General features: G+C 34.6%; 1 protein-coding gene across 1 annotated transcript; it reads right to left on the bottom strand.

Moving 5' to 3' along the window:
* Positions 1-18,803: 18,803 nt before the first annotated feature.
* LOC150079844 (phosphoglycolate phosphatase-like) lies at positions 18,804-60,064 on the bottom strand. The gene is made up of 8 exons (XM_090383249.1): positions 59,957-60,064; positions 45,979-46,046; positions 44,748-44,840; positions 36,818-36,955; positions 30,828-30,890; positions 27,096-27,243; positions 24,759-24,903; positions 18,804-18,990 (listed from the first exon to the last, which is right to left on the bottom strand). Exons 1-8 carry the CDS (start codon positions 60,036-60,038, stop codon positions 18,804-18,806), a joined length of 924 nt encoding a protein of 307 aa, XP_090239375.1. The 5' UTR covers positions 60,039-60,064.
* Positions 60,065-72,089: the final 12,025 nt, after the last annotated feature.

The raw sequence follows: 72,089 nt of genomic DNA, 5'->3' as shown, positions 1-72,089 counted from the left end.
GTTTCCTCATCAATGGATTGGGAGGAGAGGACCAGTGGAATGGCCTCTGTAGCTGAGTGGTCAGGAGCGGGAGTGCAGTAGCACAAGCTCTTTTAGTAGACCAGGGTTCAAGCCCCTGACTGCTAAATACGGTCGATCTGCCAACCCACACTGGACCAGCATGACAGATTATGGTTCATTTCCCTCAGCATGAATTGTTGAGGAGGCTTCCATCCTGCAGTGGGTTGATAATGGCTGCAGTTTACCTTTACCTTTTTAAATATTACTTTGCTATTATTCTAGCTTGATTTCCCCACAGTAGAATGAAATTATTATAAAAAATCAAATTAGAATCTAAAAAAAAAAAAAAAGTGTAAAAACCTTCCTTATTTTAATTCTTCTATATCTGTTTATGTCATTTGATTCATAAACAGATTCATATCATTCAGTCAACCTTTTGGATCTGAATTCCAAAGAAGTTAATCAGTTTTGGCTTTTTTGTAACCACAAATTGGACAGCTAAGGCTAAGGTTATGATCTCTGATTTTCAAAGCTATTTTTGTGCTGCCACCTATTATAAACTGGCTACAATTACTCCTGTTTGGTCTACTGTTTGTAGCAACTGGCAAGTTGCTACAAACAGGAGGCCAAACTTAACAGCATAAGTGCATTCCTGGAAACTTTAACTGAAATATAAATTAAGTGTCCATGGAAATACATATGAATTTTGTTCAATTTCCTATAGACATAATACTATAAGTTGGTGGTGGGGGGAAGGATTGTGTTCTCAGCTTACTGATCAGAAACATACTTGTGAAAAAACAGGGCCAAAATATTCTTTCAAAGGAAAACGTCTAAAAGTAGACAGTTATGTAAACATTAGATGATGAGAATAGAGAACCCTTTGAATGTTGTAAGCCATCAAAAAATTGGTTATGGGTCTAGTAACATCACCAGGAATGAGGTGCGGGTGGGTCCAGATACAAAACAGAACAGAACAGTAAGTTCCCCTTTCCTCTTAATATGTTAACTGTTTTGATTGACGCACATATGTGTGAAGGGTAAAGTGACAAAATCCTTAGTATTCCAATGCAAGACATTGATTTTATAAGCCCCTCCCCCTGAAAACAATATATACATATATTTTAAAAAATTTTTATTTATAAAAAAATATTCACATGCAAAATATAAATTAAATACGTATACTTCTTTGAACTAAACTTATAAAATAAAATATCACACTTAAAAAAAAACAAATGTAGTCTATATTTGTTTTTTTGTTTTTTTATTTTTTCACAGAAATACCTATATTATATAGGTATTTCTGTGAAATAATAATAAAAATACATACTTCTTTTAACAATAAAAACAATAGAAATTAAATAATATAATTAAATATATTTTTATGTGGAGTGAATTTTTCTTAATAATCCTTTTTTATTTGCTATTTCTTTGTAAAATTCTTCACAAGAATTAGAAAATTGCACTTAACTTGTAGTATTGCTTTCAGTGTTTCTACAGGCAGTTGTGTTTTTTCTGACGTCCACAACTTATTTACTACCAAAAAACTTTTTCTGTTGCACCATTGGTTCCCGGCAAACATAATGCAAATCCAATTACTCTTTTCAAATGCCTGCATGGTATGTCCCTTGTGTCAAAATGTTTAAATATTTTGATCCACCTCACATCTGTTGGCATTCTTTCGTCATTCCATTCTTTTATTTTTGAATCATCAGCACATTTTTTTAAATATTATATCTCATCAGAAAGCCCACTTTCTTCGTCCGCATCAATTAACTTCATTTTATCGTACGTTGAAATGTATTCAAAATGTTTTTCCACACATTGCCAATTAACACAATTTTTAAGAAAGATTCATCTAAAACAATCAATATTTTGAAAATGTGTTAAGTGGAGTTCTAAATATTGGATACGGTACTTGGATACTGTTCCGATAAAAACTGTTCACATTGGAAATGAAGTAATTTTTTTTGGAGCAACCATTTTCTTCTAAATTTGTTAACTGATTGCATACAATGAGTGGTAGATACTGCATATCCATTCTTTTAATTTGAATTTTAAATCATTTATCTCTTCAAAAACATTCATAATTGTTTTTATTGCCTTCAATATTTTTCACTACACAATGGAATGTTGCTGCCTGACTGCATGAAATACAACCATACTTCTCAGAGATCATCTTCAAAAAACTTAGCAGAATCCTTGGACAGTTGTTGATGGATAAGAAATATGATTTTAGAGGTGAATACAATTTTTTACTCTTTCTATCGAAGGCATCAAAGCCAGCCATCTAGTTTTACTGTATCCTAACAAGTGCATGTACCCCACCTCTGCATTTTTGCAATTTCTTTTAATAATTCTACCCTTACTGTAAGTATATAAAAATTACTATAAATTTTGGCTATGATGCCCTCAATATCAATAGGAAGTTGATTGCTGCTGACTGAATAGGGTTGTGCACTATATGTGCAGCACAACCTACTCCAATAATTGCTTTCTGAAGATGGTTTTTTAGCTTATTATAGACATTATTTGTTCCTTTTTATAGAAGACCTCTAAAGTTTGTATTAGCATTGTCAGCACAAACTACTAGAAGTTTATTTTCTAAATTATTCTTTATTATGTCTGTAATTATTTCGGAAGTTTCTCCTGGGAGAGATACAAAATTCAAGTTTTATTTGCACCCCTACTTTGTAGTCAAAAAAACGAATTAAAAAGGGAAATATTTTAATGTCTGTGATTTTATGCATCCGTAAATATTGTTATAAAATCTATACTTTCTAAAGTTTTCAAAAGTTGAAAAATTGTATAAGGCACAAGTACCTTTTTTATAATTGCTGCGGTTTTTGTACGACCACAGGTAAATTTTTGGTCAAATAATTTACGAATAAGTGTGGCTGTACAATTCGTTGATCTAAATGTTTATGAAAAATAGTATGGTATGTGAATGCTGCCTCAGCAACTGCCAATTCTTTTTCTTTGGATCCAAATTCAACTTTTCAAAAATAACTACTTAATTTTGTTGAAGATGCTGCACCTGATAATGCCTGTTTATGCTTGTCAGAAGAATTATGCCTTGTGATGTCATTCTTTCCTCCCGATGCAATTGAAAACTCCCTGTTGCAAATATTGCAGTGTACATTGTGCTCAATTTTGGATTTTTTTGATGAAACCAAATTCTTTTAATTCATCTGTAAATCTACAGTATGGTTTCTTTAACGTGGCTGGTAAATCTGAAATTATTATTATTATTTCTTTTTAATTTTGAATTTAGATTTAATATTTCTTTCAGTTTAAAAATACAAATAAACATAATGTAATAAATACATACATATTTTTTTTTGTTGTCCAGAGTTACAATTATCATATGAAAATTGCAGCCAATAAACAATTAATCTAACCTAACCACAAACTTCAGTTACAAATGACAGATGTGAGATGACTGTTTATGTGGTCAGCCAAACCATCTATGAGACAAAAGATGTTGCAAGGATGCAGAATAAAATAAAAAATGCAAAATCATGATATAAGTATGGCGGCTACATGTCCAATCTGGGGCAGTTTGCAATGCGGGGCAAACAACTTAAATCTGGCACATCTGGTCACTTTAGTGAAGGGGGGTTTTAATCCATTTGGATGAAAAACCACATTGGAGGATTTAAGAACCAAATTTATGGGGGAAAAAATTGGACATTTTTGTCGAATAACCATCACCCACAGCTGACTAATTCAGCCATAGTGAGATGAAGGTCCAAAAATATTCTACCCTCCCCAATCCAGATTGATGCAGTCCCATAATTTTTTAATTTGTTTCATAATGGTCATAGGTCAAGCTGGCAGCAGGATATTAAGGTGAATTTTGGGGTAGGCATTTTGTTACTTTGTGCATAACTATTAGGGTACTGGGTATGGCTGCCCTCCTGGCAGCCTTACCCAGTACCCTAATAGTTATGTCCTTGTGCAGATCACATTTAAGTGATCATTACTGTACATAGGTTGGCAAAAACCACGGTTGCATATGTAGCAAAAAGCAAACTCGGGTTGCTCTTTGTTACAAATAATTTAGGCTTTTCCAACAACATACAGTAATGTTTTATAATTCTTGTGGGTCCTGAAGCTTTTGCTCTAAACTTTTTGAAGTTTAAGTGATTTAATTTCACAATTAAGAAATTATTCAGGTTCACAATATTGCATGTCAGTTATTTTACATCATTAAACTATTTTAACAATAAAACAAATTTATAGCCAATCAAAAGGCTTTGACTTAATTTCAGTTAGCAACATCAGTAGCCAAATAAAATGTTAGTGATTTTATTTTCTTTAGAGTTTGAAAATAAAAATGCCATGAAAGGCCAGCCATTTAGATATTTAAGACTAATGACATCGCTACTTTTGAAATATTGCGCAATAAGTTGTATTTGGAAAGTCAATCAATTTCATGATATTTTCATAATTGATTATATGCAAATTATTTGATTATGAAATTGAAGGAAAAAAAGACAATAGTGTAGGATTTGGTCCCATCTATGTTATCAAAACTAAAGATAATATGCTGTTGTCACTCTGAATGGTTATTGCCAGTAATTAATTATTGCAAATTAGTTGATTATTTCATAGACTGATTTGCATATAATTGATTATTTTGTTTATGCCCATTATTAGCATATATTACTTTTGGCATGGAAAAGCATTTGCTGATGACTGGGCTAGAAGAGTTCACAAATTAATGACTGTCAGATTTTCATTGACACAGCCAATGGGCTATACATTTTTTTGTAGCAGTGTATAGGCTTGAACCCATAACCTCCTTATTCTTGACCATGCACACTAACCACTGCCAATCCAATTCCTCTTATGTTAAAAAATTTTTTTTTTACTTTGTCGGTGTTTGCATATTATGACGTTAGTATTATGTCGGTGTTTGCTCTGGATTTGTAAATAATACTGCTGTCATTTATAACAATAGAATCAATAAGCTCCTTTGCATTGTGGTGGAGGGTGGGTATTGGCATAAAATGCATGGTAACAGAATGAGATTGTTCGAATTCCAAAGTCATTTGGGAATTTGACTGTACTTTCCTTTTAATAGAATTTGTTTCAGTGCAGCAGATCTTACCACATACAATATAAAATGCATTCCATTGAGTCATAACTTGGTATGGATCTACGAATCTTGGATGCTGTGCATCCCATGATATATTAACATTAAGGTAAAAATTGTATCTGATTACAAGTACATTTTTGCCTATCAGCATCTTGTAGGTTTTAATTTTCTATTCGAATGTATTTTTATATCCTAACTTTCAGTGGAAGAAGTAGATAAACAGCTAATCATTGTACAGTGCAATATTTTTAGTTTTGGTATTGTGAACCTACATCATTTATATGTATATAAAAAAATAGCTTTAATTTACTGAACAGTCAAAATGTTTGCAAGTAAATTGAGGATGAGCTAAAAAAAAAATCAATAATTAAAGCCAGAGAAGTGGCTTTTTTTTAACATAAAAAAATGCTACAGTAGTGTGAAAAAATTTTTCATCCTTCCATCTTTCAACCCCTTATTGAGGAGTTTGGAAAATAATACAATATTAAACTTATTTCTGTAGTAAGATTTTTGTTGAGAGCTGTTTTTGAGATTTGTATATAAAAAAAATTAAATTGCAGTCATTATCAACCTAGTGCAGGATGAAAGCTTCCTCAACGATTCATGTTGAGGGAAATGGACCATAATCTACCATGCTGATTGACCATATTTAGCAATTTGGTTTGAATCCTGGTCTACTCATAGAGCATGTGCTACTGCACTCCTGCTCCTGACCACTCAGCTACGCAGGCTGGATTTGTATCATTATTGTATAGAGATTTGTATAGTTATGCAGCAAATATTATGAATTTAATAGTTTTCATATTAATATATGAAAAAGCATGACATGAGCATAAGATTTTTAACAATTCTTTTTAATTTTATGTTCTATTAAGGAATAGTTTTATTTTAAATTAATTATATGAATATTTTTGTAACTATAGCTGAAAACTGAATATTTTATTTAAAAAATGTCTTATTTATGTATACGTGTGTATATAAAATGAATTATTTGATTGTAACTTTGTTACAATCAAAATCAAGCAGTGTTAGATTTTGGTCTTTCGAACGTGCAGTACGCTGTTTGAATTAAATAGTCCTGATGTAGCCGTGTGGTCAGGAGCGAGAGTGCAGTGGCATGAGCTCTTTGAGTGGATCAGGGTTCAAGGCAGTGACTGCTAAATACAATTGTTTGTATTGATAATTTATTGTAAACTCCACTAACGTGCTGGAGTATAAACATTTTTTTTTAAACAGTCACGCTGGACCAGGAAAAATCTTGGAACCTTGCAAAGGTCCTATATGTGGTTACTCATAGATTAAACAAAAATAGTGATAGGTCATGTAAATTTGTATGAAAAATTGCACCTGTACTTCATTAAATGTTGATTATTTTAAGATGTATTCAAACATTCCATTTTTAGTTTCATAGCAGCTTGTACCAAGCTGCTATGAAACTAAAAATAGCAGCTTGGTACAAGCTGCTATGAAACTTGCTGTGATTTGTCTATATGAACTGTATACAATGTCTTATTGTTTCTTAGCTGCAGATTCAAAAGATAGTTTATGGTGCCATTACCATATTGTACCTGAAGACTATATCAATATGTCTAATAAATATTCTTCAAAATTCTGAATATTGTTTAATCTATAACAGTGAAGTTGCTTAAGTATTCTTGAAGAATTATCATAATTTAATATAGGGTAAGTAATGAATTCATTCATTTCTAAATGTTGGGGAGGTTGTAAATTTACTTAACATTGTATTTGACAGATGCCACTTTAATTTTTCCGAATTTAAAAATTTTGGAAATGAAATCAAATTCTCCCATGTACCTTTCTCCTGTTCTCAAAATGATTATACATTATTTTCTGTTTTCGTTTTTATATACTGCCAGCAAAAATGAAGAAATTAATTTTGTTTGGCACAAAACAGATGGTACCCAGCTTAAGGTGAACAAAAGCATCATTTTTCTTTCATGTGGCATCTGTGAGATACCAGCAACAGTTGTCTAATCTTTCCATAGGACTGATTTTAACAGCTAAGTGCAAATGGCCGACAAAAAACTGCTCGCGTGGCATCTGTCAGATGCACGTGTTTTCGATTTGGGAGATATTATTGGTTTTTCTCTCCATTTTTGTTTGGTATGCAATCATGATTAACAAAGCACTGTTTTCAATTCAGTAAAAAAGCTAAAAATTATTTATTTTTTTTATAATTAAAAGTGACCCACAGATGTCATGGAAGCATATTTATTCTATTTAGGGTGCAAATAACAGAGGTTTAAAATTTATGTTTCTGTCTCAACTAAAGGATATTGCTGTCAAATCAGACTGTTTACTAATACAACTGCTTTGTTAAAGCAAAGAAGTGATCAGTTTTGTTTTTATTCTTAATTTTATTACGCTCTTCATTATCAGCTGGATTAATAACAGAATCCTATAGTGGACATAGTTTCTTCTAAGCAAGCTCATTTTATTATACTGGGAATGTAAGGAAACATGTTTCCAGTATTTTTAGATATCGGTACGCTAATTGCTTACCTTATTTGCAGTTAAGTGTTTCTTATTGTACCTCATTTATGGATGGTAAATTCCTCAATGCCTTTCACACAACACTGCTTATTATTCCAAGCATATCCATTATTACACATATGATCAAAGTACTAACTTATTCAAGAAAAATGAAGCTACTATTTCAGTTATATTGGGTTGTCAGGTAAAATACAAGACGAGGCAGAATTCTGTATACACACTTTAACAATTCATAATTTGTGAATCTGATAGATTTAAATACTTCTTTAACAGCTGAATTATGTCTTTGGCTTCTTTATAAATGGAAAAAACTCATTTAATATGTTTAGAATGTTCTCCTCCAGCACACATGCATAAACAAACTTTTTTCAATAGTCCTACATACAACAGCACACAAGCTGGTTGAAATTACGCATGTTTTCCACTGTATCACCATTCATGAATCCTCCAATGTTTTTGAGCATACACTTTATCTCTCAGATATTTCCTTGTAAAAAATTCTAAGGAATTAAGGTCTGGAGACCTTGGAGAGTATTCAGTAGCACTTCCCCTGTAACCTATCCATTGTTCATGAAATTCAATGTCCAGGTGGTTATGGACAGCAGTATGAAAATGTGGAGATGCAACATTCTGTTGAAAAACACCAATGTATCTGAAAACATGGTTCTGATATTGATATTTCAAGATAGCACTTCCCAGTAGCAGTGCCACTGTATCTGTATGATCTAATTATCCTGTAAGAAGAGATTCCTGTCCACAAATTAACCCTGGAAGGTTAATGTGTTTCTGCAAGGTGAGGTGAGGATTTTCACTAGCCCAATAAACACAGTTGTGAAGATTCAAATATCCACTTAGTTTCAGCATGCATGCATGGCTTTGTCTGAACCACAGAATTTCATCCTCAAAAGCACCGATTCCACCATTTTTATGACAGCATCACAGTACCACTCACAAAATTATGTAGTAGTAGTGGCGGCATGTGATGCAAGAAAGCAAATGTACGAGCTTATGCAGCATCAGCCAAAAAAAAAAAAAATATATATCACACCATTCCCTCCAAATGCCTGTCCAGTTCCTCCTTAAATTTATTCAACCTATCAACTTCCACAACAACAGATGGAAGTTTGTTCCAGCAATTAACCACCCGCTGGCTAAAGGCAAATTTCCGCACATCTATTCTACATCTGTCTTTTCTTAATTTGAATTTATGCCCCCCCTTAGGTTCGTAATCTGAACAAGTGGAAGGATCCCATCAGAATTCAGCGTGCTCAACCCATTCAAGGCCTTATATACCTCAATCAGATCACCGTGCAGGTGCCTAGTCTCCAGCCACTGCAATTTGCAGAACTTAAGCCTCTCTTGGTAAGAGGATCCCTTCATTCCCCTCACCAATCTTGTTGCTCTTCTCTGTACACATTCAAGTAAATCTACATCCTTCCTAAAATGAGGCCTCCAGACCTGTACGCAGTACTCAAGGCGTGGCCTGACCATTGCCTTATACAGAGGGAAAATCACTTCCTTTTCCCTGCTAGCAAAATTCCCATATATCATTGACAAAACCCCATGACCTGCCCTGGCAGCCTGTCTGCATTGCTCAGAAAACTTCATATCTGCCTGCACAAGTACTCCCAGGTCTTTTTCATTTTCTACCACCTTAAGTGTAGTACCACACAGTTGGTACGTTTCTCTGGGGTTACTTCTACCCATATGCAGTACTCTGCATTTGTCAAGGTTAAACTTCAGTTGCCACTTCTTAGCCCATCTGCCCAAATTATGAAGATCCTGTTGCAGTAGCACACTGCCATTGCTGTCATTAACAACCCGACAAACCTTTGTATCATCTGCAAACTTTGACATTAAGCCTGATACACCATCAATATCATTGATAAATATACAAAACAACGGTGGACCCAACACTGAACCCTGTGGGACTCCACTAATAACATTAGTCCACGAAGGGCAGCACCCATTGATTACCATCCTCTGTCTTCTCCCACTTAACCATCCTTTTATCCATTGTAGCAACTTAACCTTAATACCATTCTGCTCTAATTTGTACAATAGTCTTCCATGCACAACAGTGTCAAAAGCTTTCCTGAAATCCAAATATATGATATCAAAATTATTTTTTGCATCCAGTTCCTTTGTAACCACATCATAATATTCTATCAAATTTGTCAGAAAAGACTTTCCCTTAACAAACCCATGCTGTGTCTGAATTATTTCTGCAGTCTTAGATGATCCTGCAATGCATCTTTAACCAGCGACTCCATTATTTTACCCGGAACAGAAGTTAAACTAACTGGTCTGTAATTACTCGTGTCACCCTTCGATCCCCCTTTGTGAATTGGGGATACATTTGCACATCTCCAGTCCGTGGGAACCTCCCCTGAGTCCAAGAATGCTCTCATAATTATGGCTAAGGGTTTGCTTAGTTGCTTTGCCGCCTCCTTTAATATAACTGGATAGATCCCATCCACCCCAGGTGCTTTTCTTACGTTTAACTTCAACAATTTCTCCTCCACTTTGCTCTCAGTTATTACAAAATCATTAAGTATCTTGCTACAATTTGATAACCTTCTGCCATTTTCAAACCTTAATAATTCCTCATGTGTGAATGTAGATGCAAAATACTCATTCAGTTTGTTTGATCCTGCTATCTGAGCAGGATCATCAACAGTCGAACCATCGATGTCAAGTGGACCAATCAGATTCATCCCCTTCCTTTTAGAGTTCATATAAGTAAAGAAATCCTTGCTGTTTTTCTTAGCATCTTTTGCCAAGGATTTCTCGTAATCTGCCTTCGCCTGCCGAACCTCCTTTGTGATCTGATTACAGATTAACTTATATCTGCCATAGGCTTCTGAGTCGCTTGATAATTTATATGCATCCCATGCATTTTTCTTCTCTGTTACGAGTCTCATTAGTTCATTGGACAACCATTTAGGCCTAAACCTTGAACAATATTTCTTCAAAAGGCTTCGTTTATGTCCTTTAAGATTCTTATAACGCAGTTAACTGATTTGTATTTCTTACGAACACTATCTTGTAATTTCTGTAGGAAATGTTCAAGTGCATTCACTACAGTCTCAACACTTTTGATGCTACTTGATGTCTGTTTCCTCCCACTACTTATCTTATGTACAATTCCATGTTCTTCAAATTTATCATGCAGATGGGTTACTGTTAGACAAGTAGGTGTCATTGTTCCTTATTGTCTTTCCCATGCACGCTGAACTTCTATGGCATTCTCAAATTTACAGTGTCATTTAAGAATCACCTTTCTCTCATTAAAACTTAATTGCACATTCTCCATTTCTGTGGGGTTCAGCCAGTGTGAAAAAAAGGAATAATATAAATTGGTCATCTAATTTGCAAATAATGGAACATTAATGACCCAAAAGCTGCTTTGACTGTATTGTGCATGTATATACCTAAAATCTGAATATAATAATAAAAAAAAGTTCTCAACCAACTTTTTTAAACAGGAAATCCTGGAAACTTTAGTGGCATAGTAAATTTGTTACTTGTCATCCATTTGGGAGGTGGCAGGGAATCCAGGTTTCTATCTTGATGCCCCCCAAGTAGATTGTGTTAGTGGCAATGATACAATGCTTACATCTGCTATACTATACAAAAAAAAAAAAAAAAAAAAACTGGTCATCGAAGTTGTAGTTTTTCCCCAACCCAGAACTTTTTTTTTTTTTTTCCAACCAGAGAGTCAGTGCATATTGTAACGTTTGTCTATAAGGACGGAAAAATATTATGACTAGTGTTAGTTGTCAGACGGCCCCAGGGGTTCCCCCATCTCTGTGTTGTGTACTCTGTGTCATATGAAGGCCAGAGGTTTCAAAAACTGTGTTAATGTTGTTCCTCTGACCATTTAGCTGTTCAGCCCACCCTACGCCACATTTAGGTGGGTCAGGCATAGAAGGATCGCATTTACTCTGGTAGGCAATATTATAACTAGTGGAGTTTAAATGAATGTTCATAACAAACATTTCACAAATCCCTGGATGTATAAATGCACGTTCTAATTAGCAAATATCACGTGGCCATTAATTTTTTACACAAATCATTGTGCAAATTTTGCACCCTGATTTGTGTAAAATAATGCAAACACTTTTACTAATTAAGAAAATCATGGACGAGACCTTTTGCAAATACTATTGTTGTATTTGACACGCAGTGTTAGTGGCAAATCATGAATGGAAATGTTAGTGGCAAATCATCACAATAACTACAGACTTTACCAGGTGTAACAGCTGATGTAAGATTTTCGATTTAATTGTTTTCACTTTAATTTCTGGAGAGTATCATACGGAAGTGTTCTACGTATCATACTGAGGTAAACTTCTCTTATTCTTTTACAAAAACAATTTAATGTAATTTTTTAAACGTTTTTAAAGTAATCTGAAAATGAGGATAAATTATTCAAACCAAAAAAGTATGAAATATAGTTTAATTTAAGCATTTATAGTTTATTTTGGATACATGCACTATTATTGAGTTTTACTATGGTTAGGAAAATCACAGAACAAAGCTTTGTAAATGGGCATAATTATACAGTATGATACAATTTTCTGAATATTCAGTGTTAGAATTCTTTCACATTTATGGTTACATGGTTCTAACACTTAATAAATTAGTAAAAAAGTTACACAGAAATAGTAATTAAAATCTTTGACTGTATAAAATGACACTTTTAGCACTTCGCTAACATTTTTAATCTGTAAAGGAGTATTATAAAATGAACTTTGGCAACACACTCAATTACATTTTAACCAATATAAACTGTGAGCAACTTTTTAATAGTGCAACTGCTTGTTCCTTCACAACCATTTTTAAAATATATAATACTGTATATTCCATCACAAATTAAACATATACCTGCTATGAAAAAAAAAGTTCGTATTGGTATTATAAATAAAAAAAGGTATTCACACTACACAAATAAAACAACCTGAATTAAAATACCCAATATACATTCATATATAGACTTTGTAATACAATTGGTAAATATCTTTCACAAATTAAAATAAATTAGGATCATACAGATTTTTTAATACTGAATATTTAAATAATTATGTAACTTGGACAATTGACTGGATTTATATCTTTTCAATTTGTGGGCATTTAAGTCTTGATGATAAAAGCTATTAGAGAGCATTAAGTTTCATTCTTTGCTGTATGGTGTCATCATATCTGCTATTTTATTATTAGAATTTGTTTTGAAATTAAAAATAAATCAAGAACAAAGCAAATCAAAATTTCTGTTCTCTTTGACTTACATCAGTTCAATTTATGCCATATTTGCCTATAAGTACTATTTCTATACGTAGTATTACAGCAGTCTGAACTCTTTTTTTTATTTTTCACCAAATGTATATAATAAAATTTACATACACGAAAATCATTTTAAAAAATGAAACTAATAAAAAAATAATAAGTATTTTAAGTTTTTAAAATATACACTTACAGCAGTCTGACCAACATAAAAATTGCTGGAAGCGGTTCTTATGTTGGTTAGGTTGCTGTAATTTTCTTTCTTCTTTTGTCGAAATATTGAAAGTGATGAAAAAAAAGGCATTTTTTTTCATCACTTCAAAATGATCATGGCATCTGCCAGGTGCCATTTTTTTCAGTAAAATTTTAGATAAAGTTCTTATGGAATCAGTTTTTGTAGGATTCTTATAACTGTGGGTCAGACTGCTGTTATATTTAAAAATACAGTATACAGAAAATTTTTCTGTTAATCTAATTTTCCATAGAAGCTTCACTACTCCAAGATTTGCCATACAGTAGTTGGGAAACTTTTTTCAGTAATATGACATTATAAAAGATGTTATTTGTTTTATATTTCCCATAAAGCGTCAGAATTAAGAACTGATAGATAATGTGCCACTTTTTGTGGCAGTCTAATTAATGTTTGTCATTCAAATTTGATAATTCATTAGAATTTTCTTCTCTGTTGAGATTCTAAGACTAAAAATATTCCTTTTTTTGTTATTATACATTTTGTTTGTTCTGTATTTTTCAAATCCTATATGATATTCAATTTAAAAAAAAAATGGGTTAAGTAGATAAGAAACAAATTGCCAACTGCTGTGCCATTTATCAGGTGTCATGTAATCACCTTTGTTTCAATTAAGTGCTAAATGATCTTTTAAGGAATACCATGAAAACATTATTAATAATGGTTTTTCTAACTTAAGTTTGATATTTTGTAAATCACAATTAAAAAAAAAACCTGTCTCACAGATGCTTTGTAAGTAATTTTGGTGTGAGTGACAGAAGACTATTAATATAGATCAGTGATCACCAACTATGACCCATAATAATTAAACACAAAAAAATTAACTTAAAATAATTTTTTTAAAATACGATACCAGAAAATATAAAAATAGTAAAGAGAAAGTTTTAAGAATAGATATTTTTCATTTTCATGTAAAATTTTGAATGAACCATCGCATTCAATAATAATCTACAATCCAAAAAAAAAAAAGAGGTTGCTGACCTAATATAGACAATTGGAGATCTCTGAAAACTGCAGTTAATAATAAATTAAATAATATTTCTATTCACCAAAAAAAAGCAATTTATATAATCTCTGAAACATTTACTGGATGAATCGTTTTAAATACTGAATCTATGCAGAAAAGATAAAAATACAGATAAGCTCTAATCAGCATATTTCTGGTCTGTATTTACTGTATACAATTTTATATTGAGTAGTGAAGACAAATAAGAAAATAATGGCAGAAATGGCTTCTCGACAAAGGTGGGGTCTACAAATATTTATTTTTATCACTTCTTAAAGAATTCATGTTTTGCGATACGTTTAAGTAAACTATATGGACCCTCCAAAAAGAAATAGCCACTATTATTTTAAAATAATCTAATTTCCATAGAAAAAAAGATGAAACTTTTAGTGCTTGTATAATTACCAATATAATGTCAGATGCAGGGTGCGGGAAACTTTTAGGAACAATAACACATTTCTCACTGGTAATCGTTTTGTCTCTTGAAGTCACTTCATGTTTCAATTACAAAAAAATGAGAACTGAAGTCACTTCAAGCGACAAAATATGTTTACCAGTGGTAAATGTGTTATTATTCCTAAATGTTTATGCAGAAGATTAATATGCAAAGAAAATTGCACTTTTTTTTCTTTTAATAAACTCTGACAAGAAAAAGCAATGAAGGTATTGCATTTTTGGTAAAAACTCTTCTACATCATTTAAAATATTTACTATTGTTGAATAATGTACACAGTTTTCTAATGCATTTTTAAAATCAGTAACTCCTAGGAGGGAGTTGAGTTGAAAGTGCTCAAATTATTTAACAAATAATACCTGATTTATCTTTGCAAAGAGGACATACTGAGTTATCTGCTCCACTAAAATCCCTTCTGTGAAAAGTTTTTTTAAGTGGTTACATTTACAATAAGGCTTGTTTTATAAAATTTTTGTGCACATTCTCAGTGATAACAGATGCTCTTAAAATACTATATATGACATATTAGACAGTAATATCTAACACAAGAACAATGAGAATTACTTCAATGTAATTTATAAACAACAAAGCAGAAGTTAAAAGTATTAAAATGCAGCCACTGCATACTATGCAAAAACTATTGTAACCCAACAAAATATAGAAATTTCACAAATGCTTTAAGCTTGAACTCTTAACCCTTCTGGTGTGATTTTATAATTTTAATGCACTCCAAATTTACACATAACTGTACGTGTTAAGTGGCAAAGTAACTTACACTATGGAGGCAGTGTATTGTATTCTGGACAAAATGCTTGAATTTCTGGGAGAAAGAACTATGCAGCCCTCACCTAAGACTAACTCAGCCATGTGAAAAAAGCCTCATATCACTGACAGTGTTTTAAGGTAATTAAAACCACTGTTCTACCCCCAGGGACAGGAGGAGGAGGTAACAGTGTCTAAGGAGTGCCACATGTTACCTGGATAGCAAAAATTCATCTGTGCCTTCAAAAGGTTGGAAAGTCAAAATGACGGGACACCACTGTCCTCATCACTGCCAAGGCACTCAAGCACAGCTCTAACCCACACACAATCCACAAGGCACTGCAACATCTTCCACGAAAGTCTGTGCATGGCATGCCATATCATGGCTCCTATTTTTATTTATAGAAACAGCCAACACCTGGCATTATCTGAAAATCTGAGAAGTTCATAGAACAACCGGATGATATGGAATGTTATTTCTGATAAGATACTACAACTGCACACACACACACCTTCAGCAGCACTGCAGATGGTAAACCTGTGTTTGAAGACTATAATCTGTAAGAGGACCTCTAGTTGCATCAAGAGGACCACTAGTTGCAACACATCAAGATCACACTTTAACTCCTGATTTTTTTCTGTGGGCATTTATGAATATAATTCACATCATCCAAAGAACATCACTAAAGTAACTGAAAAATTCCTCTGAGCATGGGGAATAGCTCAGAATTATAGGCACTTCCAATTTCTCTTATAATGCATTATGGCCTTATGCAACAAGTGTACATGGCAATAAAATTATACGTTGTTCCTGTCTGTGTAACTGGAGATATGCAATTGCATGGGTTTGAGACTTAAAATGTTAAGAGACATATCAAACTATGTATATGACATTCTCCAGACATTATCACTTATAAATTCAGTCAAGTTCTAAACTATACTTTAGATAAGGTTCAAAATATTTATGAGAATTTTTATACCTTGCTGGATCAGAATAAAGTTTGTTTTATGTAGTACATTGTATGCACTTTAATAATGAGGAAAAACTACATATTGACAGGTAGTCTGTTTGAACATAAATGCTACAAGAGTCCACAGATCTGTCTATTGCAATTTCTTGTTTGTCACATCATTAACAAATTCTTAAAGCTAGCTTATCTTTTAAAATTCACATTTGCATAAAAACTATGGCAGCAGGGAAAGGAAACAAGGTTATTCCAGTAATGTATTTTATTTTCTTCAGAATAATGCTGCACACATCTCAATAAAGCTACGTTAACAACAAATAACACTTCACTAACCCTAAAAGAAACTACGTATCCACTGATTTTGAAGATTAATCCTTTAAAAGCTCAGTAACCATTCATGTTTTATAATATACACATGAAGTATATATATATACACACACAACACATATAAACATTTGTAAGACCTGTGATATGATACTATATGATAGATGTATAAGGAAGACAAATTAATGATAAATGATACACACTTAGGAAGATTTCCTAAGATTGAGGAAGGCACAGTGTAACTGATTTTCTCAGTTAGCATGACAAACACTTATAAAACTACAAAATTATTGTCATACTGTGTTGAACTTTGTTAACAAAAATGTAAAGAGGGGAGGAAAAAAAAAAAAAAATTAATGTAGAGCCAGGATTACAGGAAAACTAAAATCAGAAAATGTCATTTAAAGAAAAAAACTATTGTCCAAGGCTAGAAAAACTTTAAAAAATACTTCCATATATTTAACCAATTTCAAAATTAGTATAAACTTATAACAATGCCTTAAAAACAATCAGCGATTCAAAAATTTACTAATAAACTGAGTATAAGAACTTCGATGCTATGCACAAACAAAAAAAAAAAAAAATTACAGCTGATTATAGGGGAAATAGATTTCCTATCTACTATAACCATTACTTAAAATTGACAAAGTTTCCATAAATATTCTGAGGCTACTCTGGTTATATCAAGCAACTTCTTTCAAAAAAAAAAAAAAAAAATATATATATATCTATCAGTTTGCAAGTAGTGTAAGCAGCAGAAAATATTAATTTATCATTATCATGATTTGCCACATGAAAAAATAAGTAACGTAAGTTATAAATGAATAAAGCCAGAAAATATGAGATCTCAGTAACAGTGTTCTGTATAACTACATTTACTGAAGTTAATCGTAATAACTTTGAGGTGGGGGAGTCAAAACTTATATCAGCATTGTCACTTTCCGTTGGTATTATTATTGTACAACCTCCCTAGTCAGATTTAAACTTAAGAATAATTTCTTTCATTGTGAAAGATGTTTAATTATACATTAGGAGGATAAACACAGATTACCTGCAGGAAAACATTACTTTGATGATTTACCCTGATGATATATTAATATATAATACTGTAAAATCAGCAAAATACAGAAATTAAACATAAATATTCTAAGATAATTAAAAAATAAATGTTCTCAGGATGCCACTGCATCAATATTCTGTTGCTGGTTATATCACTAACATACATCCATAAATATTCTGTTAAAAACAGGAATAAGAAACAGAATAATGGTTCAAAATTGGGTAAAAAGGATCTACTAAGGAGGAAGAAGGGAGATATCTGCAGAAAGGGAGATTTCAGAGTATGTCTTTATTACCTTTTTAATTTTTACCTGCATTAGGCAGCAAAGGAACACTACTCCTTTGAATTTAATAAACATGGATTATTTAAAAGAATCTGTTTACAGTGTTGTATGATACGTATATGAAGGCTTTAATGTAACCCATTTTTAAACCACATTTAATATCCCCATAACATCCTCCAGATCTATATCATACCAAATTACATAATTAATTAATCAGCTTGATATTTTTTATTGTGAGAATGAACCAGGTTGTACTTCTGGCCTGCTCTTCCACATCCATTTTATTATAGGTTAGTCCTAAGAATACATTTTTTTTTTTTCAATAGGCCATCAATCAATGTTAAAAACTGCACAATTGTAAGCTCAAGTTAAGTGTTTACTAATTTTAGGCAAATATAGCTTATTTCCCAAATGAGAAATTAATTACATAATTTAAATATATAATTAATATATATACTTTGGATGATAGAAGGACAGAGCAGATAAAGAGGAAATCAAGTCAGTGTCAAATAAGAACAACAGTCTGTCTGGTGATATTACCGTATTATAATGGCACATACCCTAGATATAACAAACAATCCGAAAATAGCAAAATATTTTAGATTTGCTAAGATTAACTCAAATTCGCATTTCTCTTCCATAAAATATATTAAATCTAATTGGAAGTCTCATTGGTAATTTCTTCACTATATGCTACAAGAGAAGACATTCAATTACGGTATCTGCATACTATAAATACTAGAACCAAAATCAGTAAAATAATTAATATTAGACTAGATGCAAATATTATTTTTAGTAACAACCTATCAACTTTCCTAAATCTCCTAATGACGGAAGATAATAATTTGGTATGAGACGCAATTCTTCCTCACAATTACTGTCTTTGCACTGTTTTACCTCTTCTAAATTGGATATTCCTGTCAAAACGAGCAATGTTCTCAATCCATTGTTTCTTCCAAAAAGAATATCGGTGCTCAGCCTAAAAGAATTTTTAATATTAATTTTGCAAAAATTTACTCTTTACACACATCTAAAATGAAAATTTTCTATGAAAGCATTAGAATGGGGGAGGGAGGGGTAGCATAGAAACAAAAAATTTCATAATGATATTAATTACTTTATTGCAATGTTATCATTTTTCTTAATCAATGACTAGCGTATTTAGATAATAATATTTTGAGATCATAATTATTAAACTGATGGATATGAAATCAGATAAACAAAAGAGTTACCCCAAAGTGAGTTCAGAATTCTGTTAATCAGTAGCATAGCAAACTCTTGTGAGGCCTTAGTGCAAAACAATTTTGAGGCTGCAGTGCAAAATTTGATTTTGGAGGCCCCTATTGTTAACTTTAATCAGTTCAATATAAGATTGTTTGGAGCATTTGGGGAACTTCCCTCATTGGCTGAAGGGGGGCTCCAGTGCAACACGCTGGTTTGATACATGCATGTTATCCCTTTGCTGTTAACAGTTATAATAAATGCCAAATGTCTTATCAGTTCATAAAAGTTAAAATGCACCATTTTCCAAACATTTCCAGAATTTTAACATATGTTAAAATTATGGAAATTCTACAAATCAAAATCAATGTTATTCAAATATTACCCTATGATAATTTTAAGTTTATTTCAATAATAACAGGCAGGAAAACAAGTCTATTTTATAAAAACCAAAAGACTAAGAATGAATAAATTAAAGTAGAGAAAAACCAAAACTGTACAGTACCAAACAACATCATGATTGATTGTTGTGGAAGGGTTTTTTTTTTTTTTTTTTGGCTAGTTTGGTTATGCACTAGTTCCTGTTGTTCATTTGCCTGTTCTGGTGGGTGGTAAACCTGAAATAACTGGAAATGTGTGCTATAAATGTGACTCTCTATTCTAATATTTGTGGTATCTTGCAAAGAAGGTGTCAATTGAATAGCAAAATATCTGCCCAGTATATTGCAAATGTTCAATAACATTAAGGTCAGGAGATCAGAATGGCTAATCCATTTGTTTCACATCCTCCTCATTCAGCATGATGTCAACCAGTCACACCCTAGAACAGTAAGCTCACCACTCATTGCTAATTCTGAGAGGCTTTCAGAATTTTTTCTGTAGCATTAATGGAAGCCAAGATATAAGCAATTATGTATCAAGCAGACTACGTACAAACACACAGACTTAATTTCATTTTTAAAATTTGTATACTATGAAACGTGGAAAGGCAAATTTTGAAGGTGAATTAGAAATACTTTAGTTTTCAAGCACAATAAAATAATAAAATGATATTTTAATTTGAGGATTTGCTTGTAAAGCAAGGGGTCTGGGAGCAAAAAAGTTTTCACAATACTACTCTAGAGGTAGGGTATTATGTAAAATTGAAATGGATGCTGCCTCCCTTGGCTGTTCAATCAGAATATACCAAAATGTCAAAGACAAGCCTTTAAATGACACAAGTACCTTTATATTCTTTCCTGATATCAGAAACAAAGCTGGGTTGCATTTCCCAGCTTTCTGTACTATCATTAGGAGAATCTCAAAACTGTTAAATTCAGCCATACAGGATTTTTGACTAGTTCACTAACTACTCATAGTCATTAAATAAAATTAATAATAAAAAAAAATAAATAAAAAAGGTATGTTCAGTGCCAGTTCATTAAAGTTCCTCGCGCCATCAAACTCTGGCCTTTTCCACCCGGTGTGGGAAAAAGGATGGTGGTGATACCACTGTGCTACTGGCACAGACAAAGAATAGTTATAAAATAAATCTACAGCAATTAGTAACATATTATTATTACAAACTATACGTTTGACGATCGCCAACATCATGGACCATTCATAATTTGTGAATGTTCCATCATGTAAACTGGAATAATAAATTCACTTACATTTAATAATAAAATCATTTATTACAGAATCACTACAAAGTTGGCATTGCATTGTGCACAAAGCAAATCAATGCATACTTTCTCTATTCAGAGGTGCGCATTCATTGCTCACTAAGCGCAAAGCAAAAGTGCAGACAAGAAAAATAACCATTTGAAATTCATATTATATCTTTCTCTGATCTGTAAATGATCCTTCAACAAATTCCAATAAAAAAAAAAAAATTACTGACACCAGAGTAATAAAATTACAAATCATTCTGTCAAATTGCAACAGAATGCAAAGACTAGTAAAATAAATAAATCTACAGCAATGAGTAACATATACTAGTATCAAAACTGGACAATGTCCATGGATCATTCATAATTTGACAAATTATGAATTTCACAAATTATGAATCCACAATTTGTGAACGAAAACTGGAATAATAAATTTACTTACATCTTCAGCCTTTTCTATCACAGGTTGGAAAAAAAAAGGTGGTAATGAGTAAATTTTTTCTTGTTCTGAGAAACTTAATGTAGAATCACTGCACTTGAAAATGTAGAATCACAGAATGGTACATGATGCTTGATAAGAGCTGCAGGAACTTTCTTTTTCTGCCAATAGAGCATGAAATCTCTTGTGATTGGCTGAATTTTTGTTTCATTTCCTACCCTCTTTTCCCAAGTTACTCCTTCAATTAACTTTGCACTAAATTTTCCCATCAAAAACGAAAACAGAACAGATATAGTACATATAAAACGGTTATTATTCATGGCCAGTGACAAAGTCTAGGTCTTGTTGGCTGTTGCTCTAGAAACAGAGCAATAGGCAAGGGTAGAATGTTGTGACAATGGCAAATGAACCTCAAAACCATAAACTTAATGAAACTTAATGCTTTGTAGTGACCGAAGTAGATGCTTTACTCTGCCTGGTCATTGCTTATTCCCTCTCTGAACACCACAGGATAAATGCTAATTATAGGAAGGGTCCCTCCCGATAAACTCATCAGGTTCAGAATGCCATATGTGAGGATCAAAGGATTGGCAGTTCAGATGTGTCACTTGTTACCATAGTAATAACTCATTCAGTTTTTCATTTCAGAAAAAGAAAAGAAAGCCAAATCTAGCACGATAGGCATTAAAAAACAACAACACTGTCCATAACCAGACTGTTATGAAACAAATTTGTGTATTGTAAAATAAAACATATTTCCCTATGACAACAATCAGAGTACACATGCATACAAAAAATGTAAAATAAATTCACCAGCACTAAAATAAAATCAGAGTGATGTATACTTGACACTGATGTTGCTGAATATTTCACAACTATCTTTTATTTACTAAAATTTCTATAAGCTTGGAATCAGTCTAAACAATACTCGGGTGGTGGCCAGTCACTGGGTTGATAAGAATGTGTTATATTTAATTTATTTAAAAAACGTGCTCATTTATGAATGAATATCGTGAATTGTCTTGAGAAATGAATCTGTCTTCCAAATTTCATGGGGCCCCTTTCAAGCTCATCTCCAATGCAGCTGCATTGGCATAGTTACATAAAAAAAGGTATGTACACTGGGTTTGTGTCACGTTCCAGCTCCAACTCAAATAAAATGAAGAATAATATAAATTTTACTTACTTACATAAGCACAATTATTCAAATAAAACCACACCACCATTATAACAATGCGTACTGTGTTCGGCAGGGGTTGCTTGGCCACACAGCGGGTGCCAGACAAAAGTAATTAATTTTCATTTGTATATACCCCACCTTATGTCTGGCCCATACCTAAAGTGGGGTATACATGTGTGAAAATGAATTACTTTTGATATTTCAAGGGATGTGTAAAAACTGGCCTTGAGATAATTAGACAATGACCTAAATTTCCACACCTTTATAAATTATACAGACTCTGCTTTTCACATATTATGAATTTAAAAAAAAAATAAATAGTAATAATAAATTTTTTTCTGCATCCTTTGTACTCATAATAAAATGCTAATCATATTTTCTAAACATATGGAAAAAAAGTCATTTTTTCAGGTTTCACAGGAACCCCGTGTGATTTAAATATGTTTTAAATCAGTTCTTTAACTTAAAAAAAAAAAAATTTTTCCTTCTTTTTTTTTTCTTTCTATTTATATCTTTTTTTTTTTTTCATCTATTCTTTTTTCCTTTAATTTTAATTTTTCTGCCAAGCGCAGGGCCCAATCGGCCTAAGGCCGGCCCTGGGTATATTTCCTGAAAGTGTCACCAACCATTCACAAAAATAGACAACTGTATCACATTAAATAGGGAAAGAAGCTTGACTTGTATGGTATCATAATATTTTTTTTTATCTGGATACCCCTCCTAGAATTAATAATTATGCACCTCAATGTAACCAGTACTATCTGAAATGGAAAATATTAACAATCAGAATACTTAGCAAAAAAAAAAAAAAAAAAACCAAGGTTAAATATATTTTTTGTCAAAAGTTTATCCAACATACGCATATGTTATATGTCGATTCTCATTGGTTCTGATATTTTCATGTTAAAATTAATTACATGATCAAACATGTGCTTAACATTAACCATATTAATATTTTATAAAAATGTTTTGTAACTTTAACAAGTGGAGTACTTTGAACCTTATTTAGAAAAGCATCTTCTCAAGAGAATGGTGATATCAATTATCTGATTAGTGCATTAATTTTAATTTCCAGTGTAATCTGTACACTGGATACTATCGTTTAGGACATTCACTGCCACCTAAATGTGAGAGAACCCATTAAATGGGAGGAATGTTTGGAATGTTAAAAAAAAAAAAAAAAAAAAAAAAATCAGCATTCCGAATATTCTTACATAATGGTTGAAAATTAAAAGTTTGGAATTCATTGCTAAAATTGAACACTTACTTTTGTGCTGAGCTGTCAATCAGAAAGTCTTAATTTCATAAAAAAAAGTTTATTCATGTACATAAACTAATATCAATGCAAGCAAAAAACAAATAAAACTATGTTCCCAGTCTATAAACAAAAGCCAAGCATTACTGCATGCTGTTCAATCAGCATACCAAATACTATGTAGTTGTTAATTTTATGTGCCTTTATGTTATTGAACTCACTGGTTGACCAGTCATGTGTTGGTGTTGTTGTTATTTGGTTTTTAGGAGCATTAGCAACTAAGGCCATATTGCTCTGGTGCGGTGGTCATTCCCTGACCTTTCCGCATCCTCCGTATTTGGTGGTGACGGGCTCGAACCCCGGTCTAATCAAGAAGCGTGTGCTACGCACTGCTGCTCCTTCCCACCTGGCTACAGAGGCACCCATTCATGTGTTGTGGCACAGCACTTGGGTGCATTTGAACACACATGTTGCAGCACATCACTTCCAGTGGTATTTTATAATTCTGTTTTATGTATATATATGTAAGGGTAGCACACATGTTAACAAAATTCAAAAAGTATCAGGCCATTATGAAGATTAATTACTGAACTACATTATTGATGGAGGAAAGATATAGAGCATGCAGATAATTTGTCAAAAGTAAAACAAAATAGACAAATATTAATGTTGAAAAATTGATTTTAATTTATGCAGTCTCTTTAATTATATTCCAGTTTCTAATTATTAATTTTCATTAATCTAAACAATGCTGACTATCAGAAATTGGAAATAACTATAAAAAGTAACTAAAAATACTGTCAAGCTGTAATTAAATAACTATGTGGTTTGACTTTTTTTTTACCAACTCTTCCTAAAAAAGTGAAATATTTTTAAAATCAATCTACACAATTTAAAGTAGCTGGCTATTACTTGAACAATAAGAAAAAAAAAAATTCTGCAATTTCAGTAAATTTTCAGTTTATGTAAGAGCTAAGTAATAACAAAAATAATTTATTCTTACTTATCTCCGATCATTATACTCCTTGCTGGATCTAATTGTGGAAAATCTGATTTGATACAGTCGTATATGAACTTGTGCGGTTTCCCCAGAACAATAGGAGTCCTACCAGAGACAGTTTGTACAGCCATTACAAATGTCCCTGTTCCTGAAAATAGCAAACAGCTTCAACGATTTTTTATAGCAATTTAAATAGTTTTATGAACTAAAATTTTAAATTTTATAAATACAAATTTGTGCTAGCTATGATACAACAATCAAGCAGTTAAAAAATGCTCAATTTTTACACCATACATCTCTCTCAAAGTATAAAATGTCTTGGCTTTATCTTATGTCTAAACTTTTATAATGGTTAATTCCATTATACAGATTCATATATGTTTATAATTATAAAAATTTAACTTCAAGAATAAGTCAACATTTGGGACATCTTGGGTGTTCTCAAAATAGAAAGTGAATGGAGAGGAGAAAAAAAAAACAAAAAAACCTTTAAGCCAGAAAATTGATATATTAATTCTTTGGACACTTTCACAAATGCAACCATGTAACATTAACAGTTTCTCAGCAATAATCTTCTTTATATTAGTTACACTCAATAAATTTTAAATGGAGTAAATGAATGTACAAATACCAAGCACAGCATTCTTTCACACATATTACAATATTAGTATTATGAGTTTTCCCTCCATGAATTGTCTCTCTCTTCTCAATCCTGTACTAAAAAGTTAAGAATGCATCAATAATTCAGGCAGAAGTAAATACATTTAACACTTTTGAACTTATCTGTCTCCTATGCTAACTTCATTTTCAAAAAGAATGCTTCAAAAATGCTTTTGAAGACTTGGCTAGATATGACTACAGACATTAATGTGTTTTGCAATTTGTGATTGCTTTATTAAAGTGTAAACAAAATTCCTGGTAAGCCTTGACTTTAAAATTAACCTTCTATACATTAGAAACATTTCATAACAGACATTAACTGCATATTATCATACACATAAAATAAAGGTTAACTTTCTTGCCTTCTACTACCTTTCATCAATATGTTTATATAGACTTTGTCTAATATTTTTAATTCATATCCCCTTTTGCCTATTCTCTCATTTTTTAACAACCAATCTCTAGTTTGCTTGTTTATTTTTTATATAATTTAATTCTCTACTCTACTTGGGTTGCACCTAAATGATGGCATCACAGAAAAACAAGCATATATATATATAACTCAGAATCACATAATATTAAAGAAGTGCCCAGCTTAAGGGGGGGGAGAGAGAGAGAGAGAGAGAGAGAGAGAGAGAGAGAGAGAGAGAAAAAAAAAAAAAACAACATTTACAAAAAGGAATGAATTTTCTAAGATTAGTGAGGTTTCAAGCAAGGTAATACGTCAGTATTACCTTGCTTGAAACCTCACTACAATTATCAAGTTAAACATACCAAATTCAAATATTATTTACTACAACAATGCAATAATACCAGCAACAGAAAATGTTATAACATAATAATTAAAGATATAATTGCATAACTTAAGAGGTTTGAATACAACTTTTCAACAGTAAAAAATATTTTACTAGATGGATTAGGATCTCATTTTTATATATTACTGGTCAATCAGAATATGCAGGGTATTATATACTATAGGATTGTAGGGATGTATTTCAACACAGTAGCTGAAATCTGTAGGCTTTACTGAGTGATTTTGGTGATAGGAAGAGCTTTGCTCCCACTGAAGACCAGAGTATTCAACCTCACTCTGTATTCAGAGTATTCAACCTCAACGTTTACACTTAGGTTCAACTTAGAGACAAATACCATTATTGATGGTTCTCTTTAAATTGTATAGTATCACCAGATAAGGTGAATTCACTATATATTTAAAAATCTGAGACATCACAGCAATTATTTAAAAGCCTACTGGCTTCTCATCAACTGATGGATGGTCTATGTTAGCAAACATATACCAAACTACATAATAATGTATCTTTTCTAAGAAATGTATGGGAGTAAAACCCATTTAAACACGGAACTACTACTTGTGCCTTTAATCCCAAGAACTGGACTGCATTTTCCCTACACAGTATAATACTATAGGATTGTGCTGAGTAAGGTGAAGAATATAAGATAAAGACTACAATACATTAAACTGATAATTTTTTTAAGTAGCATTACACTAAAAATAGTATTTCTTTGGTAATAAAAAATAAAATAGCCAGTATAGAAAAGTTTAAAAATGTTTTTGCTAAAAGAAGCTGTACAACTGACTACACAAATCAGTATACAGATGTATATACAGTTTTTCCAGGTCAATACAACATTATCATGCACACGAATATTAATTCCTACCTGGTATAACAATATTTCCTTGAGCTGGGAATTTTTCATCTTGATTGGTTGCAATAAAGAGGCATTCAGGATTAGTGAGGTAACTAGCACATTTCACTAGTTTTGGATAACTGATGTGCTCGTCAAAACCAACTACTACTGCTCCTACCTGTCAAAATAAAAATCATACTAAATGTTAACATTACTAAAATGAATACAATACAAAAACTAAGGGGCACAAAATAAGCAAATATTGATCTGATATAAATTAAAATGAATTATATAGCCTCCAAATTTATTAAGAAAAAAAATTGTTGCTCAGCTCATGAAAATAATTTTTATAAATTACAGCAGGGCATCAACTTCAAATATTCATGCATACTGTATCATTTATAATTTTTTATACTTTTCACTATATGACTAGGATTATAATTATGACCTACGCTGTCGTAAATTAACATGTTTAATTATAGATCTGGACTGGCTATGGTTCTGGAAAAAAGTGCATGGTCACAGTTACACAAATTGCAATCAAATCCACATGAAGCCACAAAAATATGCATGGCCCATTCTGCGTATAAATATTTTCTACAAAGAACTGCACTCAATTTTTCTGAATTATACAGTATATGGAATGAAATATATCACCATTAACCCTAAGACACTGATTAGGAGTATACCACCATTAATCCTAATCATAGTGTCTTGTGCTAAAATGTAAATACAGCATCTTAGCATTAACTGCTTCACATACTGTAAATAAGGAAAATCAACTTCACCTTCATCTTCTGGAAATTGGTGAAATAATGAGCACTTAAACCTGCATAGTATTAGTAGAGGCATATGATGCAAGAAAGCAAGCTTATGCAGCATCAGCCAAAAAAAAAAAACACATACCGCACTTCCATTTCACCCCTTTGTGTGTTCGAAATACCTGTCCAGCTGAGCCTTAAATTTATTTAGGCTATCAACTTCCAAACAAGGGATGGAAGTCTGTTCCACCAACCAACTACCCGCTGGCTGGCTGAAGGCAAATTTCCGCACATCTATCCTACATCTGTCTTTCCTCAATTTGAATTTATGCCCTCTCAGGTGATTATTCTGAGCAAGAGGAAGAATCCCATCAGCATTGAGCATGCTCAAACCATTCAAGGTTTTATACACCTCTATCAGATCACCTCGCCAGTGCCTAGTCTCCAGACACTGTAATTTGCAAAACTTAAGCCTTTCTTCGTAAGAGCAACCCTTTGTTCCATTCACTAATCTTGTTGCCCTTCTCTGTACTCGTTCCAGCAGCTCTACATCCTTCTTGAAATGAGGCCTCCAGACCTGTATACAGTACTCAAGGTGGGCCTGACCATTGCCTTATACAAGGGAATAATCACCTCCTTATCCCTGCTAGAAAAATTCCTGTATATCATTGACAAGAAGACACCATGAGCTACTCTTGCAGCCCGTCTGCACTGCTCAGAGATGTTCATATCTGCCTGCACAATTACCCCCAGGTCCTTTTCATTCTGTACCGTACTCTGAAGCTAAGAAAGTTTAGTTTTCTTAAGAATTTCTGGCATGTACATTTTATAAAACATTATGAATTCAGAAAGATATTTCATTATGTTCCATATTTTTATCCAACCATGCAGGTTGCTTGTTTCAATTTTGTGTCAAGCAAATAAGGCAGCAGCAGAACATGAAACTATCATCCAAGACCAACTAACTCTCAACAGCATGACAACAAAGTTTACAAATTCCTCTTCTCCTGATGGGACTTAAATCTAGCACTTTTCCATTTGGTATTAGACAGTGACCTTAACCACTCTTCTACTGTGATGAGTATCTCAAACATGCAGGAAATTTTCTTTATGAAGGACAGCACTCAGCCAGCCAGTGTATTTCTGTGAAAAACACTGGCTGAGCATTAATTTCTCTAACAAATGAATTGGAATACATTGATTAACACAGTGGCCTTTAAGGAAATCCTGATTTGTTCCCAATGCATCATCAGGGCTAAAAATTCTACTGGGGCTCGACCAATGAAAAGGTTTATCATTAAAGCCTAGAAACATTGGAGGAATAAATTATCAGTAAAGTGATCAAAAACGTTCCTGTGGTCTTTCTGGCATATGAAATGGAAAATTTAGTAGTCAGATTGAGAGAGAGTGCTGACAATGCTGTTTCATATGTTAAGATTTCAGTAGTAAATGGTATAAAATTTTCTAACAAAAATTACCCGATTAAATTTTGTTCCACATTACTCCAACAATACCTTTTTAAAAATATAGGAAGTGACTTTCAATCACCCTGTACACTTGTATCTTGTGTGAAACTAAAAGGTTGTTATTTTCTTAATTGTTGTTAAATTAAATGTTAGTGTTGTTGTTAATGTTAGTGTATCAAAAAGTTAATGTATACACATTAAAAAATTTTAGTTGTAACTAAAAATTAAGTTTTAAATTTCTGAAAATTCTGAACGAAATTCTTTGCTTAAAATGTAATTTATCTCTACAACAGATAAATATAAACAAGATTTTTAATCTATATACTAAACAAAATTTAACTATATACTTAACATGCATATATATAGATATGTAAAATAATAAGAGGAGTTTACCTCAATATAGTACGTAGAACACTTCCATATGATACTCTCTAGAAATTAAAATGAAAAAAATCGAAAACTTACATTAGAGTAAAAAATAAATAATTAAAAACCAATTTAACACAATTAAATATTAAAAAGTATTAAATAATTAAATATTTTCCTTCCTGAAGCTGACAATGCTTTTCGATCATATGTCGTGATCACAGGAATGAAAATTACCGAATAGGGTTGAACCTGAAACTTAAATAATGATTATTTGTCTTTGCACATGCGCGTAAAGGTCCACGCATCGGAGATCAAATATGGCCGCCGAACATTAACAGAATTCTCGTGTAATTTAATTTCTACGGTTTCTGCAATTAATAGTCGGATATAATTACGTTGAACATTAAGTATTTTGGCCTCGTTAAATAAAAAAGTATGTTTTTTGTTAATGGCATGAAAGGCTAATTCTGACACTGCTGAACGAGAAGCACGAACTGAGGCTTCATGTTGATTTACACGAATATTCAGAGAAAATCGCATCGAACCTTGGTAATTATACACGACTATTAATTGCAGAAACCGTAGAAATTAAATTACACGAGAATTCTGTTAATGTTCGGCAGCCATATTTGATCTCTGATGCGTGGACCTTTACGCATATGCATGAAGACAAATAATCACTATTTAAGTTTCAGGTTCAACCCTATTCGGTAATTTTCATTTCTGTGATCATGACATACGGTTGAAAAGCGTTGTCAGCTTCAGGAAGGAAAATCGTTTTGAATATTTTCATTAGATTCTTTTTAATATTTAATTGTGTTAAATTGGTTTTTAATTACTTATTTTTTACTCTAATGTAAGTTTTTGATTTTTTCGTTTTAATTTCTGGAGAGTATTCATATGGAAGTGTTCTACGTACTATATTGAGGTAAACTCCTCTTATTATTTTACAAATACTAATATCAACGTAGAACGTATCGAGTATTACTGCTCTGATTCATACTATATATATATATAGATTAAAAAAAAATTACTTTTGCCATATATGTAAGTCCCTTATTTTCCATGACAGATATTAAAAGAAATATATTCATGTTATAAAAATAATCATAAAAAAATATATCTAAGTAATTTGTGTTATCATTAAAAAGTAAATGAAGAATAACCTCTGAATCCAACTTGCAGTCATTGTGTAGCCAATGAATCCAGTCTGCTGGCAATACATCTGGCTAGGAAAAAGGTTAAGAAATATTTAATGGAAAATATTTTTCAAATAAGTTTTAAAATAAACATTTTTTTTTAGAAACATTTAAAAATTTAAACAGGTTTATATGCATGTTTTATTGCTAAAGAAAAAGGCTATGTTATAGCAATCCTGGCCAACTTATACTTGTGTCCAACATGTATGTATGATACCATCAAAGTTGCTCATAAGGCACATCAAAGTTGCTCATAAGGCACATCACATACTCCTCCATGCAATTTCTGAGACTTAGTGAGGGGGGAATGGAATTTTTCTACCATAATACTCCATTACTTATCCTATGTAGTAGAAATTAACTTAATAGCAGTAACAGATGAAATATGTTTACTAAACAGTACTTATCTAGTTCTCAGTGGTCAAGTCAATGATGATGTTGAATTTGATAGAAAGAAACACCAGTGCAGGACAGAAATATATAAAGCAGTATTTGATGACAAAGAATTGGTATAATGCAAATAAAACCAAAAGCCACAAACCAATGTTTCCAAGCTTCTTTCTTCAGTTAGCTGCATGTTACAAAAGAAGTGTTTCTTATTTATCATTATTATTTGGATAACTAGAAGCCTGCAAGCATAATTCTCTATGTGTTACAAAATGCTTAAAAGATGCCATTAATAATTCATGGTAGTAATACATCCTACTACAATGTCAATCACTGCCAGCACTGGCTAGCAGCGATTGACGTTGAAATTTGTTTCTGTTTAATCCTTAAATTTAAACACTGGTTTGTCAGATACATCCTTTTTTACTGTTTTATTTTTGCTATTTTTAGACTTTTTTTTTTTTTTTAATTTTACATATTTTATTAGAGTAAAAACATTAAATCCCATATACATCTGTGGCATTTTACCAACATTTCATCATCTTTATGCTAGTTGATTTTTTTTTTTTTTATCAACATTCTGTCAGACTGAGTTATAAAGCATATTTAATAAACTGAGATTTTTCACAGACCATGTTTCAAATTGTGTCCATATGCAGTTCTCCCACACCAGGTATTTTTATTACATAAAATAGCTTGCTGGTCATACATCATCCAAAAAAGACTGCTACAAATCAAAAATTTGCTTAGGATTGTAAAGGAGATACAGGAATATCTTGATTAGTGCAATTAATTGGTTCCGCGAAAATGGCACGCTATTCGAAACCGTGCTAATCGAAGTTAATAATCAATACAAAATAGCCTAATTCATTCCAAGACTTATAATATACCAATCAATATTTTTAAAAATATGTTTTTTATGGCAATTTAATGTACAGCAGTATAAAAGCAAAGGATAATTATAAAAATTTGCAGTACAGTAATCAAAAGTTTATTGAAATTAAAATATATAACTCACTTTATTTCTTTGTAAAATATTTCAAAAGCTGGTTTGTGCAGACTTTTCTTTCTTCCTTTCATCATAAATTCGCTTGTATGGACACATCTTTTTCAATGTTCCTGCGAATTTGCATACTGCGCTCGATATCTGGGTCTGCATCCATGATTAGTTGTTTCAAATTTTCAGCTGCACGAAATATTCCTTCAAGTTCTTTTAATGTCAACTTCTTTTCTTGAACATTTTCTTCCTCACAAATTTCCACCTCGTCATATGCTCGTTGTTCATCAATATTAAGGAGGCCAGAATCACTTAATTGTTCTGAATGTGATTCCAGCAATTCGCGAACATCACTGTTGTTGATTTCATCAAAGCCTAGATCTCTTCCAATATTTGCTATTTCATCAATAACAGTGTTGACATGAGTGAAACTACTACAGAAATCATTTGCACAATGTAGCAAAATATGCTTCCAAACTGCTCTCATATTGCTGGATGTTACTTCAGACAATGACTCATGAATATTGTCTATTGCTTTCCTAATGTTGTAATTTCTCCCAAATTCAACTAAAGAAACTGCACCATCTCCAGTTGTTGCTTCAAATGCTTGCCAAATGTTCTGCGTAAACAATAGGCCTTAAAAGTAGCGATTATGCCTTGATCCATAGGGTGTAAAAGATTTCTTGTATTTGGAGGTAAAAAAAAAATAACTTTCACATTTTCACACAAATCAGAAAGTGCTGGTGGGTGGCCCGGGGCATTGTCTAAAATTAACAAAATTTTGAATGAATATTATTTTCTTCGCAGTAGGCCTTAACTTTCTGACAAAAATAGCTATTGAACCATTCTTCAAATAAAGCTTTTGCGACCTAAGCTTTTCTATTAGAGTGCCAAACAACAGGTAGGCTTACAGTAAAAGTTTATTAAAACCTTTACTGAAAGATCTGGGAGTTTCATTTCTATATATAACCATGGGTTTTAATTTCAAATCACCTTCTGCATTGCCTCTCAATAAAAGAGTTATTCTATCTTTGGAAACTTTATAGCCTGGTTGAGCCTTTTCTTTTTTTGCTAGAAAGGTTTTTTTTGGCATTCGTTTCCAAAAAAGGCCTGTTTCATCAACATTAAATATTTGTTGATCTGCGTAGCCACCATCAACAATTTTCTTTAAAATTTTGGGATATTTCACGGCTGCATCTTTATCTGCACTTGCCGCTTCTCCAGTCAATGCAACATTATGCAGTCCTGTCCTTTTCTTAAAACGTTCAAACCAGCCTTTACTGGCAGTGAATTTTCTTCCATTTCCGCTTCAATCACTTTTTCTTTTGAAGAATTTGCTTGAACATTTCCTTCAGTTACTACAATTCTGACCTGACCTGACCTTCTGTAGATTGAAGTTCACCGTCCTTCTGAGAAATTTGCTTCACCTTTAAATACATTCCTAAACCATATTAATACCTAATCCTACTTTAATCGATTGTTGCCGTGTTTAATTAAATGTTTCCACGTGTAAAGCCAAATTGAAGTGGGGAACTTAGATTTCTGTATAAATAATAATTTAGAAGATGAGAAACAATTTTTCCAAGACTTTGCCAAGGATGGGCAGCAGTGCAATGGGCCTGTAAGAGGCCGGATCATTGGAGGGTTTGTCAAAGGACTTAAGCAGAAGTTTAAGTCTAGCCTGTTTCCAAGCCAGCTAAGTTGTAAGAAAGTTTTTTATTGTTGACTTTTCCTTTAACATTGCAAAAATACTCAGGGCTTTTTTTTTATGGTCATTGTGCAGATTGGAATTCTTTTTTGATTGCAGTCTTCTATCCAAATGGCTAAAAGACATTCCACCTCAATCATCATAGCACTTCTATTTCTTGTGGTTTGTGTGCCTACTGATGATGAAGCAAGCTTACCTTTTCCTTATATGCACTGACTTTATCATCCAAACCGTTGATTTAGGCATTCCAAGATGTCGAGAAATTTGTGTTTTACTATCACCATTTTCAAATCTTTTTAAGACTTCAATTTTTTCATCTAACGTTATCACTTTTCTTTTTATCAGAGGCACTATCAGATACACTTTTCCTTTTATCCATAGTTAATAAATACGTAATATATAAAAATTTAATAGAAATTAATGTAATTAATTAGTATGCACAGTAATTAATGTAAACAACACATAATGGCGGGAGATAACACAGGAGTCTGCACGTTAACACGCAACGCAAAAACAACTGAAAGGAACTGATCTACATGTATGTAATAAATGCGGTGCGGCCGGTGTTGTCCTTCAGAGTGCATAATGTTAGATAATATTTCAATTGTTGTAATAATACATGTTTGAAATAATCCATTTCTTTTTATTTTCTTATGGTAGAAAAACAAACTAGCTTCCCACACTGTATCTTGCATTCATTTTTGTTTATTTCTCGACGGAGAAGGTATAATGCGAAATAAGCAGTAACTCCCTTTTGTGAACAGAGCTGCGCACTCACTAAGAAAACAAGCAATGTGTTTCTATAATGTTTTCTAATGTTATGCATACTTTAGCAGTGTATTTACATTCGTAACTTAGTACTGACTTTCGTAGCATCACCAGCTTCAGTGTGTTTAGGCCAAGCCAAAATACTAATCGAAAATTGGTAGCTAAATATAAACCATGCTAATTCGAGTCTCGCGCTAATCGAACCCACGCTAATTGAAAGATTCCTGTAATTGTGAAAATATCAGGAATAGAGGTCCAGAAAAATTGTTTTCAATGAAAAAGTAAAAAAAAAAAAAAAGGAAAACTTGCAGCATATTTCAATCTTAAAATGCAAAAAAACAGTTTTATATTTCATTATAAAATATGTTACATATTTCATTAATGAAATATGTAACAAATGTCTTTTACATTTTTTTTTGCTGATTTATATTTTATACTAAAAGTAAAATTTATAGGTTAAATATAATTCATAGAGAATTATATTTAACCTATAAATAAAGAAGTTACAAATAATTGCAATTTCATTTACAATGCATCTTCAATAAATCAAATGGTAACTGATTAGGGTTCTGACAGATCAGGGTTTCTAATTTTTATAGCTAAAATTGTGTTTTTGTTTGAGTTAAGGTTTCCTATTGGCCTTTTAAGCACTAAGGTAGCATGTTACAACAACCTCAGAAAATGTAAGATCAGTACTATTGTGTAAAGACTCTTCTCAGCAAACTGTTTTGCTAAGAGTATTCTTCTATAAATAGATATAGGTCCTACTATTTATATTATTTACATCACAGACTTAATTCTCAGGGAACTGTTCTATATGAAAAGTCATGGTTCAGTCATCATCCATTTGATTTAGAATATACCATGGTTAGAACATTCTTATGAGAGGAACCTGGCAGCCCAGGTGACATAATACCCTGAAGTAGTTCATATATAGAGTTATTCATTTACCATGGAACACACTGGACAAGTATTACCAAGGTCACACTATTACCTAGGTAACTATGGTAACAGAGCACATGCTATCAGATAGAAAGCAAGATATTTTTAGATGATTGCTAGAAGAAAACAGTGGTGTTTGAGCAGCAATACAGCATTTTTAGTGTTGTGCATAAATGGATTTTTCCCAAGAAGAATATTCATTTTATTACCTCTGGATTTTTATCTGTGGGATCTCCTCACAATAAGGTTTTCACATACAGCCCATATATTCTAGATCAGTGTTTCTCAACCTTTTTTCAGATATGAACCACTTTTAAATTTGAGGTAGAAACTAAAGACCACAAAAATATTAAACTATGCAAGCAAATATATTAATAACTAGTTTTTAAATACAACAATATGTACTCATACTTAATATATATAGTATATGTTAGGTTGTTACAGGTATACCTGTATATTTCATAATTGTTAATATCATGTTGCCTACTGCAAAAAAAGCTGTTTTATTTTCAAGTCCCACACACCACTTTCATGAGTTATTCAGACATAGGTTGGAAAAACTGCTCTAAATGAACTGAAACGAAACACTGAGAACTACTCTCACACCACTGATAAACATATCCCTGATCACAGAACTGCAACAAGCACACTAAGTGAAAGAATATCCACACAAACAATTTGGGCATTTTTAAGCACATTCTTTAACATTCAAATTCCATTATAATAAAATTGCTGTATTATAAAGTGGATTGCATTTTAATTGAATAACCCTGTAGTGGGTATCTGGTGTCTCCATTCATTCTTTTGGTAACTGAATTATGTGGGACTAACCTTCCGTTTTGGGAGGCATGATCTCATGATTATATCATGATTTATGAAAATAGATGCATAATTTTCTTCAAATGCAGTATAATTAAGTCTTATAAATAATATCCTTCCACAAAACATTTAATAGAATTCCATTATCTACATATTTTTCTTGATATGTATCAAGATTTTGTGGTTAACTTGATTGTGCACTGGTGTCTAAGAGTTAAATTTTGAACAATCGTTAATCTCTGTTTTATACAAGATAATGCATAATAAAACTACTCTTTTTCATTACAAAAATTTTTTTTTTTTTTTTTTTAAATAGCATCATCTGATAGTACTTACTCCAATTGGTAAATATTTGATTCCTGCGATGTCTAGTTCCTGAGTAATGCCGGTACTTCCTAATATATACACTTTCTTTTGAAAATCTATAGATTTCAAATATGTAGCTACACAATATGATGTGGGAAAAATTTCATCCTGAAACAAAATGCAGATTTCACTGAATTATTACTACAATACACAGAATACAATAGTTCTTCAAGTTTACATAAAAATTTCTACAGGATACATTGATTGCTTTATGTCTATTCAACTTATACTGTTAAATTAAGTTCCTATTGTAATATATTAAAAATGGAAATATTCAACATTAATGTGCCAAATCTGGTACCGTGTTAATAAATATTTCTTGTTAGGTAATCTTGGAAGTGTATTGAAGTAAATTACAGAATTCTAAAAAAAGTGAGTGCAGAGATATCATAAAAATCTTGTGAAAAAATTATATACAAAGAAATATATGTTTAACACATTAAAGAACACTGTCTTTATTCAACCATAAAATGATTTTCTTATTTCAAAAGGGAAGGAGATTTTGATATTAAAGATGCTGAAAGTTCAGGAACTGCATTCCCATCAAACTCTAGAAAATGAATTGCAGGAGACAATATCTTCTGTTTACTGAACATATGGACTGGAGAAAGCTCTGGCAGAGAATGCAAAGACTTCTTTCCTATGTAAAAACCAGAAGGAAGGGAATAAATCAAACTGATCCATTTGACATCAATGGTTTGACTATTGATGATCCTGATCAGGCTGCTGACAAATTGAATGAGTATTTTTCATCTGCATCCACACATGAGGAATTCTTTAGGGAAGGGAATGCCAGATGTTTATCAAGCTCTAACAGGGAGCTAAATAATTTTGAAATAACTGAGAGGAAAGTGAAAGAAAAATTGTTGAAGTTAAACATAAGAAATGCACCTGAGATAGATAGGAGCTATCCAGTTTTGTTAATGGAGGCAGCAAAGGAGGTAAGCAAACCCTTACCCATAATTATGAGAGCATCCTTTAATTTGGGGGGAGGTCCTGGTGGACTGGAGATGTGTGAATGTATCCCCAATTCACAAAGGAAAAATCGAAGGGTGACATGAGTAATTAGAGATCTGTTAGTTTAACTTCTGTTTTAGGGAAAATAATGCAGTCACTGGTAAAAGAAGTAATGCAGGATCATCTATACAAGGCCACAATTATACTTCAAACACAAGATGGGTTTGTTAAGGGGAAATCTTGTTTGACCAATTTCATTGGTTACTATGATGTGGTCACAAAGGAACTGGATGCAAAAAATAATTTTGATATCATATACTTTGATTTCAGGAGAGCTTTTGATACTGTTGCACAAAAAAACTGCTGTAAAAATTGGAGTAGTGTGGCATTAAGGGCAAATTTGTGCTATGGATAAAGGGATTGTTGAGTGGAAGAAGAGACTGTGGTAATAAATGGACATTGCTCTTCACGGACTTATCTTCTATTAGTGAATTTCCCCAGGGTTCGGTGTTTTTATATTTATCAATGATATTGACGGAGGCATATTAGGCTTTATGTTCAAGTTTGCAGATGATACCAAGGTTGGCAGGGTGATTAATGACAGTAACAACAGTATACTACTGCAAAAGGATCTATAAAAGTTAGGCACATGAGCTGAGAAATGGAAACTGAAGTTTAACATTGATAAATGTAAAGTATAGCATATGGGTAGCAGTAATCTCAGAGTAAAGACAGTGTATAGTACATTTTTTCATTTTCCACTACACTCAGGGTAGTGGAAAATGAAAAAAACACCTGGGGGTAATTGTGCAGTCAGATATGAGGTTCTCTGAGCAATGCAGACAGGCTGCCAGGACAGCTCATGGGGTTTTGTCAATGATATACAGGAATTTTGCTAGCAGGAATAAGTAATTATCCCATTGTATAAGGTAATGGGCAGGCCACATACATCTTGAGTACTGCATACAGGTCTGGAGGCCTCATTTTAGAAAGGATGTGGAGCTGCTTGTATGAGTACAGAGAAGGGCAATGAGATTGGCGAGGGGAACAAAGGGGTGCTCTTACCAAAAAAGCTTCAGTTCTGCAAATTGCAGTGTCTGGAGACTAGGCACCTGCAAGGTGTTTAATGCTTTGAATAGATTGAGAAAGCTGAATGCTGGTGGGTTTCTTCCTCTTGCTCAGACCACACGCAAGGGGGTAAAAATTCAAATTGAGGAAAGACAGTTGTAGAATAGATGTGCGGAAGTTTGCCTTTTGCCAGCGAGTGGTTGATAGCTGGAACAAACTTCCATCTCGGACACAGCATGGTTTTGTTAAGGAGAAGTCTTACCTGACCAATTTGATTGGATACTATGATGCAGTCACAAAAGAACTGGATGCAGGGAATAACTTTGATATTATATACTTGGATCTTAGAAAGGCTTTTGATACTGTTGCACATGGAAGACTGCTGCACAAATTGGAGCAGTGTGGCATTGGAGGCAAATTGCTGCTATGGATAAAGGGGTGGTTGAGGGGGAGAAGACAGAGAGTGGTAATCAATGGACACTGCTCATCGTGGACTAATGTTATTAGTGGAGTCCCTCAGGGTTCAATGTTGGGTCCATTATTGTTTTCTGTATTTATAAATGATATTAATGATGATATATCAAGCTTAATGTCCAAGTTTGCAGACAATACGAAGGTTGGCAGGGTTGTCAAGGACACTACTGACACTATGCTGCTGCAACAGGATCTGGAAAGGTTGAGCAGATGGGCTGAGAGGTGGCAAATGAAGTTTAACATTGACAAATGTAAAGTACTACATATGGGAAACAGCAACCCCAAAGCAACGTATCAACTCTGTGGTACTACACTGACATTGATAAAGAATGAAAGGGACCTGGGGTGGTTGTGCAGGCAGATATGAAGTTCTCTGAGCAGTGCAGACGGGCTGCAAGAGTAGCTTGTGGAGTCTTGTCAATGATATACAGGAATTTTTCTAGCAGGGAGAAGGAGGTGATTGTCCCTCTGTATAAGGCAATGGTCAGGCTGCACCTTTAGTACTGCGTACAGGTCTGGAGGCCTCATTTTAGGAAAGATGTAGAGCTGCTGGAATGAGTACAGAGAAGGGCAACAAGATTAGTGAATGGAACAAAGGGTTGCTCTTACGAAGAAAGGCTTAAGTTTTGCAAATTACAGTGTCTGGAGACTAGGCACTGGTGAGGTGATCTGATAGAGGTGTATAAAGCCTTGAATGGTTTGAGCATGCTCAATGCCGATGGGATTCTTCCTCTTGCTCAGAATAATCACCTGAGAGGGCATAAATTCAAATTGAGGAAAGACAGATGTAGAATAGATGTGCGGAAATTTGCCTTTAGCCAGTGGGTAGTTGGTTGGTGGAACAGACTTCCATCCCTTGTTTGGAAGTTGATAGCTTAAATAAATTTAAGGCTCAGCTGGACAGGTATTTCGAACACACAAAGGGGTGAAATGGAAGTGCGGTATGTGTTTTTTTTTTTGGCTGATGCTGCATAAGCTTGCTTTCTTGCATCATATGCCTCTACTAATGCTAATGCTAATCTGTTCTGGAACTTGATAGTTTAAACAAATTGAAGGAAGTAGACAAACTATTTGAGGAAATAAATAGTTGAAATGGGAGGTGTTTTTTTTTTTTTTTTTTTTTTTTTCCCGACACTGTATAAGCTTATTTTCTTGCACCATTTGCCACTGTTAATGCAAAGTACACCAGTCTTCAGGAAGAGCATTTTGAATAAATGTACAGTTTCAGTTACCCAACACTTCTTTATAGGGTAGGCTAAAAACTTCAATACTTCCTCATATAATTGGACTAGAACAAGCCTATAATTTCTAAGTATTGTTTTTTTTTTTTTTGTCTTGGAACAAATATTCCAAACACTACTTTCAAAAAATTATAATTTTAAGCAATTTTCTTATCATACCAAGAAAGGATCAAATATAACTTTTCTTATAAAACATTTTATTCATAATACTACATGGAAGATAAATAAATCTTAAGGTTCTATTGTTTTCATTTTGAATTATACAATCGTAACAACACTGAATTTCTTGTGTAGCTTGTGAAAGACAAGGATGGTAGTAGTAGCATGTGATGCAAGAAAGCAAGTGTATGAGCTTATGCAGCATCAGCCAAAAAAAAAAAAAAAAAAAAAAATCACACCATTCCCTCCAAATGCCTGTCCAGTTCCTCCTTAAATTTATTTAACCTATCAACTTCGACAACGACAGATGGAAGTTTGTTCCAGCAATTAACCACCCGCTGGCTAAAGGCAAATTTCTGCACATCTATTCTACATCTGTCTTTTCTTAATTTGAATTTATGCCCCCTTAGGTTCGTAATCTGAACAAGTAGAAGGATCCCATCAGAATTCAGCGTGCTCAACCCATTCAAGGCCTTATACACCTCAATCAGATCATCGCACAGGTGCCTAGTCTCCAGCCACTGCAATTTGCAGAACTAAAGCCTCTCTTGGTAAGAGGATCCTTTCATTCCTCTCACCAATCTTGTTGCCCTTCTCTGTACACGTTCAAGCAAATCTACATCCTTTCTAAAATGAGGGCTCCAGACCTGTACGGAGTACTAAAGGTGCAGCCTAACCATTGCCTTATACAGAGGGACAATCACCTCCTTCTCCCTGCTAGCAAAATTCCTATATATCATTGACAAAACCCCATGACCTGCCCTAGCAGCCTGTCTACATTGCTCAGAAAACTTCATATCTGACTGCACAATTATTCCCAGGTCTTTTTCATTTTCTCCAACCTTAAGTGTAGTACCACACAGTTGGTACATTCCTCTGGGGTTACTTCTACCCATATATGGTACTTTGCATTTGTCAAGGTTAAACTTTAGTTGCCACTTCTTAGCCCATCTGCCCAAATTATCTAGATCCTGTTGCAGTAGCACACTGCCATTACTGTCATTAACAACCCTGCTAACCTTTGTATCATTTGCAAACTTCGACACTAAGCCTGATATACCTTCATCAATATCATTGATAAATATACAAAACAACAAAGGACCCAACACCGAACCCTGTGGGACTCCACTAATAACATTAGTCCATGAAGAGCAGCTCCCATTAATTACCACCCTCTGTCTTCTCCCACTCAACCATCCTTTTATCCATTGTAGCAAATTACCCTTAATACCATTCTGCTCCAATTTGTACAATAGTCTTCCATGCACAACAGTATCAAAGCTTTCCTGAAATCCAAATATATGATATCAAAATTATTTTTTTCATCCAGTTCCTTTGTAACGACATCATAATATCCTATCAAATTTGTCAGACAAGACTTTCCCTTAACAAACCCATGCTGTATCTGAATTATTGCTGCAATCTTGTCTAGATGATCCTGCAATGCATCTTTAACCAGTGACTCCATTATTTTACCCGGAACAGAAGTTAAACTAACTGGTCTGTAATTACTCGTGTCACCCTTCAATCTCCCTTTGTGAATTAGGGATACATCTGCATATCTCCAGTCCGTGGGGACCTCCCCTGAGTCCAAGGATGCTATCATAATTATGGCTAAGGGTTTGCTTAGTTGCTTTGCTGCCTCCTTTAATATAACTGGATAGATCCCATCCACCCCAGGTGCCTTTCTTATGTTTAACTTCAACAATTTCTCCTCCTCTTTGCTCTCAGTTATTACAAAATCATTAAGCACCCTGCTACAATTTGATAACCTCCATAACTCCTCGTGTGTGAATGTAGATGCAAAATACTCATTCAGTTTGTTTACTATCAGAGCAGGATTATCAACAGTCGAACCATCGATATCAAGTGGACCAATCAGATTCATCCCCTTCCTCTTAGAGTTTATATAAGTAAAGAAATCCTTGCTGTTTTTCTTAGCATCTTTTGCCAAAGATTTCTCGTAATCCGCCTTCGCCTGCCTAACCTCCTTTGTGACCTGATTAGGGTAGGCTAAAATTTATAGGCTAGGCTAAAAACTTCAATACTTCCTCATAATTGGACTAGAACAAGCCTATAATTTCTATGTATTGTTTTTTTTTTTTTTTTGTCTTGGAACAAATATTCCGAACACTACTTTCAAAAAATTATAGTTTTAAGCAATTTTCTTATCATACCAAGAAAGGATTAAATATAACTTTTCTTATAAAACATTTTATTCATAATACTACATGGAAGATAAATAAATCTTAAGGTTCTATTGTTTTAATTTTGAATTATACAATTGTAACAACACTGAATTTCTTGTGTAGCTTGTGGAAGACAAGGATGGTATGTTGGTATGTATTTCCACTTTTAGTATCAGTATTTTCAAGGTTGGTCAATCAGTCTCATACTGACAATTATGGTGAACAAAAAAAGTATTTGCTGTTTCTGATTAGCATGAAATTAACTGATTGTTATTTAGAACAAAGAATTAATGTTAAATTTTAAGTGAGGTTAAATGAATATATAAGCAAGACACTTCACCCATTAAATGGAACTTATGAGAACTTATTGTCAGATGTAAAAAGTTTCTCACAGACAAAAGGTTTAAAACAAGGTAGAGAAAGTGATGCACAATCAGCCATTCAATCATCCACAGGCCCAGTGAAAATGTTAGAGAATTGGTTTATCAGGTAGATTAATTACAAGAACAATGGTGAGAGAGAGAGAGGAAATTTTTGAAAATACTATCATAAACAGAAATAGTACACTTTTCTCGTTTGTTTAATCCTTTAAGAGAAGTTAGGCAAAAAGTATTTTGAGGAAAACACTGACCAGTGATGAACCATTGTATTTTCAGTATACCCTGTAAGTAAAATGTCAAGGTGTACAATGAAAAACCAGAACATTTTGAAACTTAAAATTTTTTTAGTAAATGTTTATGGCAACAGCTTCAGTTATCCTTAGTGCATCAATCTTATATAGATTTTTTTTTTTATTATATTTTTTTAAAACCTATAGTACTTAGTACTGTGCATGGGTTGGAGGTTGAGAAGATGAAAGAATATATCTGTTGATATTAGACTTGAACTTCTTTAAATTATAATTTTTAGGAAATACGTATGAAAGAAGATTGTTCCAGAAAAGCAGAAGTTGAATGAATAAATGAGGAAGAAGAAAAGTTGGTTCTGTGAGTTTGAAGTTGGACAGTAAAAGGAATGTTGACTGGTTGTGGCACTATTCAGACTGCGTTGAAAGAGAGAGCAGGAATTATAGAAGCCAATTCAGAAGAACAGTACCTGTAGAAGTATCTATAGAAAAGTCATGCAGCAGAAAGAACTTCTCTATAAGACAGAGTGGAGAGACTTTGTTACAGATGAATCATTAATTAACCTAACTGCCCTCTTTTGAATGGAATATAGAAGCCTGAGAGGGGTTTTGGGGGGCACTGCCCCAGATGTCGGAACAATATTCCAGGCTAGGGCGGATTTGCACGGAATGAACAGCTGTTTGGAAGAAAATAATGCCAAGAGCAAAAGAGAAAACCCAGTTTTTTAGATGCGGAGGAAGCAATATTTGTAATGTGCTTATGCCAAGAGAGATTAGAAGTCAGGGTAATCCTCAATAGACATGATCTTACCTAGAAATTGGAATGTCATCAAATATAAGCAAAGGAGCAGAAGAATCCTTTTTATGAGATATAAGACAGGACTGAGTTTTAGAAGGATTGAAATTAACCTAAGTTATATTTGCCCCACTAGAGAATTACCTGAAAGAAGATTGATTTCTTTTATAGATTCTGTATTTATTGAAATGTTTCTAATTTTCTATAAGATCTGTAAGGGTTAAATAGAATAAAGTTGCTGTTTTTTCATGGTGAAGCATCATTTCAAGTAGCATAATTACAATCCATGAAACTTGAAATGATAACACCATTTCAAAGTTGTCTTAGAAATTTTATCATCTGTATGTTCTACTAGCAACTCTTCACTTCCTTAAATTAAAATATTACTTACCACATTTATTTTATATCCAAGACGCTCACATTTCTTTATATATTCCTCCCTTGTCTTGGTGCTGTTATTTGTAACAAAAAACACTTTCTTCCCCTATATTTTTAAAACAAAAAATAATTACTTAATATTACTCTATAAACTACACTTGAAAAGCATTCCATTATTTCTACAATTCCATTATTTATTTATCAATCATTCTATTAAACCCAAATTGTTTTGGGGTGAACAAAGTGATGTAATTCATAAAAGTACAGAAAAAGATTATTATATTCAAACTGTAGTTTGACTAAAGTTTAAAGAAATATTGAAAAGATTGATTGAATAGTTCCTTTGCTAACAAAAAAAAAAGGTGGACGGGGAAGGTAGGAAAAGAAACAAAGCTTTTAAGTGAGTAGGGTTACAGGTAGTAGCAGGCAAGCAGCCTTGTCCATTATGTTACGAGTTTGTGCTATAGTACAGAAGTCCCTAGCTGTTGGAGCCAAATTACAAATTTTTATTTTCCTCCTTAATTTACTTATCTTACATCGTTCTTCATCAGGAAATGGGACCTGCTTGAGCCACTAGCACAGAGCCCCAAAATTTTTATTGCTTTACTGGAAAACAGAGAATATATATATGAATTTTTATAAGATTTAAGAATGTCTATGATCTACTCATGTTGTACCTCTGCCCAAAACTAGAAAGATAATTCTTTTGCCAGTAATTTTGAAATTAATAAATAATAACTGTCTATTTATACTCAGTATGGGTGCTGTGACCAAAGATTTAAAAAAAAAATTTAGTCTCTGATCATGTGACTACATTAAATTATGCTATCAGTTCACCTTATGTTTGTTGGGTATAGAATACATACATAATACAAATTATCCTGAATATTCAGACTATGAGCATAACTTTCAAAAAAACTGGACTTTTCAAAAATTTGAGATGTGCTATGTCCCAAGGATGCCAGATTTGAGATTATATTGTATTACCTTGAATTTGTGTTTTGTATCTACTGCGAAAAAAGACTTCTCACTCACTATTTAATATTATGTCAAACTGTATTTTAGTTAAAGATTTCGATGTACATGTGTTCATGAAGAGATAGCAATAGTAGTTCTTAATTATCTATTCACAAATTTAATAATTCATCAGAACATACATTGCTGGCTATATATACACACACACCAGTTATGCAATTTAAGAGTTAACTTAAAGCCTAAAAAGTTTGGAATAAATACTGTCTTACCAAATCTCTTAGAGCATTTAATGTTTCAGGAGATCCTGGAATTGCTTCATTACCAGTCCACAAAACACCTGAAAATGTCCATAAAAAGAAAAATAAATCCAATTTCACACACACACAAAAAAAAAAAAAAAAAAAAAAAAAACTTATTTTAATTTTGACATATTTTATTTTATAAAAAAATATAAATCTACTGACTAATGATTCCATAGCTAGAACAATATTCAACAGTGTTCTTCCCAGGACCTATCGAATGGGTGCACTACCCAGAGAATTTAACCGACTGCCCGGCTAAAATTTAAGCGATTCTTGCAGTGCCATATGGTACTGCTCACTGATCTCGATCAATATTAACTCGAACATACTATGCAGTTGAGGTCAATGCAACAGGAACATATAATGTTAAATTATGGAATTTATTTCCGCTCTGGATCGCTTAAGTCACATATATAAATAACAGAAAATTTTATAATATTGCGAAGTATTACATTTCCCCACCCGACTACTTCACAATGCCACATGGCTGGCAAAATGTTCTGGGCAGAACACTGCTCAAGTATATTGAAAAAACATATATAAATAAAACAGAATATGGCTGATAAAGAAAACACCTCAGTGCATTAGAATCAGATATATATATTAATATTGAAAGGTTAGATAAACTGATCAGTTAGTAGGGGACCATACTGGTTCTTACAAGATCTCTGTAGTTAAGCACACTACTAGTCTCCAGGATAGCAACTACCTAAGCAGAGCCACCGAATGTTGTTGTTGTTATTATTTGGTTTTTAGGAGCATTAGCAACTAAGGCCATATTGCTCCAGGGATATGTGGTGGTCATTCCCTGACCTTTCCTCACCGCATCCTCCGTATTTGGTGGTCATGGGCTTGAACCCTGGTCTAATCAAGAAGCGTGTGCTACGCACTGCTGCTCCTACCCACTTGGCTACGGAGGCACTGCCATTGAATGTGACTGATGTCTTTTTTCCCCTTAGCTACTGCCAATTCAATTTCTCTTCTAAATTTTTATTTTACCAATATAAAAAGAAAAAAAAAACTGGTTTCTTCCTTCCTTTTCTTTTTATTACTGAGATGCACATTGCAAAAATTTTTATTAGGGCATTTATAATCCAATTTTCATTAAGTCATATATAATTCAATGTCACCTACTGTTCTTACTACCAAATTTAAACAAAAAATAGAAATTTTACATGTAAATTCAGTAAATACATGTTCATATTTATATTTTAATATAGATATTAGTATTAGTAGTAGCAAATGATGCAAGAAAGCAAGCTTATAGAGCATCAGCCAACAAAAATACTCACCTCACGTGACTGTTGATCCCATCCAAGAATTTGTCTAGTTCTTCCTTGAATTTATTCAAACTACCCACTTCCACAACAGATGAAACTATGTTCCAGCAATCAATGCCCACTGGCTGAAGGCAAACTTCTGCAGATCTATTCTGCAACCATCCTTCCTAAATTTGAATTTATGTCCACTCATGTGAGTAGTCCCAGCAAGGTAAAGAATGCCATCAACATTGAGCTTACTCAACCCATTCAAGACTTTAAACACTTCACGAACAATTTTTTGTTTGTATCTATATTAAAATTTATTGTTAAAAAAAATTCAATACATTGTTAATATCTATATTTCTGCATTATGAAAATTGCATAAGAAGCTAAATCATGTAAAAGGGAAAGCTTGCTATTGATTTTACAGCACTTCAGCATCTTAGATCAAATTTAACCCCGGGGGCTCACATCCTGTGAGTATGGGCTTGGCACACCCAGGGTCCTGAGCTGGATATCATCATTCTTCTCTTTTTCTTGGTGATTCCTTTCTACTTCTGACTCTTTCTCAGGGTAATTCACAAATTGTTTTTTTTTTTTGCTGGTGCAGCATAAGCCTCAGGCTTCCTTGCACCATATGGCTAATAATAATAATATTATGCTAGTGCACATCTGTTAAGATGCATGTTCATCGCTGATCTGCACATGGCACAGACTGAAAAACCTTAATAACTCAGTGGAAGCGAGAGCTTTTGCCCTACATCTGAGATCAGCCAATCACAATCCCAACTGATGAGGCCTTTAAGAATTCCTCCAGTCTCAGACAAGATTCAAACCCATACCTTTCCAAATGAGTGACAAGTGGCAAAACAGTATACTGTCATGAAAAATAAGTTATTCACAATCACCCTTTATTATCAAAAGGTTACCTGCATAGGGTAGCATTCAAAATTATCCTGACATCACAACTTAAAGTAGCAGATATGTACATTTTGATTTTCCCTCACCTCTCCTCAATTTCTGTAATACAGTAAGCATATGCAGATTACTATAGCTGCTGTCATCAATACTATGCTGCATATGCTACAATATACATAATGTCTTCTACATCGTTGTGTCCAGTTGGAGGGTTGGGAGAAATATTAGCATGTATTAATAAAAGCAAATCCATGCTAGGCTGCCAGAATTATTCATCAGTTTCAGCTTTCATCTGAAGATCTCTCTAGTGGTTTCTTAAATTTATGTAGTTGACTTTTTTGGGTATTCTATGGTGCAACAATATCTTAGGTGATACTGTGCCAGATCCAATGGTCAAATTTATGTAGGCTCTAATTCTACAAGGTTAGGTGGCAATTATTCAACCGTTTAATAACCCCTCAGCTAAAAGAGAATTTTCTTATATCCAATCTAAGACTATCCTTTCTTAATTTAATTACAATTTTTAATTTACTTAAGCCTCTCCAAAACTTAAATACTTCAATGAAGTCTTTGTACAGATGTCTGGTATCAAGATTATACCACCCACAATACTGAAGTCTCTCTCTATAGGAATAATCTTTATATTAATAACTAACCTTGTTGCATTCACCAATTCCTATTTAGGAAAGCCCATATACTTCTGGAAATGGGAGTTCCAGTAGAATACGGCCTATCTAACCAAAGTTCTATATCATGGAACAGTTACCTCTTTGTTCCTAATAGAAAAATTCCCATACATTAGTCAAAGTATTCTAAAATTTTCCAATAATATTTTTATTATATTTTCTAATACACAATGGAATGGGGGGGGGGCTTTGTTTTAGACCAGGGTTTCCAAAAGTGTGGTCCGTGAAAAGAAAATACCAGTCCATGAACAACTTATTTGAAATATACCTACATAAAACTATAAGAAAATTTCCTTATTTCTTTTCGTAAAATATGTCGATTTTATGTAAACTTTTGATAATAAACAAAGAAATGAATTACCTATCTTTTATTTATATTTACTGATGTTAATGAATACCTAATTGCATTATTACTGGTATGTTAAATGTCCTAATGGTAGTGTCATTATTTCCTGAACCTACAATTATAATTATTGAAAATACATTAATTTATAGCTATAGGTGGGATGCGAAAAAAAAAAAAAAAAAATTTGCAAACACCAGTCCACACTTGAAAGTGTTTGGGAAACCCTGTTTTAGACAAATACAAAGGAAAACTTAAGCCAGGCAGCATTTTGTAGACCCTGTCTGTTGTAGGCAGGCACTTGTAAAAGGTAGGCAAGATGAAATCCTACTATTTTGTCAAACAAACTATCTTTGTGTGCAAGAAATCTTGAAAAAGTTCATTCAATCACTGATGAGATTCAAACCACCACCACCCATCAGCTAAGTTTTAGTTGTTATCAATTAAAATTAAAGCTTATTCCAATTACTAGAGCGAACACCTCACTGCATTCTTGACTAAATGCTACACTTAATTTAGAATTTGCATTAATTAATATGATTTAAAATTCCACATATTTCAGGCTCTACTCAAGACCTTTTGCCTTGGAAAAATATTGATTAAACTTTATTAAAATCACTGGTCTTTTCATGCCATCTCCAACAGGCTGTTAGTAACACCCAAGAGCAGATAACAATTAGAGAGTACTGGAGTTGTTAAATTCAAGACAAAAACAGCCAGCCAATTATTGAAATATGTTGAACTGACTTCAGTTTTTCATTTTATTGGCCTTAGGAGTCTGTTGAATATCTCTGTGCTATGTAAGTTTGAAATAAAGCCAGAAAAATGTAGTTCTTAAATCCCATTAATAAATATAAATTCTAAATTAAATCTTTCATTTAGCAAAGAATGTACTAGGTGTCCTCCTTTCAAGTAATTTTCCACATCTACCTATACTAAAAATATGCTCTTTAATGATCATTTCAGCTGCATTACAAATATGCTCTTTAATGATCATTCCACCTGCATTAAAAATATGCTCTTTAATGATCATTCCACCTGCATTAAAAATATGCTCTTTAATGATTACAGAGTTTTCCAACTATCCGAATATATCCATTTTTTGTCATGCATTTCTATTTACTCTTATTTAACAACAGTTTATTAAATTAAATATAACAGTACATAATAAGTACTGTTTTATGTTCCTCACCTAAAACATTTTTTGAACACAAAACAGTAATTTTTATCACATATTTCAGAATATTTAACTCCAGCGGCTCACATCTGGTATGGGCTTGGCACACCCAGGGTCCTGAGCTGAATATCATCATTCTGTTCTCTTGGCAATTCCCTTCTACTTCCAACTCTTGTTTTCTCAGTAATTCAGAATTTTTTTTTTTTTTTTTTTTTTTTTTTTTTTGCTGGTGCAGCATAAGCCTCAGGCTTCCTTCTCTTGAAAAGTTAAAACATTTAACTTTTCAAGAGATCCTGGAATTGCTTCATCATTCATTTTAGTCTACAGGATAACATGTAAAACAGGACTAACTGGAGATATAATTTAAAATTCTCAGGGTCCTACACTAAAATTCTGATGAGTCTCCTTTCCTATAATAATTTAGACTATTGTCACTGGAATTTTCAGCATGTTGGCTACATAGTAGTAGTAGAGGCATGTGATGCAAGAAAGCAAGCTTATGTAGCATCAGCCAAAAAGAACCATTTCATATATCCATTCCCTCTAAAAGTTTATCCAGTTCCTCCTTGAATTTATTTAAGCTATCAACTTCCACAACTACAAATAGAAGTTTCTTCCAGCAATCAACTACCCGCTGGCTAAACGCAAATTTCTGCACAGCTGTTCTACAACTGTCTTTCCTCAGTTTGAATTTATGCCCCCTCATGTTTGTAATCTGAGCAGGAGGAAGAATCCCATCAGAATTGAGCCTGCTCAATCCATTCAAGGTCTTATACACTTCAATCAGATTACCTCACAGGTGCCTAGTCTCCAGACACTGCTATTTGCAGAACTTAAGCCTTTCTTGGTAAGAGGATCCCTTCGTTCCCCTCGCCAATCTTGTTGCCCTTCTCTGTACTCGCTCAAGAAACTCTACATCCTTCCTAAAATGAGGCCTCCAGACCTGTACGCAGTACTCAAGGCATGGCCTGACCATTGCCTTATACAAAGGGATAATCACCTCCTTTTCCCTACTATCAAAATTCCTGTATATCATTGACAACACCCCATGACCTGCTCTGGCAGCCTGTCTGCACTGCTCAGAAAACTTCATATCTGACTGAAAAATTACTCCCAGGTCTTTTTCATTTTTTGTCACTCTAAGTGTAGTACCACATAGCTGGTATGTTTCTCTGGGGTTACTTCTACCCATATGCAGTACTTTGCATTTGTCAATAACTTATTACTTTGTATGATAGTAAAGAGATGAGATGGATTAGTCCCTCTACCTCTGATGAGTGACAAATGGTGAAAACCCCTATACTGCCACAGAGGACACAAACTAGGTTCATGGATGCAGACCACACAGATCATTTCAAAGGGCAACCATATGATTTTGTGTCTCAGATATGTTCCATCAAAAGTGAATCTTCTTAGATGAACAATGCATGCAGCTATATAGATATTCAAAGAAGCCAATGATCAGAGGAGTTCACAAGATGGAGAATACAAGAAACAGCACTGTATTAACAGTCATGGTCACTCAAAGCATGTATATTTATGCATCCTCATACCTGACCACTTGGCTATGGCAGCCTCTTAAATTTTCTGCTTATACTTTGGGACACATAATTTAAATGCAAAGATATAAACCAAAATGGAATGACACAAATCAGCTTTGTTAAAAAGGAGTGAGCAAGAAATTTGACAAATTGTGAAAAAGTCTGGATTCTGATATTACCTTCAATACTTTTTATCTCATCATTTAAATATTAGTCCACTGGCAATCAGGTGAAATCATGTATGTATGCCAATACCTTTGATTGTCATTTGATTCTGTTCAATAGAGATTAATCAAATTTTTAATAGCAAAACTATGGGAAAAAAAAAGTTTACTTTCAAAGTACTACAAGTTACTCTAGTATGAACTGAATAGTTTTTATAGCACAAAAAAGTGTAAAATAAATATGAAGGCCAAAATTATCTCTACGCAATTAACAGTGGCTATGACACATGGTGAGAGGATATCATTAGACAGCAAATACAAGAAACAGCACTATATTAGTAGTCACAGTCAATCAAAGCCAGTGCCACAAGCATGTTCAACTGGTTCTGTCAAACAGGGTCCTGTGCTCAAATGGTCTAAATAATAATATTATCCACATCTTTTCCTCATTTCTATCAACGAGCCTACCGTTGTCTTAATGTTTAGTTATCCACATTATCGTCACTCCAAGAGCTGTAAAATTTGAAAAAATAAAAAAATCACTATTACAAAAATACATCGCATTTATTTTTGCACAGGACCCCATGGCCATGCAAGTAATTCTTGAACAGGTCCCCACAAATTTTGGGCCCACCCTACTCAAAGCATGCGTATTTATGCACCCTTGTGCCTGACTACTTGGCTATGGTGGAAAGATAGAAAGAACACCGCACCATATTTAGTCATCGTGTGGGCTTCATAGCAGCAACTCAAAAGCACATGTCCTAATCATTCAGCTAAGGTGGCAGCATATTTAAATTAGTTTTACTGGCTCAGCCACAATACCACCACTTTTATTACTGGTGGCTTGAAATGGTAAAACCCATGTTTAGTCCCCAGAACAAAGTTTCCAGCATCCTCTCCTTCCCTATCTCCTTTAACCCATGCATGGTAATAAGTGCTACAGGTTTTGATACCTTTCGTGTTTGGGGTTAAAAAAAAAAAAAAAAAACCTGTTTTACCAACTGACACATTAGAAAAAACGGCAACCTTGAAGCATGCACATATTATAGCTAATTTAGTAAGGATTACAGTTAATTAATTTTTAAAATTCCAGTTAACTATTTTAATTACAGAAACAAATAATATATGTAATATAACAGATAGAAATAGACCTATATTGGAAGACATTTAAATAAAGCTCTATTAAAAGAAACTACAGTAAAACCTCTTTGGAAATAAGATATGCTGTATGCTACTCCAAAAGAGGTCCATTAAATCAAGGTTTACTAATGAAATTTTAGGGCAGAAAAACTTCCAACTACGTAAAACACAAACTATTACATTGTTTAATACAAATGATCATTATTACATGGCTGAATTTTAAGCAAACCAAAGTTACATTACTTCTTAAGACAAGCAAACAAATTTATTGCCATTAGATTTTCTTCATGATGAATGGCCATAATCAAAACCAACAAAGTTAACAAAAAGAGTAATTTCATGCAGAAAATAATGAAAAATGTTTGGTGCCTTCCTTCTTGTCTAGAGTAGTTTCCTTTTTTCATAGGATAGGGTTCAAAGGCTTGTGAGTACTTCCTTTGAGTTTACCAATGATTGTACATAATCTGAATGACTCTAATTCTCAGACAGCTGTCGAACAAATGAGCATTTTACATCTACATTCACACATGAGGAGTTATTCAAGGAAGAGAGGGCCACATGTTTATCAAACTCTAACAGGAAGTTAAATGATTTTGTAATAACTGAGAGCAAAGTGGAGGAGAAATTGTTGAAGTTAAACATAAGAAAAGCACCTGGGGTAGATGGGATCTATCCAGTTATATTAAAGGAGTTGCAAAGGAAGTAAGCAAACCCTAAGCCATAATTATGAGACCATCCTTGGATTCTGGGGAAGTCCCCATGGACTGCAGATGTGCAAATGTATCTCCGATTCACAAAGGAGGATCAAAGGGTGACACAAATAATTACAGACCTGTTAGTTTAACTTCTGTTCCAGGGAAAATAATGGAGCCACTGGTTAAAGCAGCACTGCAGGATCATCTAGACAAGACAGCAGTAATAATTCAGACACAGCATGGGTTTGTCAAGGGGAAGTCTTGTCTGACCAATTTTATTGGATACTATGATGTGGTCCCAAAGGAAATGGAGGCAAAAAATAATTTTGATATTATATACAGTACTTGGATTTCAGGAAAGCTTTTGGAACTGTTGCACATGGAAGACTACTGTATAAATTGGAGCAGTATGGCACTAAGGGCAAGTTGCTACAATGAGTAAAAGGATGGTTGAGTGGAAGAAGACAGAGTGTTAATCAACGGGTCCTGCTCTACGTGGACTAATGTTATTAGTGGTATCCCTCAGAGTTCGGTGTTAGGCCCATTGTTGTTTTGTATATTTATCAATGATATTGATGAAGGTATATCAAGCTTAATGTCAAAGTTTGTAGGCGATACAAAGGTTAGCAGGGTTGTTAATAACAGCAATAACAGTATGCTGCTGCAACAGGATGTGGAAAAGTTGGGTAGATGGGCTGAGAAGTGACAACTGAAGTTTAACATTGACAAATGCAAAGCACTGCATATGGGTAGCAGTAATCCCATAGAAATGTACCAACTATGTGATGTTACACTCAGGGTAGTGGAGAATGAAAGAGACCCGGGGGTAATTGTGCAGTCAGATATGAAGTTTTCTGAGTAGTGCAGATAGGCTGACACAGTAGGTCATGGGTCTTGTCAATGATATACAGGAATTTTGCAAGCAGGGATAAGGAGGTGATTATTCCCTTGTATAAGGCAATGGTCAGGCCACACCTTGAGCACTGCGTACAGGTCTGAAAGCCTCATTTTAAGAAGGATGTAGAGTTGCTAGAACAAGTACAGAGAAGCAACAAGACTGGTAAAGGGAACAACGGGGTGCTGTTATGAAGAAAGGCTTAAGTTCTGCAAATTGCAACTTATGTAGACTAGGCACCTGCAAGGTGATCTGATTGAGGTGTATAATGCTTTGAATGGATTTAGCAGGTTCAATGCTGATGGGATTCTTCCTCTTGCTCAGATTACAAACCTGAGGGAGGAATAGATTCAAACTGAGGAAAGACAGTTGTAGAATAGATGTGTGGAAGTTTGGCATTAGCCAGCAGGTAATTGATTGCTGGAACAAACTTCCATCTGTTGTGGAAGTTGATAGCTTAAATAAATTCAAGGCACAACTAGACAAACATTTGGAATGAATGGATCAGTGAAATGGGAAGGGTTTTTTTTTTTTTTTTTGGCTGATGCCGTAAAGCTTGCTTTCTTGCATCATGTGCCTCTACTAATGCAAATTATTCTCTTGTTACCTATAGAACTGATATTATTAGCCATATGGTGCAAGAAAGCCTGAGGCTTATGCTGCACCAGCTAAAACAAAAAAAATTCCCCAAGTTACCCTGAGAGAGAGAGAGAGAGAGAGAGAGAGAGAGAGGTAGAAAGGAATCACCAAGAAAGAAAAGAATGATGATATCCAACTCAGGACCCTGGGTCTGCCAAGCCCATACTCACCAGATGTGAGCCCCTGGGGTTTGAAACAAACATACATACTCAAAACAAGTTCTGGGGGGAAATGAGTTTCTGGTATTACCATCAAAATTAAATAATATTACTTGATTGCTTATTAAAAACATTATTGCATATCATACTGGTATGTTAAATGGCATTCTATTTTTGTGCTTCTGGACCATAATGACTACACGTCCTCTTAACTTGAGCAGCTACTTTTTTATTAAAAAAATATATATAATATAAACTTTGGATGATACATTAAATCAGATTATTTTGACGCCATTTAAAAATGAATTTTAATAAAATATCATGCTTTATCAGATTAAAAATGTTTAACTTCTGTACATAAAGTAAAAAAAAAAAAAGTAAAGTGCAGCCATTACAACCCACTGCAGGATGGAAGCCTCCTCAACTTTTTATGCTGAGGGAAATGGACCATAATCTGCCACGCTGGTCCAGTGCGGGTTGGCAGATCGACCGTATTCAGCAGTCAGGGGCTTGAACCTCGGTTTACTCAAAGAGCGTGTGCTACTGCACTCCCGCTCCTGCCCACTCGGCTACAGAGGCCGCATCTGTACATAACAGAGTATTAATCCTTGCTACCCATCAATCACATAATACAAATTAGAAATACTCCTTGAGTTAATCCAAAACATTTCCTTAAAATGTACATTTGAATGTCTTTGTATAGACATTCAAAATGTAGAACGAGTACAGAGAAGAAATAACAAGGCTGGTGAAGGAAACAAAGGGATGCTGTTATGAAGAAAGGCTTAAGTTTTGCAAATTGCAGCTGCTGGAGACTAGGCACCTGCGAGGTGATCTGATTGAGGTGTATAACACTTTGAATGGATTGAGCAGGGTCAGTGTGATTATCCCAAACTAAGGATCAGATACAGTCACACATCACAGCTTTATTCTACCTTCCTTGGTATCTCTTCTTTGACTGTATGTGCTGGTGGAATATCTACCCATACTTGATCTGAAAAAAATCCAGGTGAAAATGCAAGTAATGGAGATTGGTTGTTGTTCTGCATCCCATTTTTCCATAATTTTCAATCAACTTGTTAATTAGTTCTTCATAATTTTCGCTCTTTTAATTTTGTCCAGTATCAGTCATTTTTCCTTCCAGTTCTTTTGAAGCCAACATGCTTAACTCATGGATCAATAAATATGCCACCTTTCACTTTTTGCATCATACAATTTTGAAAACAGATTGTATATGCTTGAAGGTGCTTTAGCCAATTTTTTTGACCAGTCGTACTGGCTTGATATGAAGTGGTGGAGACAACACAGCAAAAAATCACTTGGAACTACTGGACTGTTTACTACAGTGTGTACGTGTGTCTTTGACTAAATTCTGGCAGACCATTCTTTTTTCCTGTAGTGCTCATTTACTACTATACTGTCCCAGTACCAGAGAAAGCAAGGGAACTCAGTGAAATCCAGAAGGAATCTCAGCATCTTGAAGTTTCCACACATATCCCACTTATGCTGGACATATTATATCTTCTCTAACACATTCTTCACATTTCCACAGTCTTGTTTAATATGAACAGGATTCACAACAGGAATTGTATGAGTGTATATTACCACTGAGAAGGTACATTCTCTACTCAATGAGTGCATATTCTAATTGAGAAGCAACATAGTTTTAATTTTTAGTTGAGTTTTCTATGAAAATATGCTGATCTGGATTGTGACCAACAGCAATTTCTTCATAAAGACTGGTAAAATCAAAGCAATAGCATGGACAGGGTTTTCTACGAGTGCACAAACATGCATACATGACAAAGCTTTTTCTGTATGTGGAAGTCTTACAGCTGAGCAGCAGATTCTGCTCTTTCAAATGAGATGTCAGGAGATGTCTCTGCATTGGATTTGATTAAAACCAAGTTCCTCACTAAGTCTATTTCTTGCTGATTAGAGAAATGTGTCACTTTACTTTGACAGGTTTCTAGGGTGTAATCCCAACTACCATGTTGTTGTTTGTTATTTTGGTTTTTAGGAGCATTAGCAACTAAGGCCATATTGCTCCAGGATATGCTCATGGAATGACCTTTCCGCATCCTCCGTATTTGGTGGTGACGGGCTCGAACCCCGGTCTAATCAAGAAGCTTGTGCTAAGCACTGCTGCTCCTTCCCACCTGGCTACTGAGGCGCCTCCCAACTACCATGTTCAACCAGATTCGTCATCCAATTCTGAAGACTTCTCTGGAAGATGGACTGGGAAGTCTTCATTGTGTAGTATCACAGCAATTGATAATGGTACTTTGGAAAACAGGCCTTGGGCTTCAGGTTGTATATCACAAAACTTTCTAGCAACAACCGACAAACTGACTTAAAATAAATAAATAATATCTACATAAAATACTAAAACAGAGATAAAATAAAAAAAATAAAATAAAAGTGTTAAAATACAATAAGATATGGATAAAACCAATAAAATATACAGTAGCTTTCGAGATGAAGTGCCTCTTCATCAGTTTAGTTGGTGAGTGGTGTATTGCAGTATATATATGTTGGTTACAACAGCAAAAGTCAGCTGAGCATGATCATGCATCACGAGTATGGCGTCGATAGAGCAGAATTATATATATATGTGATGATCGCCAGTGCTCATCGCACGGCAAAACAGTAGATTCCATAATGGGGGTGCAAATGCACTCCCCTAGTTTGATTCATGGTACTATTATTGCTAGCTATGTGCAGTGCCTCAAGCACTGGCAGTAATCACGTGAATAGTCGATGATTTCAATATCCCGTCAGGGATCAAGATTGTGCTGCTCAGCGCCATAGTGCTTGGCGACCACGGAGCATTCGAAATTAGTAGTTCGAAGAGTCGCTAAATTTATTTTGTTAGTCGTCACTAGAAAGTTTTGTGATAATGGCACATTGGTATACACTAGAGCTATCTGGTATCCAGACTTTTTATACTTTGATATATCCATCTTACAAAAGTAGCAGTCACCACAATAGTTATATAAGTCTAGCTTATTAATAGCAGACGTCACAATGGTTTGTGGGCTCCTGCATTGTATGCCATTACTACTAATACTCTCTCTGTATTTGAGGTGTATCAAAAGGCATACACTTACAACCCACAAAATCATGCCTCTAACAATGACCTGTGACTATCACAACAGAAATGAGGTGCCCACGTCTTAATCACGCATAGGCATTCCAAAAATAGGCTTCATATGCATTGCTTCAGACTTATATACTATTGATAAACAGCAGAATGAGTCAGGAGATAATGTAAGCCTTCATCTGGTAGCCATAGCAAACTGAAAAAACTTATTATTATTATACAAATACTATATGCTCTTGCATATTACAGTATGACAGCACAAATGTTGAAAAAACTATAACCCCTTCAAATGCTACCAAAATACTAACACTAGAGAAAAACTAAATGATGCCGTTGGAATCGGCACACAAAATACCTAGAAGGAACAGTCAAATATAAACAAACTTTTTTTTTTTTTTTTACACAGTGCAGTTAATAGTAAAAAATTATAATCAGATGATAATTAATAATTACCTTCAGATTAGAATTCTACTCTTTAAAAGGAATGCCAATAAACGTAAAATACCATTTAAAGTAATGTTTATTATGAATCACTATCAATAATTCCATTGTTGTCAAGAGTCAGAATAGTAAAGTCAAAGCAAGTACCATTTTATAAAGTATTCCAGAAATAAAAATTAAAAACAAAAAAAATCTCTATATACTGGCAAATATAAAATATTTAAAAAGACTCTCGGCACATTTCATGCAAATATGAAATATATATAAAATAATCTATTTGAGGCGAAGGCATGGATAGGATAGGAACAAGAAAAATTAATATACAGCTCTTACAATCCTCAGAAAGAAGGAATAACTTGAAAGAATAAATATGATTACATTTTTTTTCTCCCTCTCTTACTTCTTAAGCATTTTCCTAATAATACCCGAAAATTTAATTCATATTCTCAGGGGTGAACTTACGCACATACAAAATACTAATTTACAGGCTATGGGCCTGTAAATTAGTATTTAAAGGACCAATATTTAAAAAATTTCTTCCAGGAACTACCGTCTGCAGGGGGCCGTGTATGATAAGTTAAGAGTATTTTTAATCTTATATATATATATCTCATCGATAAAATAAGCAACACTAATAAGATATATATGATCTTCATTGTACACCGGTATGGTTACACATTTGCTGCTTATGGCCTACTGAACCAGGGGATTACACCGAAGGGCTATACTCATTTTGGTAGCCAATATTTATAGCCGCTGAATACTTTTATAAATACCTACCATCACAGTCTGTCAAAACATAGTCAAATGTATCTAAAAATCCATCATCAAGAACTGTTTTATCTATCCGTTCGCAACTCATCTTTTCGCTTCGCCGGGTGGCGTCTGTTTTTTTACTATGTACAGATGTTTGCTATCAGCTGGTTTATGTTTTGGCAGAAGGTATGCCCCTTCCTCTTTTTAAAAATCATACCGGAAGAGTATATTATTTTTAATTACTCTAAAAAACATAAAAATTAATCGAAAAAAAAAATTATACACTTTAATATATTATGGATTTATTTACTTGATAAGACAAATACACCAAATATAAGTAATCGCAAAATCATGCAAGAATATAACATTTACGCACAGCCTTTTATATCCATTAATAATCCAGGTATCCCTCACTTATCGGTTTTATCCAAATATATAAATTTTAACAATTTATTTGTCAAAATAAATGAAGCATAAAATTAAAAATGGTAACACCCCTTAAACCAATGTGATGCTCAAAATAAAATTAAATTAGGTCCATAAATATTACAGAATTCATGAACTTTACACAGTTTTACAAAATAAAACTTCGCAAAGGTTTTTATGAATTACAGTGTATATGGGCCAAACTTATAAGTAATTAGTGAACAATGACATTCTAAATATTTCTTAGTTGTGGTGACAAATTGTCATGGTTTCTTATACAAGTAAGGAACCCCTTTTTTAGCTACAAAAAGTAGACGTTCATACTCCATTTATGACAGTCTATATTCCCATTGCGGTAGCACAGTAGTTATGATCCCTATCTTTTCTTAGTGAGTGGAAAAGGCTTTTTTTCTCTTTTTTTATATGTAGTCGAATTAATGGGTCTCAGAAGAGGGTTGGACTGTTTCCCCCCTCCAAAATTTTGGAGTTTTCATCCAGCTAGCATTAAGACCGCCATGCAAACCGACCAAAGAAAATTCACACTTTGTAGAATAACTGACACCTCATAACTTCATTGCTTTGGCGGAAAAATGCTAATAAAGTAGAAGCCGAATTTCTTCAATCTTCTAGAACTGGCAGAAATTGTTGCTAACTTCGGATGGCGCTTTTATTGGTATTCCAAGATACAGAAGGTTAAACATATTGAGATAATTCCAAATATTTGCGATCTTGAAGCGCGTAGGAAAAGTGTGCTTTAGGCCTTTTCCGATTTTAGGATCCAACACTTAAAACCCAGGAAAAGTGTTCATAAAGTACAATGGACAGTGGTCCAAACTGATAAGAATTTGGTGAATAACTACATTATGGATATCGGCATTAGCACTAGTAGTGGAATATGATACAAGAGAGCAAGATTATACAGCCTCAGAGGGGGGTGGAGGACTTCCTATTTCAACCATTCATTCGCTTCAAAAGCTTGTCTGCTTCTTTCTAGAATTCATTTAAGATGCCAAATGACACAAAATTCAACTTTGCTACTCATCTGAACTACCTATCCAAAAAAACTCACAGGAGCCATTTGGCTGGAAAAACGAAACCTTCAACATATACACTCTGCCCACATTATACTGGTGTGCAAAACTTAAGGACCAACACTGTTTCTAAAGGTTACAACCACAAAATCGTTACTTAAAGTACGCTTTACTAATGATGGTAGATTCAGTCTCAGCAGCGATTATGGACGTCAGCTAACATGGCGAGAGGTTGGCACACGGTATAACCCCGAAAACATCACTGAAAGGGATCGATATGGCAGTCGAGGTGTTCTCGTCTGGGGAGGCGTTACCTTCGATGAACGTACACAACTCCAGATACTGGAAAGCGGTACTATAACCGGTGCACGTTACTCTACTGAGGTCATCGTTCCCCATGTGCGTCTGTTCCGAGGTGCCATTGGCTTCGAGTTCGTGTTTATGGATGATAACGCCACACCCCATTGCACTGCAGCTGTGATATGCTTTTGGAGAGTGGGGACATTGTTCGTATGGATTGGCCTGCCCGTTCTACAGATCTAAATCCCATCCAACACATATGGGGCGTCTCTGGGGAGACGCCTATCGGCATGTCCACACCCACCAGAAAATGTTCACCAGCTGAAGATGGCGCTGAGAGAGGAATGGACAATGTTACCTCAAGAACTTATCAACATCATTGTTGATAAGTTCTTGAGGTAACATTCATAGCAAAGCCTGAATCGACATTAGGGGTGGCCACGTCTCCTACTGAGGACCATCTCTTCCCTTTGTTCCATCTTTGGCAATGATGCATCTGTATCATGGCAGCCAGTGCTATGTTGCCATTTTTGAATAAAGTCCCTCTGTACCGTTTTGTTTCCGTTATTGTGTCGGTGCTGTTGCCTTCATCATTTCTGTACCTCAAAAGGTTCCTTTGGTATGCTTTTCCCATATCCAGGCCACTCCTATAAGAAGCTAAAGGTGAAATATTTTTCAGAAATCATCAATATTTTTCAGAAATCATCAAGCCAAAATTCTCTACCCTTCTCCTGTCTGGGCCGGCGTGGCCAATGCAAATTTCAAAAATATCTCTTCGATGAAATACTGGTTTCTTAAATGGACTTTTTTCATGTCCGACTTTGGACCTGTCTCTTCCCGAACTTTCATGGTTGACTGACTAAACTACTCCGACTTTTCACATTCAATCTGGTACAACAACCTTTCTTTCTTTACGAAACAACGCAAACATTGATTGTCCAGAAATTTCGGAAGTTATATCTTGTAGAATCCCAAGCAAAGCAGCAAGATCTAAACCAACACTAGTTCATTTACTGAACCGACTCCGTTTAATCGAAAGGCACTACCCATTCAACACTCTGTTCTTTGTTAACGGTTTGAATTAGCATTAGCAAAGGCACATGATGCAAGAAAGCAAGCTTATATAGCATCAGCCAAAAAAAAAAAAAAAAAAATCCCTCATTTCACCCATTCACTCGCTCCAAATGTTTGTCAAGTTCTGCCTTGAATCTATTGAAGCTATCAACTTCTACAACAACAGATGGAATTTTTTCCACGAATCAACCAACTGCTGGCTAAAAGCAAACTTCCACATCTATCCTAAAACGTCCTTCCTTAATTTGAATTAATGCCCTCTCAGGTGATTATTCTGAGCAAGATGAAGAATCCCATCCGCATTGAGCATGCTCAAGCCATTTAAGGCTTTATACACTTCAATCAGATCACCTCGCAGGTGCCTAGTCTCCAGACACCGTAATTTGCAAAACTTAAGCCTTTTTTCGTAAGAGCAACCCTTTGTTCCATTCACTAATCTTGTTGCCCTTCTCTGTACACGTTCCAACAGCTCTACATCCTTCTTAAAATGAGGCCGCCAGATCTGTATACAGTACTCAAAGTGTGACCTGACTATTGCCTTATACAAGGGGATATTCACCTCCTTATCCCTGCTAGAAAATTTCCTGTATAACATTGACAAGCCACCATGAGTTACTCTTGCAGACTGCCTGCACTGCTCAGAAAACTTCATATCTGCCTGAACAATTACCCCCAGGTCCTTTTCATTCTCTACCACTGTCAGTGTGGTACCACAGAGTTGATACGTTACTCTGAGATTACTGCTTCCCATATGTAGTACTTTACATTTGACAATGATTTTGATTTGATTTGATTTGATTTTTTATGGCGGATTGGCAGCTAAGGCCATAATTTTGTCAATGTTAAACTTCATTTGTCACCTCTCAGCCCATCTGCTCAACTCTTATAGATCCTGTTGCAGCAGCATAGCGTCAGTAGTCTCCTTAACAACCCTAACAACCTTCGTATCGTCTGCAAACATGGACATTAAGCCTGATCTACCATTATCAATATCATTGATAAATACAGAAAACAACAATGGACCCAACACTGAACCCTGAGGGACTCCACTAATAACGTTAGTCCACGAAGAACAGTGTCCATTGATTACCTCTCTCTGTCTTCTCCCACTCAACCATCCCTTTATCCATAGCAGCAATTTGCCTCCAATACCACATTGCTCCAATTTGTGCAGCAATCTTCCATGTGCAACAGTATCAAAGGCTTTTCTAAGATCCAAATATATGATATCAAAATTATTCTTTGCACCCAGTTCCTTTGTGACTACATCATTGTATCCAATGAAATCAGTCAGACAAGACGTCTTAACAAACCCATGCTGTGTCCGAGCTATAACTGAAGACTTGTCTAGATGATCCTGCAACGCTTCTTTAACCAGTGCCTCCACAAATTTCCCTGGAACAGAAGTTAAACTAACAGGTCTGTAATTACCTGTGTTTCCCTCTGATCCTCCTTTGTGGATTGGGGTCACATTTGCACATCTACAGTCCATGGGTACCTCCCCTGAGTCCAGGGAATCTCTCATACTTATGGATAAGGGTTTGCTTACTTCCTTTGCTGCCTCCTTTAATATAACTGGATAGATTCCATCCACCCCAGGTGCTTTTCTTGTATTTATCTTCAACAATTTCTCCTCCACCTTACTCTCAGTTATTACAAGATTATTTAGCTTACTGCCAGAGTTGAATGGACCTCTGGAATTCCTCTCACCGAATAACTCCTCATGTGTGAATGTCAATGGGAAATATTCATTTAGTTTGTTAGCCACCTGAGCAGGATCATCAACTGTTGAACCATCGAGATCAAATGAGTCAATCTGATTCATCCCTTTCTTTCTAGAGTAATAAAATAAATAGAGTCATAAGTAAAAAACTGTTTGCTGTTTTTCTTTGCATCCTTTGCCAAAGGATGGTAATGTGCCTTCACCTGCCTAACCTCCTTTGTAACTAGGTTACAGACCAGCTTATATCTATCATAGGCTTTTGTATCACATATTAATTTATATGTATCCCATGCATTTTTCTTCTCTGTCACACGACTAATTAGTTCATCTGACATTCATTTAGGCCTAAATCTTGAACAATATTTCTTTGTTGGTATGTAAAGCCCTTTGGCTTTCAAGATTAATTCTTTGAATGCTTTCCATTTTGAATTTGCTGTTGGTAACATCATCAGTTGGTTCCACCGTATAGAATTTAAATAGTGTCTCAGACCACCGTAGTCACCTTGAAGAAAGCAAAAACCCTTCCCTTTTCCCTTGATAGTAGTTACCTCTTTGAGTAAATCCCACTTCAGCACACTGTGATCACTGCCACCTAGTGGTTCCTTTATCTGCAGATTCTTATAGCCCAAAACATAGCTCTTCTATCACAAGCGGCTGCACTCATGCTAACGAAGCTCCACGGAACTAAATATAACCACAATGTTACATCCTTCTTATCCTTTCATCCCGACTTTACAATCTAGATATCTAGGATAGCACACACATTCCACTCATCAGATAAATCCGGTATTTTATGTTTTCTTGAATTGCAGTTCTCATACATTAGTTGATCTCGAGAATATAGTGATAGACAAGTCACGCAGCTATGTGCACTTAATGTCAACTATATGTGTCAATAACTTTGCCTTTCCTATTAATTGTATTCTTTTCTAATTGCATGCGTCCTTATTCTTTAATGTAAGCTCCTATAGCTGTTGCATTAGTTGTACCGGGCAAACTCAGCATTGTCAGCATGTTTTTTGTACTGTACTGATTGCACATCTCCACATGGCCACACTCCTCCGGCACTTTGTCCAGGATGCCTCTTGAACAAACCTGCACCCACTTGCTTGTCTGGAGCTGTTGCCTCTATGCATTGTAGGAACGAGTGACCGAGGGATAATAAACGGAATTTTATTTAATTATCAATTTCCACAACGACATATGGAACTTTGTTCTGCAATTGACCACTCGTTGGCTAAAGGCAAATTTCCGCACATCTATTCTGCAACTGATTTTCCTCATTTTGAATTTATGCCCTCTCGAATACGTAATCTGAGCAAAAGGAAGAATCCCATCAGCAACGAGCTTGCTCAAACCATTCAAAGCCTTATACACGTCAATTAGATTGCCTCGCAGGTGCCTGGTCTCCAGAATTTAAGCCTTTCTTTGTAAGAGCACTCTTTTGTTTCCATAATTAATCTCGTGCCCTTTACTTACTCGTTCCAGCAGCTCTACATCCTTCCTAAAATGCGGCCTCCAGACCTGTATGCAGTTCTCAAGGTGTGGTTTGACCTTTGTCGTATACAAATGGATAATATTACCTCCTCCTCCCTGCTAGCAATGTTTCTGTATATTATTGACAAAACCCCGTGAACTGCTCTGGAAGACTGCATGTACTGTTCTGAAAACTTCATATCTGACTGCACAATTACCCTCAGGTCTTTTTCTACTGCACTACACACTAATGTGCGGTACCACTAAGGGCAGTACCGCACATTATCATTATTATTATATTAGGGTCACCCGTAATCGATTACGCCTACCCTTATGTATTTTCTCTGTAAATTGCGTGTGCTCTCTGGTCGATTTCCTTGTTTGATGGACGAAAAAACAAGAGTTTCTGGGGGAAAAACCTTGCTATCTACGCATGAGACCGACTAACTCAGACACAGAGTGAAAAAAGTCTATTAAAATTCCGCACGTCATCGACGCGTTTCGAACCCGGGTCTTTTCCGCCCGGTGTGGAAAGGACGGCGACCCTACCACTGTGCTATTCGCGCAGTGGTTAGTAACGCACAAAGTGTAAAGTGAAAAGTGTCTAGGGTCTAACGGCACCAGGGGGTTTCTCCCTCATGTTATGTACTCTGTTTTTGTGTCACAGTACTCTGTTAAGGCAAGAATTTTTTCAAAAGTATAGGGGTATTGCTCTGTTGTGTATATTGTTTCTCCGACCTTTTAGCCGTTGGGCTCCTGTTGGGATCCCCCGTGCCCACACTTTGCCACGAGGATACAGGTCAAGTACCTAGCAGAAGTTTATATTATTAGTACTCTGGCAGGCGATGTTGCCTAGTTTCCGAAGATTTCGGTGGCTAGGGCCTATAAAAAAATCAAGATGTTGAAACCAAGGTGAAGTTGAGTTTGAACCCTAGTGGAATTTAGTTGGTTAAATCAGGGGAGTGCGCTGTCGGAATGAAGGCGACCCCAGAGAGGACAGTGGGAGAAGACCCCCCAGGAGAAATAGGGGGGTCGGTGATGTGAAGAGAACTGGGCGAGAGGACACAGTTCGGATCGCCAGAGAATGATGGAACACTGCCGAGAGCAAAGAGTCCAGTTCGAAGAATCAACTCCGGGCAGGGTATTCATGGGATATGGTCCCGCCCATGGTGAGAGTCTAGTTTGCAAAGTCATGTGCTATCTTTTGATTCCTGTGATAGAGTCCCAACAATGATGATTTGTCACAAAGGTTTGGTGGTATCTAGCTGTGGGAGGAGTTAGTAGATGTCAAATTCCGGCATTAGGCGCACAGTCACTGTGCCACAGATGAGTTCCCTGCTTTGAAGAAAGTAGGTTTCCACCATCTGAAGGAGAGTCCAGAGGGCGGAACTATCCAGTAGTAGTACCGCACAAATTCAAATTATTATATTAGGGCCAGCCGTAATCTCTTACACATACCCATACATGTATTATAACTGTAAATTGTGTGTATTCTCTGGTCGATTTGCCTGCTTTGCTGGACGAAAAAACCCGCTTCTGGGGAAAAAAACCTTGCTATCTACGCCTGGGACCGACTAACTCAGTCACGGAGTGAAAAAAGCCCACTAAAGTTCCTCGCATCATCGACGGCATTCGAATCCGAGCCTTTTCCACCCCGGTGTGGGGAGGACGGTGTCGATACCACTCTGCTACCTACGCAGACAGTAGTACCGAACAAATTCAAATTATTATATTAGGGCCACTCGTAATCTCTTACATATACCCATATATGTATGATGACTGTAAATCGAATGTGTTCTTTGGTCGAGTTTGCCCGTTTTTCTGGACGAAAAACACCCAGTTTCTGGGGGGGGGAGAATCTTGCTATCTACGCCTGAGACCGACTAACTCAGTTACGGAGTGAGAAAAGTAGTACCGCACAAAGTGTAAAGTGTTCATTGTCTAACGGCCCAAGGGGTTTCCCCCATCTCCGTGTTGTGTACTCTGTTTGTGAAACACAGAACACTGTGAAGGCCAGAGATTTTAAAAAGTGTAAGGTACATGTTTATGTTGTGTAGTGTCATGTTGTGTTGTTCCTCTGAACCTTTAGCCGTTGGGCCCCTAGTGGGACCCCCCGTTGCCCACACTTAACCCCGAGGAGGCAGGTCAGGCATAGAGGGATCGCATTAGAAGTAATTACTCTGGCAGGCCCTGCCACCTAATTTCCTAAGATTTCAGTGGCAAGGGCCTAAAAAAAAAAATAAATAAAAAAAAAATAAAATTAAATAAAAAAATAATAAAAAAATAAAAATAAAAAATAAAAATTAAAAAATAAAATAAAATAAAAAAAATAATAAAAATAAAAAAATAATAAAAAAATAAAATAAAATAAAATAAAATAAAAAAATAATAAAATAAAATAAAAAAATAAATAAATAAAAAAATTAAAAAAATAAGAAAAAAATACATATTTAGTTAGAGTAGGGGTGAAGACTGAGGAAGGGGGGGACAGATAGAAATATGGGGATGGTAGGGAAGGCAACCCTAGAAAGGTCAGTGGGGACTGGCCCCACCAGGAGAAAAAAGGAGGTAGCAGGGAGGGGGAGGAGACAGAAACCTATTCCCTCCCTCTCCCTATTGGGGGGGGTATTAAAGTGAACCAAGTTAGGGTATCTGGTTCGGAATGCTAGTTGGCCAAGAAAAGCAGTTGACATCTAAAGGCACTCCGGTGGCGTTGTCAGTCTTTATCTACTGTAGTACCGCACGGTTGGTACATCATTACTCTGGAGTTACTGCTACCCATATGCAATACTTTGCATTTGTCAATGTTAAACTTCAATTACCCTTCTCAGCCAATCAGCCCAACTTTTCCACTCCTGTTGCCGCAGCATACCATTGTTAACAACCCTGCCAAACTTTGTATCATCTGCAAACTTGCACATTGAGCCTGATATACCTTCCTCAATATCATTGGTAAATATAGAAAACAACAATGGGCCCAACACCGAACCCTGGGGGGGACTGCACTAGGAACATTAGCATTAGCATTAGCATTAGTAGAGGCATTTGATGCAAGAAAGCAAGCTTATGCAGCATCAGCCAAAAAAAAAAAAAAAAAAAAAAAACCCACTTCCACTTCACCCCTCTGTTCATTCAAAATACCTGTCCAGCTGAGCCTTAAACTTATTTAGGCTATCAACCTCCACCACAAGGGATGGAAGTCTGTTCCACCAACCAACCACCCGCTGGCTAAAGGCAAATTTCCGCACGTCTATCCTACATCTGTCTTTCCTCAATTTGAATTTATGCCCTCTCAGGTGATTTTTCTGAGCTACAGGAAGAATCCCATCAGCATTGAGCATGCTTAAACCATTCCATGAAGAACTGTGTCCATTGATAACCACTCTGTCTTCTCCCATTCAACCATCCCTTTATCCATAGAAGCAACTTGCCCTTAATGCCATACTGCTCCAATTTATACAGTAGTGTTTTATGTGCAACAGTATCAAAAGCTTTCCTGAAATCTCAAGTATACGTTTTAGCATTTCCATACAGTTTTTGAGTCTGAGACTCAAGAGACCACACGACACTCTCATAGACATGAAAGCTCTTGGGATTTTTGTTATCATCCTACTACAACAACAACAACCACCCTTTTTTCAGTTTAGTAAAAGTATTGTTGTCGATTTCATAGATAATTGATAGGACAATAAAAAGAAAACTTCTGTTCAAGGATTATACACAGGAGCTTAATCTCTAAGATACGTTCAAGGAAATGATTATCAAAGAATATTTCAAAAGTAGAAAGAATTCAAGAATGAAAACAAAATGAACTGTAATTAATTTCCTTTATGTTTGAAATTAGCTAAATAAATTCATATACTCGTATAAAAATTCTCATTCTCCAGAACTTGAAACCATTTATTCCATGATTCTAACAAATTACAAATTCTAACATGCCATTCTCACTTGGGTCAGTCTCTATCAGTACACCACAATCAGGTAAGCATACTGGTCTGAGTAGGAGGGGATGTTACAATCTGGTTAATCATGGCATGGTTTCTTCTCCTGGTCTCCAAAACCTTTTAAGAAAACTCACAGAAGGCATGTAATGTATTTCATCACAGATGAGTAGTTGCTCACCTCATTGGTTTATAGGTCAAGTACTGGACACAGGTCTACAACTGCGAGAATGGTAATTTGGTCTGTCATAAAGGACATGTGCCCAATCATCAGCTCCACAGGAGCATTTAGAATCCTAGGTGAGGCTCAATTGGCACAACTTTGCATTCAGGAAACAATGCCCTCTTAGCATAAACGTGGCATAGAGTATGGGGAGAACGGTGATTATATTAACTGTGCAATACGGGAAAAGGAGGAAAATTGGGTGCATTCTCGATTAATCTCTTTTGTTGATGAAAATACTGAGTTTCTGAAACTGAAAATTGTACAATCCTCACATGAGGCATACTAACTCAGAACAGTTTGAAAACATTTTGTAAAAATTCCTACCATTTTGACATGGTGTAGTGTATTGTATGTCAGGCACAAAAGCGAATAGGGTTACAAGGAGTCAGTACACTGTGTTTGTAATGCCGTGCATTCTCGGTCGGTTTGATCGTCTATTTTTTTTAAATTAAAAATCCGTTTCTTAAAGATAAAACGTTCTATAGAGACCAACTACCTAGGCTACAGCATGAATTCGGCTAGCAGCCCTTACTTCGAGAGAGGAATCGAACCCAGTTCTTTTCCACACGGTACCGAACCGGGGGGAGGGTGATCGTAACTACTGTGTTATCTGCGAGAGTTCTAATGTCATTGATAATTATCATAGTAAGAGTAGCAAAAGGATACTCTTACCAGGAAAGGCTTCAACTGTGCAAAGTTCCGCTCCTAGAGACTAGGCATCTGCGACATCTGATTGAGTTGCTTAAGGCTTTGGATTGAGTAAGTACAATCATGAAAGAATGCTGCTTCTTCCTACTGCTATCTGATCCTGCTCAGATAGCAAACAAACTGAATGAGTATTTTGCGTCTACATTCACACATGAAGAGTTATTACGGATTGAGAATGCCAGAACGTTATCAAATTGTAGCAGGGTGCTTAATGATTTTATAATAACTGAGAGCAAAGTGGAGAAGAAATTGTTGAAGTTAAACATAAGAAAGGCACCTGGGCTGGATGGGATCTGTCCAGTTATATTAAAGGAGGCGGCAAAGGAAGTAAGAACACCCTTAGCCATAATTATGAGAGCATCCTTGGACTCAGGGGTGGTCCCCACGGACTGGAGATGTGCAAATGTATCCCCAATTCACAAAGGGGGATCGAAGGGTGATATGGGTAATTACAGACCAGTTAGTTTAAATTCTGTTCCGGGTAAAATAATGGAGTAACTGGTAAAAGATGCATTGCAGGATCATCTAGACAAGACTGCAGCAATAATTTAGACACAGCATACTGTTAAGGAAAATGCTTGTCTGACAGATTTTATTAGATATCATGATGTGGTTACAAAGCAACTGGATGCAAAATATAATTCTGATACCATATACTTGGATTTCAGGAAAGCTTTTGACACTGTTGCGCATGGAAGACTACTGTACAAATTGGAGCAAAATGGTATTAAGGGTAAGTTGCTACAATAGATAAAAGGATGGTTGAGTGGGAGAAGACAGAGGGTGGTAATCAATGGGCACTACTCTACGTAGACTAATGTTATTAGTGGAGTCCCACAGGGTTCGGTCTTGGGTACACTGTTGTTTTGTATATTTATCAATGATATTGATGAAGGTATATCAGGCTTAATGTCGAAGTTTGCAGTTGATACAAAGGTTAGCAGGTTTGTTAATGACAGTAATGGCAGTGTGCTACTGCAACAGTAGATAGAAAATTTGAAAAGATGGGCTGAGAATTGGCAACTGAAATTTAACCTTGACAAATGCAAAGTACCGCATATGGGTAGAAGAAACCCCAGAGGAACGTACCAACTGTGTGGTACTACACTTAAGGTTGGAGAAAATGAAAAAGACCTGCGAGTAATTGTGCAGTCAAATATGAAGTTTTCTGAACAATGCAGACAGGCTGCAAGAGCAGGTCATGGGGTTTTGTCAATGATATATAGGAATTTTGCTATCAAGGAAAAGGAGG

The sequence above is a fragment of the Mastigoproctus giganteus genome, chromosome 10 (genome assembly GCF_048544385.1).
Source record: "Mastigoproctus giganteus isolate SK-2022 chromosome 10, ASM4854438v1, whole genome shotgun sequence".
Taxonomy (NCBI): domain Eukaryota; kingdom Metazoa; phylum Arthropoda; class Arachnida; order Uropygi; family Thelyphonidae; genus Mastigoproctus; species Mastigoproctus giganteus.
Note: the sequence above shows the minus strand (reverse complement) of the source record. Positions and strands in the feature narration are given on the sequence as shown.

Bases quoted from the DNA above. Each gene is read 5' to 3' on its own strand.
- LOC150079844 (XM_090383249.1), bottom strand. From the start codon at position 60,038: ATGAGTTGCGAACGGATAGATAAAACAGTTCTTGATGATGGATTTTTA. The intron at 44,841-45,978 runs GTAAGACAGTAT...TTAAAAATATAG, and splicing joins TAAATGCTCTAAGAGATTTG to GGGAAGAAAGTGTTTTTTGT. The intron at 27,244-30,827 runs GTTATTCTTCAT...TTATTTTGACAG, and splicing joins ACTGCAAGTTGGATTCAGAG to GTAGGAGCAGTAGTAGTTGG.